This window comes from Aquila chrysaetos, chromosome 5, assembly GCF_900496995.4.
Source record: "Aquila chrysaetos chrysaetos chromosome 5, bAquChr1.4, whole genome shotgun sequence".
Lineage (NCBI taxonomy): Eukaryota > Metazoa > Chordata > Aves > Accipitriformes > Accipitridae > Aquila > Aquila chrysaetos.
The window spans coordinates 68879436-68940383 of record NC_044008.1 but is presented as its reverse complement, the minus strand read 5'-3'; the positions used below and the strand labels follow the sequence as shown (position 1 = coordinate 68940383).

Below are 60948 nucleotides of genomic sequence, written 5' to 3'. Positions count from 1 at the left end.
AGGCGGAGGAAGAGCTAGGGAAGACCCAGCACTAAGGTTTGTATGAAGTTTCCCCTTTCACAGCACCAGCTGGGGAGCTTAGAAACACCCCCACCTTGAAGAGCAACCCATCCAACCCCACCAAGGCGGAGAAGGCACTGACATCCCCACTGAAGGATCCCGACATTTGCCCAAAGTCACCGAGAAGCCCACGGCAAGGCCAGGACACCCTCCGCATCCCAACCGGCGCTGGAGCAAGCCCTGCTTCTGACTGACCTCCCCGGGGGTGGCAGGGACCCAGCCGGAGGTATCATAGCGGGGGGGGGGGACACTGCGGGGCAGCTCCCTCCGCCTTGCATCCCGGGTCACCCCACCTTACCAACCCCAAACCCCGCTCCCTGTAGAGCTCCATGCCCGCCCCGCTGTCCGCGGCAGGGCTGGGCGGAGAGGAGGAGGAGGAGGAGGAAGAAGGAGGAGGAGGAGGCCGGTCTCTCCTCGCCTCCCCCTTCCCTCTCGCCGGGTTTCCTTGCAGCATTTCCATGCTAGAGGTCTCCACCGAGCTGCGGAGAGAGGATCTGCCTGGCTGCGCCGGGCCCTCTTCCTTCCTTTGTGCATCCCCCAGCCCCGTGCAAGCCGTCCCCCCCCCCCCCCCCCCCCCGCCCCGGCCGCCACGTCCCCGCTTCATCCCCTCCCCGCCCCGGAGCCTCCCCCGGCCCTGCAGGCAGGAGGAAGCCGCCCCCCCCCCCCCCCCCCCCGACTCCGGGCAGCAGAACCGGGGCAGCGGCGAGGCACCGGGTGCCACGTCGTGCCACCACCCCCCCGCTCCCTCCTTCCCGGCCCGGTCGGGGCACCGAGGCCGCATCCCCGCCCGCATCCCCGCATTCATCCCCGCTCCCCATTTTCGGCGGCGGCGGGGTCCCCTTTGGCGGATGCTGCGCGTCTCCCCGGGCCGCTGGTGCTAAATGCTGAGCGCCGACAGGATGGAGGAGTTTCAGAGCGAGGAAGAGGAGCCCTGGTACGACCAGCAGGACCTGGAGCAGGGTAAGGATGGGGACACCCCGTAAGCTGCCAGGGATGGCGGGCCAGGGGGATGCGGGGGCAGAAGAAGGGACAAATCCCGGGTACGGGAGGGTGGGATACCTTCTCTGAAGACTCCTATTTGCTTGGCAAAGCCAGCGCCTCGTCCTGCGGCGGTACCTCCGTGGAAATCTCGGCTTCGCTGCTCCAAACCGCTGTCCTGGTCGTGGAAAGTTTAAACCTGACGGGTAGAGACAGGGAGCCCAGATCTGTCCTGGGCACCAGGGGGGTAAAAAATTTGGTCTGTTACATCCACAAGGAACCTGGTTCCCCAGAAAACTTGCTGCAGGCAGAACCAAACATGGGTAGTTATGACATTGCTTTCATCTCGGAGCAGTTGCAGGTAGAGTGAGCAGGCACACAAGTTAGAAATTCATACATCGGAAATAATGTTTTGCTAAGCTGAGGATGCTGAAAGCATCTCTCAAAAGCTTTTGCTGTCCAAGCCCAAATCCAAAGGGATCTTCAGCTTCTAAGTCACCTAATTACTTTTGGAGATTTTTCCAATCAGCCATAAAAGCAGGAGAAATTAGGAAGGAGAAAAAAAAATAAATCAAGGCCAAGTTTCAAACAGCAAAAATAGCCTCTTCAGAGGATAAACATTCACTTGTGTAGGTTGTTTTGAAGTAACTGTACCTACATTTGCATTAGTTCTATGTAGTGTTTATCCTAAGGCTGAACAGTTGGTGGCTGTGGGTATTTGGGGCTGCTTTTTTTTTTCCTATTCTTTATTTTATTTTGCTTCTCTTAATATTTTGAGTCAACACGCAGTAAGTAAATAACTGGAAGAATTCCTGTTTCAGGCCAGCGGCCCAGGAATGAACTGAACTGATTTGTCAATGCATAGGGAAAAATCATTCCCACCTAAACACGGTACCCCTCTGCCACTTTGCACTATAGGTACTGTACAGTTATATATTTGCTTTAGCCAGCTGACTGTCAGCAGGGACGTGCGGTCCAGCTGCAGTGCCTCTGCCCATCCTTGCTCCAGTATGTTATGTCATGATTTAAAGTTTACACAACTTCAGCTGCAGGGCAGAGGCCCAGCAAGGAATGATAACCAGCCCCCCAGGGAATGTTGCAGCTGTTTTTTAACTCCAATTTCTCAATTAACAGGAAGTATCAATAGTGGGATACTGGGCCCTGTTCTTTGAAACACAACACTCAAATTAAGCCAGGGCAGAGCACGGAGATGGAGCTATCAGCTGAATAAACAGTGCAGCCTTTGAATGCTCAGAAATTCACATTTCTGGGTGACGTCTTCCCATGGCTCACAAGGGGCCTGGGCACTGGTCCAGGGGCAGGATCCAGGCTGAGAAACAGCAGAACTACAGATGAATATAGGGAGTGTTGAACAATGCGGGGCCGATTGGTTTTTAGCCTAACGCTGTCCCTGGTGTCAGGTTTATGAGTCAGCACTGGCACCGTACAACTGGCTCACAACAATAAAACCACCTTCCCGCTGCAGGCCAGGTTCCTAGCTCTGTCCCGGCAATGTAAATGCAGAATAACTGCCTCCACATGATGGATCGGTGCTGGGGATATACTCCACCTTTGAGCACATACAGGACTGGAGGAAAACACAGACCCAAAACAAAGCCCAGCTGTAGGGTTTGCAGCCTCCTGTACAAATGGGGGCTGCACAGGCTTGCACAAACTCAGAAGGAGAGATGGGGAAGGCTTTAACTGAAATCAGCCAACTAGAAAGGTCCTACGGGGTAATTACAACCGTAATTAATTTGCATGGTGCACAAAGCATCAAGAAGGACAGTGCTAGACTTTGTCCACATACACTGGGCCTTTGCATTACAGCCGTAGCAGTATCTGGAAGTCTTTGGTGACAGCACAGCCACGAAGCTGTTGGTTTGGAAATGGGAATGGAAGTACAGTGCGAGACATCCAGCATAGCACAATTACAAGGCGGTCGCAGGCCGGCATTACTAAGAGGATCGGCATGCCAACAGCCCAGGGTCGCACAGAAACCCACGCCTGGCAGCAGCACCAGGAAGGCGGAGGACAAAAGTATAGGCTTAAAGACTGTTCCTTAGGAGCGAGGGCTGGGAGAAACAAGAAACAACCCAAGCTAGGAGAGCAGAGAAGGTTCTTCTGTGAACCAGTTGGTTGCTGGGCCTTTATCGTCATTTCACAGCATCATCAAATATTTATTACATTTACATCCAAAACTGTTTGCTAAGCAACAGATGGCTTAACTGGGAGCTCTGTGATGATTATGTTAATTAACCATTTTAGCACCGCAGAGGAAATCATGCCTCCAGCTCCACTCTGAGCACCTGTTACTTTCCTCCCCATCTTCCACAGAGCTTTGCCTTGCTGAAGTAACTAATTTTTTCAAGAAGATAAACCCCAGTCACTCTTTTTTTTTTTTTTTTTTCCCCTGAAGTGCCCATAGTGACTGACTGCATCCACCACATGCCTCGGAGGCAGCAAGATCTGGTCTCCAGCCTCAGGGCCCTTCCAGCCTTGTTCAAATGAAGCTGGTACCTTTCAGATTCCTTTACCTGTTTCCTAGCATTCTGTAAGCCTGCATGGTTCAAGGCATTGTACAAAGATGCCTTAGCACATAGAAGCAGAGACTCAAATCCCAGCCAGGATACTTAGCAGTGACATGGAAACAGTAGTGGTGTCCCCTGACGTGTTTCATTCTTATGATGTTTCCTCTGGGAAGGCTTTCCAATTTGAAGAAAGTGGTAAAAATGGAGCTCCGATCGCTTGGTAGGATGGCTTTGCTTATTGCCAGGCTTTCTAAGCATGAATAGATGTCAGTGCTGCTTTGGTTCAGCCACAGCGTCACCTTCCATGGTCTGGGGAATCTGTGCCTCTAAGCAGTAAAACCAGAATACAGCGATGGTGAACCTTTTTCCAGCCATTGAGAACTGATGATGTGGCTACAGTTGCATCATACCCTGTGCACACAGTGTACGTGCAGCCAGACCCCAAGAGAATGAATGAGCTAAAATTAGAGAGTCTGAGCTGGGGATAAGTGGGGACACCTTTTCTGTTCATCAGAAGCATTTGTGTTCAGAATGGCTATGTGCCAACTCCATCGCCTCTGGATCCAAACAGAGCAGCGACCAGACCCAGCAGCTATCTCTGCCAGCCACTTCCAGTCTTCATCTCCCCCACAGCAATCTCCCAAGACAAGTCCTCCTCGCAGTCACCCCGCTGCATTCTCTGATCTTCCCAGCTTCCCTGCCAGCATTCAGGTCTAAGACAAAAAGCAGGGTGCAGCCCAACAGGAGGCTCTCAAAGTCACCCTTGTGGTCTCTGGAGCCTAAATATAGCCTCAATGCTGGGGTGATTCCTCTCATGTGAATAAAACAGCCTCGCACTGCTCCAAGTTAGCCAGCAGGACCAGAAGTAGTGCAAGAACCAGCACCTCATCTCATTGCCACTGCAAGACTGGTACTCCTCTCCTCCTAGGCAACCATAGAAACTTTTGGGGCAAACCATCTGCAATGCAGGCTTAGGACTTTACAGTTGTAACCTCTAAAGGTCTCCAGATTTAAGGATCTTATTTTAATTCCTCTTCCTCCTGCCAAGCATCTGATTGCTTGCATGCTAAGAAGGAAAATGACACAAGGTGCTGAGCTTGCACCACTCCCAACTCATCCATGTAAAGACACAGGGTCACCAGTGCTCCAGTGAGCGTCCCCTGACATTGGGATGAACCCAGGGGATCAGTGTTAGCACCCACTAGTGCCCATACCTGCCTGTTTTCTGCACCACCCAGCCTACATGGGGTGGTCCATAGAGCTGCAATTCCTATCAGCTTGCCCAAAGGATTCAGTGCACTGGGGAACAAGTGGTACGCCAAATTTTGTCCTTCATGATGCAGTTATCCCAGCAGTCCAGCTCAGGGGACAAGCCACGCAGCTTGCCTGTCCTCCAGGAGCACAGCAGTTAACTCGCTGTCCTTCCTCCCCAGCGGCAAGCCAGAAGGACAGAGTTTTGCCTGCAGTAGCTGAGCCACTTACTTATTTAGTGGTGCAGTACAGCAGGTAGCTTATGGAAGTGGAAAGTTTTCAGTGACTAATTGCTGAGCTGCTTGGGAATGACAAGAGGGACTAGAAAAGTCACAGGAGACAGGGAAGTAAAATGACAGTTAGGTTAGTCTGAGGAAGGGATGAGAGCCTCCAAATCTGGGGAGAAAAAAAAAAAAAAAAAGAATATATATATAGATGTATTTTCCTAGAATAAAAAGTCCTCTGTTACGTGAAGGCAGCAAGAAAAAGGGGTGTAAGAGCCCCACACAGCAACTTCCAGGATCTCCCTCCTGGTGTCACAGAAGCTCCTGTCTACATCTGCTGAACACCAGCACATACTTCCAGCTGGGGGAAGGAACAGAATTAGAGGAACTGCTGGAAAGGGAAAAGGAGAGGCAAAGGGGAAAAAAACCCAACAAAATAAATCAGTTTGCCATATCTCCCATCCTGAAACAATCAGCTAACAGCGGCACTTCTCCTTGGCAAGGCCATGCACAAAGGATTTATAGTCCAAGTCCTGAAGGACATTCCCCCCACGGCAGCCCTGAGCCTGAGGGACTGGGAGCCAAGGCACCAGCTGCTAACACCCTGCACGTGGAAGCTGTCCCCCCACGCCAGAATTTTCCAATCCTCTTTCTTTTCTCCTGTACCAGACAGTGCTGGCTGGTGACAGGGCTGGTGACAGGGCGGGTGCACTGACTCAGGAACCACTTAGAGCTGTGACAGCAGCAGGGTCTGATCCTGCTCCTGCTAAAAGCAGTGCCAGCACTCAGGCTAATGCGCAGCTTGCTTGCTCCTGCACGCACTCGATCTCCTCTGCTAAAAGGCCTTTCCCAGAGCAGCACAGTGCTATACTCCCACCTCACCCGACTAATACATCTGTGTGCTCACACCTAACATACAGTAAGGCTTCCAAAGCTTCTACTTAACCTGCTCAAAAACACATGTGGGCCAAGAATTTAGGAAAATATCTCCAGTACAAAATAATCTGGAGGAATGAGACCAGATGTTACACAACTGCTGGTCTTTGCACAGCTCGGAATTTTAAAGTTATTTTATGTTAGAGTTTGGTTTTTTTCCGTGTGTATTTAACAAACAGTTGTAAAACTTCTCTCCAAAAGGTGACAGTTCTTTTAATGGTTTAAACAGCCTGTTCCTCTGCAGCCTTCTGGGGAGTCACTCTAGTTTATCCTGTGTGCGGTGCAGCTGCCCTGGCACTGCTCAGTTAACTGAAGATTTCAGTCCTTTGAGTGGGTAGTATCCAGGTCCATGCTGACCTTTTCCAATGCTGCAGCTGCAGCGATAGCAGTTGGAGCGAAGACATTATCATGCTGTCCTCCAAGTTTTCTTGGCCTGCAAGCAAGTGTTGAGCCCTGGGAAGGCACACTGGGCTGGGAGGTGGTAGGTGAGCACCCATCTCTGCAGGAGGAGGCAGAGTAAGGAGCAGCACACCACATCCCCCCGAGCATCAGTCTTTGCAGCAGAGCTGCTTCAGGGACACTGGTTTTGGTGTTGGGCTCCTGAAAGAGGCATTGCCCTGCATCCTGCTCAGGACTAGTGATGGACATAAATAACGCCATCTTGAGAGTACAGCAAGTACTTCATCACTCTCTTTCCTTGCAAACTCAGACTGGAAGGCTACAGTACTGTGTTCTTCCTGTGTAGCTCCACAAACGGCACGAATCACTCACCTGAGGTCAGGACCTCTTCCCACATGGGCATCTCCTCCAGCCAGGCACAAGGCAGCTGAAGGAACAGGGCTTCAGAGCATTTCCCAGCAGTGGATGGGAAGGGAGCAGTAGTGGGGCAGCAGCAGGCAAGATGATACACTTTTCTTTAAAGCCAAGCAGAGGGGCTGCTACAGAAGAGGTGGGCAGGTTTTTGATGTTGCCACAGAGTGTCAGGCTGTTTTCTGCCTTTAGCTGTAACACGTGGCTGTGTAAGGAGGATCTTCCCTGTACCTACATGCCTCTGGCACATGAGAAGCAGCAGACAGGAGTAACCAGCAGCTGCGGTGCTGGCAGTGGTCTCGGGGGCTGCTGCAGCTGCAAGTGGCAGTTGTTCTGGAGCTTGGTTGCTCGCTGAGAGACCAAACCACTCAGGACTGGTGGTCCTGCCTGCCTCCCACCAGCAAGAGGGCAGCAAGGGTGACCGAGTTGGCTGGCAATGGCTCAGAGTAGGAAAATGCATTGTGTGAGCACGAGCGGGGCTGGAAAGCGGACATGGTTAAGGCAGCCCATTGCTGTGGGCACTGTTCCCTACCACGCAAGCACGCTGACCTGTCCTTTGCAGGTCGCCTTTGCTTGGGGCTCTGCACATGCACAGTACTGTGGTGCAGCAGCAGCAACAGACAACATGTAAAGTCTCCCTGGTGCTCATCCTCCTTGTCCATCCTGGGTCAGTTACAACCTCCTGCCTCCAAAACACACCAGGGAGGTGAGATTCCCACATGGCATCAATCCACATGTCTGCATCTTTAGCTTTAAAAGACTAAAAGCTTCTATTCATGGCTCTCTGCATCCCAACATAATTAATTAATTGGAGCTTTGCTGCCTGGAGGAGGGGTGCATGCAGGAAAGCACTGGCTGCCTTTCTCCCTCCTCTTTCCTCGCTTCTCCTCCCCAACAACGCCACTTGTATGTATTTATTTAGGACGCTTTCCGATCCAGGTGCACTATCAGAGCCCCCAAGGCACCAGACACCAAGCTCTTTGAAACCATTTTAGCCTCCAAGGCAAACACAGGCACCAAGGCTGTTTAGATAAGAGAACAGCAGGGAAAGATGCAGATGGGGCCCCAACCATGGTCTAATAACATACTGCATGTTATCATGCTCTAACAACTTCGCAAAACGCACATTGATTGCTGTGGGCACAGGGATGGGACTGCTGTGTATGTGTTTGTATAGACACATACAGATTATAAGCAGAGGTAACGCTAATATACAGGGAAGGCTTTGGGGCACAGAATGATAGAGGGTAGAAAGAAAAGTTGAGTATCAATTAAATCAAAAAAGCCTGATGAGCATTGGAGAAGAATAACAAAAGAAGAGCTGATAGAAAGGAAATACTGAATAGGACTGAAAAATACAGAAGGCACGGAAGGGAGCAGCAGGGGCTGAGAAGGCTGGAGGGCTTCCCTGCAGCACAGCATGGTACAGACAGTGCATCCCTGAGCCCCTTGTCGGGGTTTTCCACTCCTTGGTGGTGCCACTTTTGCTCAGGGGACTAAAGACAGCATGGAGGGAGCTGCTCTCATTGCACCGTGCTTACCTCAGTCCCCTCCAAACCACCTCTCTCTGCCATCACCTGAGCTCCCCCCCTACCAGGGACACTTGCAAAGCCAAAGGCAGCCCAGGGGTACATAACAGATTACACGAGAGAAAGAAAAGGCAAAGAAAAGGAAGAAAAAGCAAGCAGGAAGCCCAGCAAATCTCATTAGGCTAACAGAAATGCCCGTGTGACCAACATCAGCTCAGCCCAGCTAGAACCATGGTTTGAAACGAGGAGGAGAAGAGGTCGGAGGCAGCTGTGCTGCCAGGGGCTTCACGCACACCCTTTGCCTGCTCTTACCCAGCCCTGCCAGAGGCATCTTTCCCCCTTGCTGCATTGGGCTTCTCTGCAAAGCAATCGCTGCCTTTGCAGTACCCCCGATGACACCAAAATGGCAGGTCCCCACGAAAAACACACAGAACATCAAGTGCAAAGCTGAACTGGGTAGCAATGTCTGAGTTATGCCACTGTAAAAGGGATGGAAAATCCACGCCTCAGCAGTAACGCTGGTGGCTCTCTGAAAGCTCTGCCTGGCCACGGGAAACATTATCATCTGTGGAATGGGCATGTTGAAAAGGCTTTTCCAGGTTCCTTGCGAGATGTTGTCAAATGGCACTTGCTTCTCTGCATCCCAGCACATTCCATTGCAAAGGCTTATAAGGGCTAAGTACACAGATTGCCTCCATCACCTGTCATGGAGCAGCAGTAAGTGATACACAAAAGCTGATCTTCATTGTAATATACCCAGACAGCACAATCCCTTGCAACTAAGAAGAAAAATAAATGAGTAGCAAGTACACCCTACCCTGGGGTAAACCAGCATAGCATCATTTATTTAGATTTTGAAAGGAATAATTGCACCTACCCTTGACTCTAAGTACCCATGTGTAATGGAGCAGACAGCAAATGCAATTAAATTAAACGTCAACAGCATTAAACATCAGTTCTTAACTCTCAACCTACCCCATCCATCAGCTAACAAGCACCCTGAACTTCCTCCAGAGACCTCCACACCAGAGCTCTGCTAGCTGCTCCTCCCTGCTCTTTAGCAGGTGAATTCACCATCTGCAGCAGCAGGGGAGGAGCAGCCCTTTCCACAGCCCCACATTTAGGAAGGGACCAGAAGCAATTCCTTCACAGATGCTTAGCTGAAAAGGACCTGCAAATACATGCACCATAAACCCCTGCTTTTTGGCACTCCCTGCAAGCCTGCCTGTCTCGCAGAATGGGGACAGGGTTAGTTTATTTAAAGGTAAGGAGCAAAGTGCAGCATCCCTCACCTGCGCTCGGAGCAGCAGGCACGTTTTCTCACGGCCTAAACACATGAATCCCTCGATGCGAGAGAGATGACGGGAAAGCCCAAAGCGGCTGCTCCAGATGGTGGCTTCCTCAGAAAGCCTTATTTACAAGGACCATCTGAATAGCTACTGGATCACCATCATGCCGAAAGCAGCCGAAACCTCCCCTGCCTGGCACCAGGTTTATGGTCCTCTACAGCCACAACCAGGGGATGCTGGGGGGAACCCCCCCCCCTTCAGAGAGCGGGCTGTGACAAAGACTGCTCTGCCCAGACAGATGCAGGCCAGCACTGGGAAGGCAGAAACGGCTCCAAACCCTCTTTGTGCTTCATTGCAAGCTGCTGCGAAGGCTGGGGAAGTGCCCAGCTCCGCAGCAGCCCCTTGCAGCGCACATCTGCCTGTGCCAGCATTGCCACAGGATGTTGCAGCGGGGGAATACCCTGCAGTTTGTTCCTCAGCCTCTTTCAAAGACAACCTGCTACAGCTTTTGGATGAGGATTTTTTTTTTTTTTTTCAAGTTTCCCCAGTGACACAGAGCTAGCAGAATTATCACTGGGCAGCTGCTGCTGCTGCTGATGATCTCCACAGCTCCAGGACGGCTGCCTCCTTGATGTACTGCCCAGCCATGCTCCCCTGTACCAAGTACTGCTCAGATTCAACTCCTGCTCCCTTCCCACCATATAGTCTCTCTTCTCTTCCCCTCCCTCCTTGCTCAGGCACCTTTCCCACGGAAGCTTGCAGGGAAATGCAGCCTCCGTCCCTCCCTCCACTTCGCTCCGTAGGCACAGCTCTTTGTTTGGGGACGCGGGCTGTCTCCTTGGCTGGTGTTAATTAGAAGGGTCGTCAGCACTTGCAGCACTAAGAGCCAGAGGGCACCAAGCTGGTGCTGCCCAGGATAGTTTGCATCCGTAGTCCTCTCCCAAATAGGATTTGGGCAACACCAAGGCCCCCATTTTTTAAGTTGGATGTTGGCCATTTCATGGCAGTGCCTTCAGCGCAGGCAGGCTGCAGAGGGATCAGGCATATCAAGCGGACACACAGCACAGCCGCTCCCCACCACTTTATTTCTCCTCCTGTGTTGAGAGGGGAGGGGGAAGGGAGGCATCAGCATATCAGCTAAATTAGGGCAAGTCGTATGGCACTGGCTGGCTGATCCGACAGTGGAGAAGCAAAGAGGAATAAAAAAAAATTGTGGGGAAACCACAGTGCTATGCAGAGAGAATCCCCAAATTCCTAAATAGTTCTTTCCCCCCCCCCAAACAACTTACTGAAATTTCACAGTCAGCCTCAGGTTTCCGAGGTCTCCAAGGAGAGGAGCTGTGTGCTCCCCCAGCCCGTGCAGAGCCACAATTAGTGCCAAGATCAAGAGGGATCTGGTCTAAAGACGACATTAAAGCAATTCCATGCAGCATCCCCACCCTCTGCGTGGTCCCACAGCCTGGGGCAGACCAACAGGTGGGGAAGAGGACTCAGGCGCAAGGCGGGTGGATGAGACAGGATTACCGAGGATGCTCTGGCTGGCTGGCAGGCAGAGAGTGAGTGTGTGCGTGACGACGGCTGAGGCAGTTAAAAGACACTAGAAGAATGAATTCCCCCATGTCCTTCAAGCCTGGGGTCTCCCAGGCCCTTACACTCAAAATGGAAATGAATCAATTTTCTCCTCAGAGCTCAGCCCCGTTCTTTCCTCTTTCCCACTCGTCCCCAAACACTGCCCATTTCCCCCATTAAATTATTGCTGACAGAGCCCTTTAAATTACAATGCAGGATCTTGCACTGCCTAATCCACTTAACTCAACCCCAGCTGATTAAATTGGATGCCATATGGTGGAAGAGCACTGGTGTAATCCGCAGGGACGGGGACACACTTGACTCATTACCTGGAGCGCAGCACGGAGCCCTCTCGCTACACACCTCTGTGCCGGGGCCCTGCTTGCTGCAAGGGATGCGATTTGCAAGGTGCCGGTCTCCAGCAGCGGCACTGGCTGTGGCAAGGTGGCGGTGCCATTAAATACAGCCCCAAGCAGCTTAAAGGCACAAATTGTCCTCATCTCTGCTGGCATCTGGCTGTTCCCCCATCCCCAGCTGGTGTAGCAAACACTCAGTCTCCCAAGGGCACTTTGGAAACTAGGGAAATTTGGTGCTTGGAAAAAAAAAAAAAAAAAAGAAAAAAAAATAGGTGGATGAGGTCTGTCCATGGGGAAATGTGCCAATATCTTGATTGCACTGATAGCTGCAATCGCAGCCCTCAGACCAGGTCACTGTGCAATGATGAGGATTATAATTAAAAAGGTCACAGCCTAGAATAACACCCTGCAATGCAGGCCACAGCTGGAGAGCCCATTCCCATGGTAAAGGGGAGATTTGAGGACACACTGAGCAGCTGTTGGCTGGACCACATCTGGGGAGCCAGCCCTCGGCACCACTGGAGCCGCAGGGAGAGAAACGGGGCCATCACCCAAACTAATAACATATCAGCACTTCCCACAGTGCAGCATTATCCATCAGGAAAGCCCCATCCCAAGCACTGACAGCACTAATAGCACTCCTCCCGGCGAGCACTCGTGCCCAAGAGGTCAGTGTGAGCTTTGTTTTGTGATGTGCCATTTGAAGTTTGAGAGATCGGTGATTTTCCCAGGCTCAGAATACATCCTACGCATGCTGGTTCCCCTTCTTGTCTTAGTTACCAACTATCTCTCTTTCCCAATCAGCTGCATAGCCAAATTAACTACTGGAGGAAATTACAGCTGCTCTCAGTCCTGGCAGAGCTTTTGCAAAACACATCATTAGTTGCAGACTAGAGAGGAGCATTATGACAGGCTGAAAATGCCAGGGCAGGAGACCCAGGTCCCCTCACACACCGCAGGATTGCCACTCCTTAATTATCTAAAACTACATGATAAACAGACCAGAGAGAAAAAGAGCAATAACACACATCAGGACCTGTTTCCTTACCTTTTTGAAGGTTTAAGGCCAGATTTTCAGTCTGACACCATAAGAGCTAGAAACTCACCTCTAAAAGCATCGGGAAAAATAGAAAACCACATGATCATAGGAGGTCAGGCTTTAAGAAGACAACCAATTTCTGTGAAAGCAAAGGGATGTTATCAGAGCTAGCTGTGCCATCCCAGGCCCACAAACAGCATCACCTGAGATGGTCAAGCTTTGGCCAATACAGGACTCACAGTGTCCTGAGGCTTTTTCTTTACCCAGGAGGCAGCAAACCCAGTATTTTAAGCCAACTGCACTGTCAATGTCTATTTTTCCTTGCACTTCTCCTAAAGTCCAACTATTTCAGTAGCTTCCTAAGGGTGTTTAGAGGTGGCAGAGAGTGAACACAAAGTGGTTTATCCTCACCCTGGAGCTGCCCCAAGGAAAGACCCGCAGACCCGGCCAACACAGCGCTGCCTGGGCAGCAGAAGCAGGAGGTGCTTCCAGCCCCCTCGGGCCACGCGTGGTTTTATTACTCATGTCAGTCTATTAGCAGGTGATGGATGGAGGCTGACGGGGAAGGCAAGGCACTCCCTTCGTTAGAGATAATAATATAATTTACAGAGCATCCCCAAGGCCCTGGGGGGCTTTACCAACCCTTGCTCTCATTCTGACAGATGCTGAGCCCGTTTCAGCCCTACAGGTCTCAGCAATAGGGGATGGAGGTGCTGAGCACCTGCCACAGCCAAGCCCCATGGGCCTGATCCTGGCTACGCAGCGTGGAGTGCAGTGCAGAAGGGTTATACAGCCAGCCGGGCACCAAATCCTCATTGCATGGAGGAGCTGCAGATGTCCCGAGCTCGGCCTCCCCTTAGTCCTGCAGCCCAGCAAAACGAAAGAGGCCAGATCCTGTATGTCCCATAAGCATGCCTCCATGTCAAAACTTGCCAATAAAACCAGCACCGTGCAAAATGTGACACTGTGGTGTGGTGGCATTCGGGGACACCCCCCCCATCCACCCGTGGAGCCACGAGAACTGCAGCAGCTTTGTCCCATCTGCTTTTCAGACTTGCACTTGGCCGCAGAGCTGGGGAAGACGCTGCTGGAGCGCAACAAAGAGCTGGAGGACTCCCTGCAGCAGATGTATGCCACCAACGAGGAACAAGTGCAGGAAATTGAGGTAGGAACACAGTCGGGCCAGGGATGGGGACGGGAGCTCCTCGGCCACTGCTGTCACCTAAGGGCGATGGTGGGGAAGGGGCTCTTCCACCAATGCCAACAGCTCAGATGCCAGGAGAAAGGAAGGGATGCGCCACGGGGATGGGATTTAAAGCCCATTCCAGCCCTGGAGAGGATTCCCTTTCCCCACTAACTGGGATTTTCACCCTTCTTGCATCCCTACCCCCTGCTCAGATGTCCACACCAGATTTTGGCACCAGGTTGCATCTGGGGCACGTTTGGCCTTTCCCTGCCCATCCGCCAGCCTTCACACTCACTTCTCTTTCCTCTGCTGCTGCTTTCCCTCGATTCTAGTTATTCATAATCGTGTTCCCAGCTGGCCCCTCGGCACCCCCGTAACACAGCTTCCTTTGTTAGAGGCATAAAATAGCTCTTTCTCCAAGAGCTGCAATCTAAATCAGTGTTTCAAGCATCCTTTGGGGTCAGGGCAGTATTTCTAAGAGTCCACAGAACTGAGCTTAGAGGCTTAAACCTGCTGTGCCGGGAGGGTTTTCATCTACTGGAAAACTAGGGATCTGTGAATTAAAAAAGATCGGAAACCCCCTGATTTAAAAAAGCCCAGGGCAGAGGAGGGCTGCGAGTTCACAAGAGCAGCGTGTGATGGCTGCAGGGATCTGACAGCTGATGTCCGAGGAAACTGGTGGATGGATTTAGCCATCCCCCGCCAGCAGCCCTTCAGGAGCACGTCCACCACAGGATTTGGGATCTGGTCCTAGCTGAGGGTGAGCTCTTGGGTAGATGCCCCTCTCCCAGGATAAAATCTTGCAATGACAGACTCACAGAGAGGGGTCTTTGAACACGCAGAAACCGCAAGTCTGCTCACATTTCACGGACTCAGAGTTTTAGCCGGAATTCCCAAGGAAACAGCTTCTACAATCGATCTGTCAGACGATCCGGTAACCAACTGGCCAATTTCAGTCAACTTTGGTGAAGGGTCACAGTCCCAGGGATATTAACTTTCTTTGGGTACTGGGAATAAAAAAGCAGCTGAATAGAGAGAGATTGAGGTTAGTGCCCTTCACAGAGGGCAGGGGAATTTCAATCGTATTTTAGACATAAAATGACTTACAGTGGGCAGGGGGTATGAATATTTCAAGTGTGGAAGAGGCTTCAACTAGGCAGAGGACAAATCAGCCACAAAACATATTATCAGACTGTCCTGGTTTCAGCTGGGATAGAGTTGATTGTCTTCCTAGCAGCTGGTACAGTGCTATGTTTTGAGTTCAGTATGAGAAGAATGTTGATAACACTGATGTTTTCAGTTGTTGCTAAGTAATGTTTAGTCTCAAGTCAAGGATTTTTCAGCTTCTGATGCCCAGCCAGCAAGAAAGCTGGAGGGGCACAAGAAGTTGGCACAGGACACAGCCAGGGCAGCTGACCCAAACTGGCCAAAGGGGTATTCCATACCATGGGATGTCACATCTAGTGTATAAACTGGGGGGAGTGGGAGTGGGGGGATTTCTGTTCTATGAAACCGTTCTTATCTCAACCCACAAGTTTTACTTCTTTTCCCAATTTTCTCCCCCATCCCACTGGCTGGGGGGGGAGTGAGTGAGCGGCTGCGTGGTGCTTAGTTGCTGGCTGGGGTTAAACCACAACACAGCGGAAGCAAAAGCCATAGGAATTTCTGCCTGTGAAACAACCTGGATTTTGGATGCGGAGTGTTTCTGGTTTGCTTTTTCTTGCAGTACCTGACCAAGCAACTAGAGACATTGCGGCAGATGAACGAACAGCATGCCAAAGTCTACGAGCAGCTGGACCTGACAGCACGGGACCTGGAGCTAGCTAACCAGAAACTTGTGCTGGAAAGCAAGACGTCCCAACAGAAGATACAGTGGTACGGCCTCCCCTACTCCCACCGCAGTGATGCTGTACCCAAGAGACCTTCATCTCACCTTTCCCCTGCCCCAAAGCGCAGAGTGTCCTTGCTATTTAAGCCATTCTCTTATCAGTCAGGTTTTGCAGCTATTTACAACACAAGCTCATTGCACCGATGCTGGTCGCATTGACCGATGCAGAGGTCAACCACAGCACAGGCGCCCCTGGGACGAGGGCTGGATAAAGGAGTGTCTGAAGCTGCCAGGAGAGAGGCACAGCAGCCTCTCCTCAGATGTGTTTCCTTGAAGAAGAGGCACATAATCATATCAGGGAGGTCCCCAGCACACAGCCCAGCAGAAACACTAGGCACAGATCCAGCATCTAATGAAACCCTGGCTAGTCCATGCTGAAACACCAGTTTATCAATAATATTTCTTTCCTAAAACAAGCCCATGATCAAGGTCATCCCTGGAAACAACAGACTAAGCCATGCCCTTGCAATGCAGCATCTTTTGCAAACAACTGTGCAGAGAGGGAGGGAGTTTCAGAGCAGAGAGTTTTACAAACTGCATTCACAGCCAGAACAAAAATAAATCTCTACCCGGTCTCTCTGTGTTTATCTCTACAAGATAAACAAGAGGAAAAGGGTAAGTAGCTCACCTGCTTGCCTTTAGTGCAGAGATATTCCAGGATAGTGCTTATGTCCCAGAGGTGACTGTTTTAGCCAACTGATTTGAGGACAGAGAGTCTCAAATTAGTACCATCCCTTGCCACTGCTCCAATCCCCCACTCTTTTCTACAAACGCTGCCATTCAAGAGTGACCGTGCAAAGACCAACCACAGCCACGAAAAGCAAATGCTGTCATGTTCCCAGGGCATATCTAGAAACTGGAAGCACCTTCCGTAGACTGGCTTTCTCTATAGGGAAAAAACACCTTTCAAGGACCCGTAGTGCTTGACTCCTCATCCATGCTCCCTCCTCTCTTCGCAGTTTGACAGAAACAATCGAGGGGCTGCAGAACCAAGTGGAGGAGCTGCAGAAGCAGGTGGAGGAAATGCGGAGCTTGGAGCAGCTCCGCATTCGGCGGGAGAAGAGGGAGCGGCGCCGAACCATCCACACCTTCCCTTGCCTTAAGGAACTGTGCTCCAGCCCCAGGTACGGAACCTTGCCTTTAGCAACCCCTCCAACCTTCTCCCCCACCTCCTCTGCCTGTGAACAGGGGATGAGGTGGGTTAGCCCAGCTGGGGGTGCGCAAAACCCCACATACACCCTGGTAAGAGCCCTAGGCTTTGCATCAGAGCCTGAAACTCAACGCTGGAGGTGAAGGAAGGACCTCCCTCTCACCTACCCGCCCACCTAAGCGGGTGGCATTGGCAAAGCAGAGCCTTCATGAGCCCAGCATCAGTGATGCCTCGAACGGGGAGACGTAAGCTCTTTTTCAGAGGGCAAGAGTAGCTACCCAGGAGGATCTGGACGCCTCATGCAGCCGCACTGGGCCAGGTTGGAGGGGACAGGCATTGCCTGGAGGGGCTGGGAGTCTCCTGGCACGTTGGCAGGGAGCTGTGTGGGAACACACACCAGACAGGATGCATTGTTCGAGCTCTAGATACTTCAAACCAGCATCTCCCAGTACAGCCCACCCAGTAACACATCATGTGAAGAGGACCCTTACCTCGAGCTGCCGACACAGCTTCCCTTCCCAAACCAGCACAGCCCTTTTTCCCTTTGCATCCGCCTCCCAGCACAGTACCAGCATATCTGGCTCACTGAAACCAGCTGAGATGGTGCATTTTGTCCTGTACGATGCCAGTACACCCCAGGAGCACCAGTCACACACCAAGATATGCCACATGCTGCCAAGTGTTGGATGAACACCTTCAGCACTATTGCACACTTGATCCTCCTTAAAACCTAGCCGCTGTGTTAATTCACTGACCTCGTGAGGGCATTTCTTGCTCAGCTTTGTCCATAGTAGAGGCTTCTTTAAATAGATAAGCAATCGATAAACTTTGTTACTGAAAGCATCCTCTGCCAGAGGATATAAACAAAAGACACTTTTACTGCAGCAGCAACAGGGATGTTTATGAGGCCATAACCTAACCCCCAGCAAAATCCACTTGATGTCTCTGTGGTTCTTTTCCCCCAGCCCCCCAATGCCACTCTCCCCCCAGTGCCTCGGGACCTTAGTTCAGCTTGCAGCTCTGCAGTTGGCTCTGAAGGTCAGGCTGCCCTTCAGTAACTTGGAAATCTGTTCAATACCCCCCACCACCAGTCGTGCCTCCCAGGGGAAGCCATGGTGCTTGCTCTTTTCCAATCTGTTCTAACCAGATAGGACGCCGTGAGCACTTCATTGAGGAGGAGGAAAATCTGATTTCCCGACAGCAATGCGAGGGAAGGGGGAAGTGCTTGTTATCGCTTCCCAGGCAATGAAGAAGGGGCAACTCTGTCAAAAGTCTCTGTCTGCCTCCCTTGCTGTATAAATCTTCTCCTGCTCTCTCTGGAGCACCTCCCAGACACAGGACAGCAGAGCCTGTGCTTCTGGTTTTTGGCTGGGTGGGGTTTGGGGTTGTTGGCAGATGCAGTCAGTAGTTGGTAAACTCCATGATGCAGTTGAGTAGCTGATGAACTCCAGCAGGAAAAACTCAAAGCCGCCTACTTCCAGCTCAGACTGGTAGCACTTGAACATTCATCTTTGCTTCACGGCGACGTTGTTGGCTTGTCCATTAACCAGATGAGTCTTTTACCTTTTAGGGTTTCATTTCCTCCCTGTCTTTCAGGGGCTATCAAATGAGACTGCAGGTTCTCTGGGACAGAGACTGGTCTCTGTGTCCAGAAGAGCCCCAGCCACACCTTGTGGTCTCCTGGCACACAGGAGGAGGCATATCTCACTCCATGAGCTCAGGTTACGTCCTTTCTGGGCATCAGTGGAATTACTTACATGACAATAAGATACAATGAGTCCTTCACGGACTGTCACTTAGTCAGACTCCCTCAAGGGTCTTTCTTCTCTTTCAGGTATGAGGATGCGTTCCAGGTCCACAGCTCTTCCACAGAGTTCAACCAGAAGCCACTGGAGAGGGAGAATGAACGTCTCCAAGCCATGGTGAACTCCCTGAGGTCCCAAGTCAACCAGGAGAAGCAGCGGAAGGAGAGGGTTGAGCGAGAGTACACCTCTGTTATTCAGGAGTACTCGGACCTCGAGCAGCGGGTGTGCGAGATGGAGAACTGCAAACTGCGCATCAAGGAACTGGAAGCAGAGCTCCTAGAGCTACAACAGATGAAACAAGTCAAGAAGTATTTGCTCAGCAGAGAAGACAACTTGTCCGAGGCCCTCCTTGAGCCGCTGAATAATGCCCCAGAAGCAGACTACATTGACCTCTCTGAGGAGGAGGGAGGAAAAAGTCATGGGCCATCAATGACGCCTTCCCCAAACCACCCTGTCCGGAAAAGCTGCAGTGACACAGCCCTCAATGCCATCGTGACCAAGGATGCCGTGAGTCGGCACGAGGGCAATTACACGCTGCACGCTAACAACGTGCGCAAACGGGGCATGTCCATCCTGAGGGAAGTGGACGAGCAGTATCACGCCTTGCTGGAGAAGTACGAAGAGCTTCTGAGCAAATGTCGGCAGCACAAGGACAGCGTGCGCCACACAGGGGTCCAAACGTCCCGGCCCATCTCTCGCGACAGCTCCTTCAGAGACTTCCGAGGAGAGGGACATGAGTTGGAAGAGCGGAAAACCATGGAGAAGACCATCAGCAAACACGTGGAGGCCGTGGACAAGCGGCTGGAGCAGAGCCAGCCCGAGTACAAGGCTCTTTTTAAGGAGATCTTCTCCCGCATCCAGAAAACAAAAGCAGACATCAATGCCACAAAGGTGAAAAACAAGAGCAGCAAATGAGTCCTGCCTCTCTGCAACTCCCACGTGCAATTGCAACAGCCAAGTCTTCTCTTCAGCCCCAGGAAATGCCACGTGGCCCCTCTGCCTTGAAGGCTCGAGAGGTCTATAAGCAAGAAAATGTCACGGAGACTCAACTCACTTTTTTAAGCTTGGGCTCTGGACAACTCGTTGGGACAATTGTACATTGTAGTTAGAGGATTTCAGAAACTGTATGACCGATCTCTGCATGAGTTACTGCCGCTGCCAGACATCACAACAGCAATGTAAACCACACCACGAAAAAAGAAAACCGATCACCTCCTCCACCCTTTTCAGCTTGTCTTACAGCCCGAATATCTGCAAGCAAAAGCCTGGATGTCCTCCAGCATTCTGCCACAGCGGGGGCGCAGTGTTTCAGAGTAAAACGAAAAGCCATCAGAACTTCAGGGGCTGCTCCAGCACACCAGCCCAACCCTCCACTTTGGTTTTATGGCTAAGAACCTACGCTTGTACCCAGGAGACTTCAGTCTACGCCTTCCCCAAAGGACAGTATGTTCTTGCTATTTAAGCCATTCTCTTATCAGTCAGGTTTTTCAGCTACTTACAATGCAAGATCATTGCAACTGGAAAAACTTGAAGAGAAACATAAAACTGTTCTGTCTTCATCAGCGTCGCTTAGTATTTCAGTCCATACTCTCCAGACTTTGTAGGCATATGGGATTTCCTCGCTTTCAGTCTGCCCCAGTATTTCAGCCCAGGTGAAGCACTGTGCCTGGTAGGAACTTGCTGACCAGGGCTTTCCCATAAGCTAGACAAGAAGTGCTATTACAGTATCAGAGACATGCTTTCATCTCATGGTCTGGGTACCACCAGCCCTCTGTGCTGTGCTCTTGAAGAGGTTGTCATTGCCCCATTGTAGCAAACTCCTCAAATACAGCTTGCATGGGCTTGCAAAACTATCAGTGACTTGCATGCAAGCGGAAGGATAAAGCATCTTATGGCGTCAGGAGCTCTGGCCCTGGCAGTAGTGCTGATCACACATTGCCCCACACTTTCGCTCTAAGCATCTCCCCAGTCGAGAGGACAGATTTCAGTTTTCTGCTGAAAATAATCTTTCTTGGCTGAGATACTGTCTCCAAAGGTTGTCACCTCTCATGTTCCAGTTCACTTTCCAGCACTGAAATCTCCTCACTTTTGCTTCTACAGACACGCAAACACACAGCCAAAAGGCCACTGCAGTCTCAGGAATCACCAGTTCCCATTTTTCATGAATTAGGTGTTGACCTTGTATGGTCAGACACGTGTTTTAGGCAGAGAAGCAGCATTTCACTACAGCTTAGGCAACACCCTGAGCATTGAGCCACAAAAATCGAGCAGTTCAGTGTAAGCTACCTATTCTGTACCTGCCTGGAGAAACCAGATCTGGATTCTATTTTCACCAGTTTACATCCCAAAATCTTGGGTAAATGGTTGGGATTTTTGCACGAATAAGTGGGAATGTGGCTTTGGAGGGGAAAGACTCTTAAAATGTAATTATCCTCCGAGTCTAGGGCCTTGGTGTTAGGAGGAGCTACCTTTCTTTTACTCGCCATGGAATTAATGCAAAAATACCCCCCAAAACACCCTCTTTTGTTAAGCTGAGTACCACGGAGGTAAGTTGGCAGGAGCGCGATGGCCAAACCATACCCGCTCCAGAGGTCTCCTCCTCAAACCGCCCACCATCAAACGCTCTGCTCTTCCATGCTCTGCATTTTCAGATGCCCTATGGCCCCAAGCTCGAGAAATATTAGGAGCCATACGCACGACTGTGGCTACCAGCTCTGTAACAGTATGGAGAACCTTCATGCCTTATTTATTTATAATGGAAAGCAGTTGTCTAATAAAATAAAATTAATAAAAATGAACAACAGCAGCAACAAAAACAGTGTTTTTGATTTTCTCAGAGCATTCACCACCCCATTACTTCAACATTTGTAGCAGGGGATATCTGAAGCAATGTTGTTTTAAGTCAGCCAATGTTTACTCTTGTAATCATCTGGTTGCTGCAGAGGTGTGGGAGGAGGATCACCTTCACTTTCCGTTTTAAACAATCCTGTGTGAATCAGCGTCACAGTTAAGCATACAGCAGATTAACTACATTTTCAAATGCTTTATTCTCTTCTTGAATAAAAAGAAATGCCGGTATTCTCAAAGCCGAGATTTTCTTTACAGCTACTTTTAAGAACAGCAGAAGAGTTATTTCTTTGATTTTCATGTACAATTTGGGTCAAGAAAATGCTTCAGGCTCCTTTGCAGAAAGCAGAGAGAATATGCCGAACTATACTGCTGCATTATTTATATAATATACATTTTATGCACTTGGACTGCTAACATTTGCCACATGATAAAAACCCCTTTTTTGTCAGCTCTGAAGTCTCTGTAAAACCTCACAATTTCTAAGCTTGCAATTCAAATGCTATTTTTGTTTTGGTCTTTCTTGAAAAACCACACATCCAAAAATGACTGATGTAAGTAACATGATATTAGTATTTGGCTTAACAAAGGAACAGCTGCTGTATATCAGCAGTTTGTTCAGCAAAGTGCTGAGGGCATTTTTTTCTGCATCCAAAAATATTAGTGGCCATATATATATGTCCTGATGACTATGTGAGTCAGAGTCACTTGATTTTTTTCTTAAGTGAGGCTTTCAGCGATCAAAGGAGGAAAAAATAAGCATCTTCTGGCCTTTTATCCCACCTTCAATCTAAACTTTTCAAATTGCTTTGAAAACACCAAGGAAAACTACACAACTCAACTAAGAGGTAAGAAGAGAGTATTAAGCAACCACGCTGCTCACCACAGAAACTGGTCTAATAGTGAGCAGCAGCTATTTAATAGCACACCCCCATGACGCAAGACAGAAAGAAAAATACTGCATGCAATTAAAATGGATAAGAAAAAGTACGATATAATAGGAAATAATGATTAATTTCAGAATTTGGCAAAACCAATGACCCTATTCAGCTCACACCGTTAAGATCAATAAGGGCACAGCTTGTCAAGAATTCAGTTTTACGCTGAATTTGAAAGATGACATTTAGATAATTGCATTTCCATCAGATCTAGTCTGGCTTCTTACTTTACCACCAGTTTGAATAACCCTTCAGAAAAGCACCCATCATTACAAATAGGGGTGGACCACTTGAAGCACAAATTCAAGGGTTTTACAGATCTCAAACTCTCATGGGGTAAGAAATTTCCTGATTCAGCAGTCTTCCCTCTCTTACGGGAGCTGAGACCTTCTGGAAGGTCCCTCAAAGTCCCGACTTGCTCCTATATCAATGGCTTGTGCCCTCACTCACACAAAGAGCAATGGGCTCCTTGGACACATCAGCTTTTGCATCACGTTTCAGGGATGGCTCCTTACAGCCCTTGCTCACCAGTGACCACCAAATGGGATGAGCTTGCTTTCTAAGCCAGCATCAGTACTGACGCAGTTCATTTCTCCAGCTTAAATGTCAAAAGCTTGGCTCCCCTTGGGTCATGCCAAAGTAAGACCTTGTCATCCCATGCCCTGCCTGCCGGGGAGAGCTGTTTCCAACCATCCAAGTGGAGATCATTCTGCTTTTTACCAAGGCTCTTTGGACACCTGCATCCACCAACACAGTGTGGGAATGAAGCAAAACCAGGGAAACGTCCTTTTAGATGGGTCTGGCTTCAACTGTGTGACCTTCAAGCTCCTTTCCCAGCCCCTCCATGCACCACACAACGACATCGTCCTTGGTGTGTGTTACCAGCACAGTAACAACGCCGACATGTTTGACAACAGTTGGTAAAATGAGTCATCCTGCTTTGGATATTTTACCCATCCCTCTGGCTACAAATCACAAACGTTTACCTGTTCACTGTTAGAAATTAAGGTCACCAGATGGCATGGTTTGTCTCTGACAGTTCTGGTTTTTTTCCTTAAAGCATGCCATTTTCAGCCAAGTTTGGACAGGGAAAGCAGAGCAGAAGAACCCCAGGACATGGAGATTCAATTAAAACAAAGTGTGGAGCGCTCCTTGGCCCCCAAACTCCACTCAGCCACGGTCAGGACAGACCAACCATCAATGTTCAGGACTTGCTCCTTTCCTGAGGATTGAGTTTCCTGATTTTGTACTGATTATCTAAATGGGACCCAGCTCAGATCCTCAATCACATGGTCTTTATATCAGCTTTGAAACACCCATTTTACTTCACCCACAGTTTTAAACAAAAGATCATCAGCTCCTGTCAAAACACCAGAGCAAATGACAGCCCCATCCCTGCCTGTGCATTTTCCTGCTGCCAGAAATAGCAATCCCTGCCCCTCTCGAATGCACGCCCTTATTGTCAAGCCAACCTGACAGCTCCAACAGGAGTAATAGCTGAAGGATTTCCACAAGTGCTTCACTCCCCTGCATCCCCCATCCACCTCGGCATCTCTCTGACAGACCTGGAAACACGTATGTGCTGTTGTATCAGCATTTAAAAAAAAAAAATAATATATATATATACACACACACATGTTTATATCACTTTTTAGTACTCTTGAGAAGACAAAAATCTGAAACATTCCAGGTGCAAAAACTAGACAGTACATAAAAAATGCTGGATGTATCTTCACTTTTACGCCCACCCGTCACCACTCAGCTCACGAAGCTGTGGGGTGCAGGCAGGAGCATGCTGTACCCCACCGCTGCCCGCACCACGAGGAGCTGGAAATGACCTGCCCAAACCAGCCCCTGGTACCCACCCCGGGGCCTCCCACACCCCACACCGTGCCCCCCCACGGGTCACACAGGGGCACCACACGGCCACCTCGCCCCAGCATCCTCGTCCCCAGCCATCCCACCACCCTCCACAGCAGGGCCTGCCTCAGCGCCCACAGACCCCATATACCCCCCCAGATGCCCCACATCCCCCACTCAGCACCCCACAGACCCCGTATACCCCCCCAGATGCCCCACATCCCCCACTCAGCACCCCACAGACCCCGTATACCCCCCAGATGCCCCACATCCCCCCCCTCAGCATCCCACAGACCCCATACGCCCCCCAGACCTCCTCCACCCCCCACACGGAGCCCCCCACACCCCATTTACCCCCCCCAGACCCCCCGCCAGCCCCAGACCTCACGGACATCATACACCCCACAGATCCCACGCATCGCCACACGTACACCCCACACGCCTCACAGACCCCCCCCAGCCCATATACCCCGTATACCACAACCCCCCCGGCCCCCACAGCCCCCCCGCCCCGCAGGCCCCGCCCCGGAACGCGGCGCGCGGCCGCCGTTTCCGCGGGGACGCCGTAGAGGTGGCGCACGGGGGGAGCCAAGATGGCGGCGCACGCTCTGCTGGGCCTGTGCCGGCCGCCTCTGGGGCTTGCCGCCGCCCGGTTCTCGCAGCGGGCCGCCTCCGAGACCGAGTACCGGAGCGTCTACAGCCTGGACAAGCTGTACCCGCCGCGGCAGGACGGTGACGCCGCCGCCAGCGCGCCGGTGAGTGGGGCGGGCGGGGAGGGGGGGGGGGGGGGCAAGCGGGGGGCGGGGCTTGGCGCCTGAGTGACATAGATCGGGTGGGCGGGGTTTATGTCAAGGGGCAGGGCCATCGCGCGTGGGCGGGACTTAGCACAAGGGGTTGTTATTGCGGGTGGGCGGGGCTGAGCAGAAGGGGCGGTGCCGTCACGGGTGGGCGGGGCCAGCCAGCCCCAGGCCCCCGGGGGCCAGCGGGGCCGGGTCCCAAGTGCCGGCGGGGGCGACCCTGCCTGCCCCCGGCCTCGCCCCAGCGCCTGACGCGGGCACCCCGCCGTGTTTTCCAGGAGGAGACGCAGCCGGCCGCCCTCGACATCCCCCTGGGTGAGTCTCCCACCCCCTCCCGTCCCCAAAACCGACCCGGGCCAGGGTGCTCGGCTGGGCCTGTCCCGGTTGAGCACCCGGAGGTGGGTGAGGCCGCGGCCTACGGGGCCCGTGCTCAGTGCACAGAGCTGAACTCCTGAGCGAAAGCACAACCGAGTCACGGGCGTCCTTCAGCCTGGATCATCCCCGTTCCCCGCTGCAAAACCAGCTGGGGACGAGTCTCCGGGTCAGCACGCTGCTGTTCTTCTTTTCCAGCTCGCCTGACCGTGTCCTACTGCCGGAGCAGCGGCCCTGGGGGGCAGCACGTTAACAAAGGTGAGGAGAAGGTTCTCCCACTTTGAAGGAAAAAATCACAGTCTTCAGTTGTTCCTCTATACTTTGTGGTAAAATATGGAGAATTGGACGTTAAAGAGCATCCTTGTGCTGCCCGATGCTAATTTTTCATTATCCTTACCCTACATTTTAACACAACATTTAAGTCTATGTAGTGCTCAAGACCAGTGGTAACATATTTGGTTCTCCCAGAAACACTCTTACTGGTATCATTGCTGCTACACACGCCACGTGAAACACCACCTCTATCTAATCTGTTTTCATTGATCAAACATATAACAAGCCACTTGGATTCTGAAGCTTCACAGTGCAATAAATTCTCAGCTTAACTCAAACTAAAAATACTTCCTGTTCTGCCATTGCCATTAAAAATAAGGTAGGTAGTGACCGGCAACAGCAATAAATCTTGTAGCTTCTACAAAGGCAAATACCATGACACAGTCTCCATAAAAATTTTGAGTTTGTCTTTAGAGTGGTATTCAAAAATACAGCAAGAAAAAAATTACAGTCTTTCAGGAAATGAATACTGGAATCATCCTATGTTCAAAGCCAGCAGTGAACAGGCTGAATTATTTCATAAAACTTAGGAAGGCAAGCCATTACATTGAAAAAAAGATCCTGTTTTTCCTCCCAGTGAATACCAAGGCAGAAGTTCGGTTCCACCTGGCATCAGCAGACTGGATTCCAGAACCTGTGAGACAAAAAATGGCATTGATGGTAACTACCCTCCCCCCAATTCCAGCCACAGTTTAAATGTCACACTTTCAGATGGCATGTGACAAGTCTAACAAGGTTTCAATGATCACATCACGTTTTCTCCTCTTTAGCACAGGAATAAGATAAACCGAGCTGGTGAGTTGATTGTGAACTCCGAAGAGAGTCGCTACCAAATGAGGAATCTGGCGATTTGCTTAGAAAAAATCAGAACCATGGTCACAGAGGCTACTGAGAAGCCCAAGGTGGTATCTAAGGAGACAACACAGAAGCTCATAGAGAGGTATCTTTATCAAAATGGCCTTTGTTTGAGATGGATTCACATTATCATGTTACATGATTTAGTTTGCAGCATTTTTAAACAATCTTCATACTTATTTGGATTTCCTTTATTAAAAAAAAAAAAAAAAAATCACCGGTCTGTTAGATTTTAACTGCTTTCCTGGGTAGTATCCCACGAACAGGGACTGTTTTCTATCTGTGGACATTTGTTGGCTCATCAAATCTACATTATATCTGTGCTCAAAGTTGAATATTTAAATGGTTTCTTTATACACTAAAGGATCTTTTAATTTTGTTTTAGGGTGGAAAAAATGAACCGTGAACGACTACGACAGAAAAAGATACACTCAAATATAAAACAGAGCAGGAAGGCAGACTTTGACTGAGAACAGCAGAGATCGAAGTCCTTGGCATACTGTCTTTTTAAAGACATGGCGTCGGCAGCTGTAGATGATGCAAAACTCATGAGCTATATTGAATAAAAACGGTCTGAAAGTGTAAATAAAAACATTTAACAACTCCTTTTGAAACTAATGTTACACTGTGACAACCTGTCAATCATTTTGCAGAAAAATTATTGTTCATGTTAGAGAGAAACTAAAAATTCAGATTTTTGTCAGCTACTTTTTTTTTTTTTTAATACTTTGTGTCCATCCATCCCTCTGCTCTATGAGAGCACCCTCTGCTGCTGAGCACAAAAACAGCAGTAGATTTGGGGGGAAAGAAGGGGTAGAGTACATATCTACATCCTACATATCTAAGTAGCAAATAGAGTATTCACCACTTCAAGCACTTCCCTTCCATTTTAGTTGATTTTTTTTCCTAACCAAAAAAAAGTGCTTGTCATTTTGCTAAATTAACCTAAAGCCGTGGCAGGAATTTGGGAGGAGGCAGTTGCTCTCTGGTAGCGCTAAAAGCGTGTCTCAAAGACAATGAAATTACCCTTTTTTCGTGTTCTCACAGGGCCCCAGTGGCCTAATGGATAAGGCACTGGCCTTCTAAGTCAGGGATTGTGGGTTCGAGTCCCACCTGGGGTGAGGAGAGGTGGTTCTGTTTTAGGCAAAAACCCAAATAAAAGAGGAAAGCACTCTCTGCTGGTCCCTGGGGTTTAATTGGGGCACAGCAAGGTGTGCAGGGCTCTGCTCCAGCCAGTGCCCGCTCCCCTTTGGAAGGGGGGGACATGTGAGCTCTCCCCTTACACAGCCCAGGTCAGCATTTACGTTTGCAAAAAGCAGAGCTCAAATCCCACATTCTACCCAAAACGGGCTGCCTGGAGGGGTGCAGGAGCACACTGATGCATCTTGACATCCGCCCCAGGCCAGCTACCTCCACCTCTGAGCACACCCTGCCCAGCTCAGGGGGGTAAAGACATTTGTTTTAACCTGCCTAAAGCTTTCTGCACGGGAGGAGGGGGGGAGCTGCCAGCTCCCCCTCTCCCAGGCAAAGGGGTCTGCAGCTCCATGCTGTGCCCTGGCCCTTAGAAGCAAGCAGGGCTGTCGCTGCTTCAGACTTATTTCTGACGCTGAAAGTCATCACACAAACATCAATGGGGACAGCAACAACCTCAGCTGAGACCTCCTGTGACCAGGAGACCTGACTGCCACCTATCACCTATTGCTCACGCGTCCCCCCCCCAGATTTTACAATAAGATTTGCAAAATTTTTCCTGAAAGCCTCGGGGCCAACACACGACACCAGGGTTCAGAGGAGCTGGACATTTCAGGGATGAAAAGCGTATTCCAAGATTCCACGTGTTTTTACACCAAAACCCCCCAGATTCCTGACCCCGGGGCCGGGGGGGTGCTCCAGAAAGGACTGAGTCGCCCCTAACCGCAGCAACAAACCCCCCAAACCGGGGCACAGCAGGAGGCGGCATAGATCCCCCGAAGGGAAAAGAGTCACCCCAGATGGGACTCGAACCCACAATCCCTGGCTTAGGAGGCCAGTGCCTTATCCATTAGGCCACTGGGGCTGCATACAGATGTATTTTTGGTACCGTAACTTAACTCTCTGATGGCCAGAGGGGAGCGTGGCCACGGTGAGTGAGAAAGGGGGGGGGAAAGTCCCACACAGCCCCGGGAGGACCCCCCGGGACTGCACGTCCCCCAGAGCAAGGCAGCACTGTCCCAGCCAACCAACGCAGCTCTCCTCCCTCCATCGCCCAGTAAAACCGCCCAGCGCAGCATCAGCTCCGTGCACAGCCCAGAAATGCCGGCGGCGGGCGGGGGGGGGGGGGGGGGGGGAGGCTGGAGACCCCTGCGAAGGGCCCAGCTCCACCCGCACGGCCTCATCCCGCTCTCCCGCGGCGGCGGGGCGGGACGTGCCGGTGCCCACCGCTGGTTTTCGGTGCAATAAGCCACCCCCCCCCCGCCCGCCCCAAGCGCCGGGGCCGTTTGCTCCGGACACCCGCGGAAAAAGCGCGGAGAGTGGGGGGGTGCGGGGCAGAGGAGGGGGGGCAGCTTTTGCGCGGCCCCAGTGGCCTAATGGATAAGGCACTGGCCTCCTAAGCCAGGGACTGTGGGTTCGAGTCCCACCTGGGGTGGAAGCCACTTTTTTCCCACCCCGGCTATTTGCAACATTGCCCCACAGGGGGGGCGACGTGGGGACACCCCCCTTACATACACAGACCCCCCCCCATGCCTCGGCCCAGCCCCGCGGTAGCTCACCGGGTGCTCCCTGCAGCGGTGAAAAGCTGCAACCCTGGCCGCGCCCGACCTTTTATTCCCCCCCCCCCCCCCCCGCCTCGGGAACGGGCCCCAGCTGGGGCTCAGCCTCCGCCCCGCTCCGGTTCGCCTTCACCCCCGGGACAGGGTGCCCTGGGTCGCTGCCCCGCCGTGGGGCAGAGCCCCGGGGACACGAATCCCCCCGGAGACTTGTAGGGCAGATGCCACCCTAAAGCTGCCCCCAGCACGGGCACGTTCCCTCGAGCTTTGCCCCACTGCTGCCCCCGGGGATTCTCTCACTCCACGGGGTATCGATCGTTGTCCCCCCAAGCCAGTAACAAGGGGAAATTAAATGACTCGAGCATCTCTCGTGGCTTTAAAACAACCACGAAGGGACTCGAACCCTCAATCTTCTGATCCGAAGTCAGACGCCTTATCCATTAGGCCACGTGGTCCCCCATAACTCTGCCTTGGGGACAGTGACACACACGGGGGGGGGGTCCCGTGGGTGTCCCTGCCACCCCCTGCTCATCACCCATGCTCCCGTCCCTCCTGGGATTGCAGCTGTCACTCCTGGCCTAGCGCTGGTGATGGGGGTGAGCGGGGGGGGGGGGGGGGGGGGGGTGTCCCTCCTCCCATGGGACCCCCCATGGTGCCAGTAGGTCACCATAGACATCCCCCCCCAGCCTCAGTTTACCCTGATGGAGACTGTCCCGTGCAGGAATCCTGCGGGCTGGAGTGGTGACATTCCCCTCCTGCCGCCAGCTTTGCTGCCCACCGCTCAAGCCATGCTGCTGAGGATGCCAGCAACTCAGAACACAAATATAATCCAAAATACAAAGTGCAGACACCATCCAGGAGACACCCCCAACACAGAACAGCTGGGGTCACCCTCACGTTCCAGCTGCCGGGGGTATGCGAGTCCAGGCCTTCCCTGCCACATCCCCACGGAAAGACAAAGTCAAGACCATCACATCTAGCCGAGGCTGTCTATGAGCCGTAAGCAGGAGGGAAGGAGTGTTTGACTCCCAGGGTCAGGCATGACTGGGGAGGAAGAAGGACGGGGACAGCCGGGACCCTGGAGACAACTCGTCCTTTCCCGTGACAGCATTCAGTGTGATGGTCACGGTGTCAATGAGCCACTGGTGAGGGGCACCCACTGTAATGTAGCCCTGCTACAGCATAATGGTGTGATGCACAGAGAAACACCACAAGCCTCGTTAAGCTCCTGTTCATTATCAATAACACCCTCTGCATTCCCCTCCCAGTGCAGCTTGGCTTCTCCCCTAAACCTGTGTTTCTCATCTAATCCTAAAAAAGTTTCCCAAAGCCCGCCGCAGGGCAGGAAGGTATTTTAACCTCTTCCACAGCCATGGGAGGTTTTTGGGGACATGTTAGTTCCTGGGGTACGTTCAGCTCAGCTCAACCAGTGTCTCTTTTCTGATGTGTCCATCAAACGAAAGCTGAACAGAAATGTGCTGGAGAGAAAGGGCTGCACGAGAAGAGCGCTTGTGCTCTGCGGGTGTGCAAAGCTTCCCAGCACGGTGGGTGGCAGCAGCCAGCAGACAGACCAGAGCACATAGCAGCTGCCCCAGCTCCATCCATCCCGGGCACCCCCTGAGATCTCGCCAAGGCGCGGGGGGCACAGGGGGTGTCGGGTACAAATCCCAGTGGTGTCAGGTGGGGAGAGGCCGGTGTGATGGGGGGGGCACAGCGGGCAGCGCCAAGCCAGATGTGTGGTGGGGATGGCATGGCCAAGTGGATCCAGTGCCTGACGGTGGACTGGGGGGCCAAGGGTCCGAGCCCCCCATGGCCGAATGTCCTTTGGCCCTGGGGTCTTACCCCAGGGTGCAGGCAGGGCTGCAGGAAGCTCCTTGTTGCTGGCAGCGGTTGCCTGCTCTTGCCCAGGGAATTTGCAGCCCTGAGAAAGTCATGTGTCACTGCGACATCTCCCCTGGGGCTGTTTTCTTCCCTCTCTGCACCCTAGTCCTCACCCACCAGCCAGCAAAGATGCTCCCACTCATACGGAGCAGCACAGGTTCAGCCTTCTGCTGCCTGAGGCTTAGCGCTCCGGAGGGAGGAGAGGAGAGAAACAGCAGGAACAAAACTTGGTGCCACCCGAGCGAGGCCATCGCTGATGGAAGTCCCTCTGACCACACAGTGAACCAGCCCAGGCCCCTCACGATGTTGCCACCAGGACAGCCCAGCAGGAGTGCAGGTACGGCATCTCCAGGAGATGCAAAGAAAGTGCTGCCCAAAGGACGCCAAGTGATCAAATACCCCCAAAAGCCACCTGATGCTATCCAAACTCGTAAGAAGGATACAAAAAACGTTCTCTGGCCACGCTTTCAATCGCAGCCCTGAAGCTTGTCGCCCAAAGAGGTGGAAGTCAACTGGTCCCAGGTAATACCAGCCTGGAGACACCCCGTTAGCCCCTTTCCCCGGTCCCCAGAGCAGGCAAGGTTTGCTGAGCGGCACAGGGACCTGCAGCTCGGCTTCCTAGGGCTGCCGGCAGTCCAGCGCCCAGGGCTTCAGCAGGTTTGCTGCTTTCCAGGCAGCAGAGTCATTTCCTCCACCCCTAAGAGAGAAAAATTACTTAGAAAGAAACTTCACTTTCAGTTTTACTAGTGTGATATCACCCTGACCGCAGCCGCCTTTTAAAATCCATTAACTCTGTAGGAAAAGACCCTCCAAGCAGCTTTTTAATGCAACAAACCTGAGAGGGCATTATCCCAAAGGCACTTATGTGGAGGACTCTGGTCTCAGGGCAGCACAACCAAACTGCACGACCCCAGTGACCAGCCCCTCGCAGAGATGCGGTTTCTGGCAGAGTAAAGCTTCTTTCCCATCAGAGCTTGTCCTGCTCCGGGAAGAGGTGTGCATGACACTTGCAAAGTAGTCATCCCCAGCATCAATTGGCTTTTTGTTGGGGGTCAGATGCAGCTGATGCTACAGGGAGCACCCGGAGAGGGTAAAAATGCAGCTGAAATTCCCTGCTCAGTCCTGACCCAACACAGACCCAGCTCTGCCCAGACAAGGCTAAATAAACAGCTTTAACTGCTCTGCTTTTGCACTTTCTGGGACACCTTGAAAGATGCCCGTGCCGCAGCCAGAACCATCCTTTCATTAACACCTCTCCAAAAACCATCCTTTCAACAGGTCCCAAGGCAAAAGCTGGTTGTTTTTCCCCTCAGTAACAGCCTCGCTTGAGCACTCGGCACATGGGACCGCACGACGGGCCGGATAAAGCACCTGCCTTTGCACCGGCACCTGGGGCACTTTGTAGCTGCTCCTCGTTGCCTCTGTTTTTTATGAGATCTACATTGGAACCGTTGGCCGGGAGCAGATAACCGCATCATCCCAACAGCATCGTGTACAGCTTGGGTACAGCAGCCTGGGTACAGCAGTTGTTGGCACAGCGAGCAAGCCTGGGGCTGCCATGGGCATATCTCTGCTCCAAAACACCCATCATGGCCCACTCTGATCTCCGTCTTCAGTCTCCCCCTCTGCAAGCTCTGTCTTCAGCAGCTGCGCTCACAGACCCGTATTCAGCGGGGTTGTTTAATTTTGTGCTTCTGGGTTATCCCGGTGCGTTAACCTCTTTAATTGACATCTGCCACGGGGGATGGGGAGCGTCTTCCCGCCGAGCAGCCAAAGCCAGCTCCCGCCGGGCAACAACAGCAGCAGGAGAAATCCCGGCAGCGCTGCGCGGGGCTGGCGGCCCTAAAACGGGGAGAAGACGCGCGGAAACCGGGTTGGCACCGGCAAAAGGGGGCTCACCCCAGATGGGACTCGAACCCACAATCCCTGGCTTAGGAGGCCAGTGCCTTATCCATTAGGCCACTGGGGCTGCGCAGGGCGCGCGCCCCGGCCCGCGGGAACGGCCCCGAGCCCGGCGCCCGCTCGCGCCGCGGGACTTTGTGCGGGGCGGGGGGGAGGGGAACGGAACAATGTGGTCGCGCGTGTAACCCACGGACGGGGGGGAGTCACCGCCGGGCTCCAGAGGAGGGGGAAGAGGAGCCGGGCCGGGCCGGGCGAGGGAGGGGGGCACGGGATCTAAACCGGGGTTTGCTTTTTCCCTCCACACACACACACACACACCCCCCCCCCCCCGTGAGGGGAAGAGGCGCGAAGGGAGAAGTGGGAAAAGCTGGAGCCGGTTTAAAAGCGGGGGAGAGGAAAAAGAGCCGACCACGAAGGGACTCGAACCCTCAATCTTCTGATCCGAAGTCAGACGCCTTATCCATTAGGCCACGCGGTCACCGGTGCTGCAGCCCCCCCCAGCGCTGCTGCCAACCCCCAGCACCGCTCCCGCCGCCCCCCGGGTCCCACCCGAGCACCCCGGGCGCTGGGGGCACGGTGGGACACCAGAAGACGTGGCCGGGGAAGGACTCCGTTGCTGCAAGCAGGCCGTGGGGAAATCAAGCGTGGGACTTGCCGCCTGCGATTGCCGCGCTGGAGCCGGGGGACGGTCCCGCAGCCGGGGCTCGGGTGCTTTGCTGGGGAGAGGCAGGAGCAGGGTGCTGCGCAGTCTGGGTTCTCGCTGAGCATCCAAGTTTATCCCATCGCCTCAGTCAGCCTCGCAAGTGCCACGCGGGTCCGGCTTCCCTCCCTCCTCTGCCCCCCCACGGCGATTGCCGCAGGAGGGACGCTGTGGAGCCGAGGACCTTGCTGCAACAGGCCACGGTGGGTACCAAAAGTCTACAGAGCAACAGGACAGATTCGCAGCTCCCGTGAACTCACATCCCACCAGCTGCTGGCAGACGTAAGGGATTGCTGGAGGCCAAGTCACCTCTCGCACTGTTCTGGGGGCTCAACACGGTCCCACCTCTAGTGACACTGTCACCCACCAGCGTAAGCTCCTACAGCCAACTCAGCCCTCAAGCCCCAGCACAGAGGTCACCCCTGTTTCTCCTCCTGCCCCTTACGTCTGATTCAAACCCTGTCTTATGGCCCATATGCTTCCCACCTCCTACCTCAGATACAACCAGTGGCCACAGTAATAAGGCGCCATCTACAATGTCCCAGCGGGATGGGACTTTCCAAGCACACAAGAATTGGAGCCACTTCCCCGCAACGGAAACATCACTTTGAGCACCTGGAAGTATCACTGGAAACACAGCAGGAAAAGTAGGCAGTGATGGAGAGGAGGGCAGCTGAGGGAGAGACAAACAGAGATTTAAAAAAAAATCTCTGAGCCTTTCATCTTAACCATGAGGACTTGGGGAAGAACCTCAAGAGCAAAGGAGATCAGCAAGGAGGCAGAAACAGAAACTTAGTGAGTGCATGAAAGGCTCAGTGCTTTGGGAAATGAGGACATACTCTAACTTCCACAGCCTGGGCTGCTATGGAGCAGAACCAGGCTCGAAGGAGAACAGCCTCTCCCCCGCCTCCCCGGCACTCCTCACTATTCCTATTCCATTTCAGTGGGGTTCCAGCAGACTCTCAGCCCTGTAAATGAGACAAGATTTGCTTCTGAGTGGCTCTGGCTCCTTGCCTTTTCTTTGTGGAGATGGGCCCTTTCTTTTCCTCTCCCTCAAATTGTTGGATTTTTTTTTTAATGACCTTATTTTTCCTTTACCACAACTGACCGTTGCTCCCAAGAGCCAGCTGAGTGCATCAAACCATTAGCAAATCCTTCCTTCCAATGCAAATAAATACATAAAAAGTCTAGCTTCTGTTTACAAAATATCCGTCCCTCATTAATAAATATCAAATCAACTTCCACATAACAAATGACGTGTCCTGGAACTGTTCATAAGACACACAGCACCATTTGCCTCCTTATTTGGAGGCAGGAGACAATGCAGCGAGCTTTTATAGCTATCCTTACCTTTTCTCTTGGGACAGGTAAGTTCAAGGGGGATAGAAAAGCCTTGAGGAATTCTGTTCTCATCCATGTGAGAAGGGATCCGCCTGTGTTAGTAATGTTTTTCATATCCACAGGTCCATACCCTTTCTCTTTTGATACATCTCTCTCTCACAGGTTGAGATCTTGCCTGATCCTTTTCTGATTCAAGTGGAATTTTTTTTTCTAGCAGGGGCTGCTCCGAGGTACCTCTGCACCTACTACGATGTTGTTGAGTACCTGAACATTTCCTCTCACAGCAAGCTGCACGCACACATACTGCCCAAGACAGACTTGAAGGAGCCTGTGGAAGTGAAGATGGATTTTATGCTTGTGGCTATTCTCTCCGTGGTAAGGACCCAAAACTCCTGTTGAGTCTTTATAACAGAAAACTGGGCGATTGCTAGGTTGGGGTCTGAGTCTTCTGCCAGGCAGGGTTGGGCCAGCAAGGCCATGGGGATGAGAATCAGCCCCTTCCACTTCTTCAGCTTTCTGCTGTTTGAAAGCATTTTTGGAAGATCTGGAGTATTTTCTCCCACCTACTTCCAGAAAAAAGTTCAGAGGCAGGTTCAGACAAACAGCCTGCTTTATAGCAGGCTCTAAAAACAAACCTGCGGAGTGCCTGAACTGAGCAATGCATTTGCAGGACACTGGCATGTAAATGTTAACAATAATCTTTTTTTTTTTTTTTTTCCAAACCATTGGACCGTACACTCCCACTCTTCAGCTGTAGGACCAAGATCTTTGCGCTCTCCTCCTGGGCTGAGTTTCTGCAATCTGTGCTGTCCACTGCAAGAGTGACAGGGGAGAGCTTCTGGGCTCTGCATTGGATGTACCTAAGAAAATCAACTAAATATCTTCCCTTTTGTTTCTCCAGGTTGAAAAGCTCCAGACAGTCACTTTTTACATCGTGTTGAACCTGGTAGGTCCCTTGAGACCATTTCTCTCCTGTGGTGCTGAGCCTGGCACTCATTTCTCTCCTGCAACTTCTTCCCCCAGGAGTGGGAAAACACTTTTGCAACCTGGGACCCACAGGATTTCTGTAACATTTCCAAAGTCATTCTGCCCACGGATACGTATTGGTCTCCCACGGTCTTCATTTTAGAGCGGTAGGTTCCCCTTTGATTTTTATTCACTGGCTTAAGAGAAATACAAGGATGCAAACTGTTGGTATTATTGTAGGAAATGGGATAAACTCGTATGGTTAAAAGTTGTTCCCATGAGCTGTCCGTAACCAAGAACCTCAATTAATGGCAACCACAGTTTATACAAAGCACTTTGTGGCTCTGTAATACTGTAACACCTCCAGGAATGTCCCATCTGGGCTGTAGTTAAAGCTGAGGACGCAGCAGAGACCAGCAATGTCATGGAATGAAACGCGCCTTAGCAGTTTGTTGTAAGATACTGGACGGAGCGCTGTGGGTCTGACAGAGGGATGGGCACCGCCGCTAGCTCTTCGGCTGCGGGGGGAAGGAGGGAGAGGCAGCTCTGCAGCACAGCAGAGCCTGCAATGAGCCAGCAATGAGCCCTGGCCCCGGGTGAGAGTGGGAAGCAGAGAGGAGAGAGGAAGGAGTTTCCTTAGGAGGCGCAGAGCTACTACAGACCTTAGCGCAGAGGCACCCGACAGCCCTTCTTCAAGCCCCGGGTTTCCTCTCCTCACCGCTACATCCCGTGGCTGGGTGACGGACGGCGCAGAGCCTGCCCTGCCGGGACGCTTACAGCCCAGCCTTGCGTGGGACTGAGGAGCGACGCGGCCCCTTGGAGCTCGGTCACTCTCCGCTTTTGTTTCCTCCAGAGTGAACGGACAAAACTCAAACTTGGATTATATGGCCATCATGCACAATGGCAGCTTCAAATCCAGCCAGCCCTTCCAGGTCACCTTAACGTGCAGCTTGATGATCTTCAAGTTTCCCTTCGATACCCAGACGTGTAACTTGAGCATAGCTTCATTCCTCTACCCAGGTACAGCAGCAAGCTGAGTTTTTACCACAGGTGGGCTAAATTTGCAGGAGGAGGAATAGATGAGATGGACCCTGGCTAGGTCCTCTGTTCCCTTGGCAGCACCACACTCTCACGCTGGGTTAGCCGTGTAACACCAGGGACAATGAGCTAAAACACTGTCATTCTGTTTTGGCACATTTCCCAGCAACATCTCTGGAAGCATCTGGATGTTCTCTGGCAAGTTCCTCCCTGGACTGGTCTCTACAAACCAAGAGACTAGGAGCCTTCCTGCAACAAGGCTACTTGTTCACATACAATTTTGCAGGACTGATCTTTAAACATACCTGAAAGCCATGGAAACGAGAGGAAATTAAGGACAGCTTCAGGGATCCAAACTGCAGTCAGAGATCATCCCAACAGGAAGGGTTGAAAAATAAGCAGAGGTGACACGAAAGCCTCCAGCTCCCACCCACAAAGGACAACTGTCCTAATTCACCAGAAATTTCCCCTCTGATCCACATTTCCAGAGGTCCAGCCAAGTCTCTTCACCAGAGTCCTTTTTAGTTTCTCCCTGATGGGCTAAGAAACCCCAGCAGTGCAAGAACCGTTGCGTTTCCCCATCTGCACACACTCTTGGTTGGGAGGGAGAGGGAGGGGAAATAACTGACCTCTAATAAATACCTAAATTCTGCAACTTCTCTCCTCCTCTGCCTCCTGCCCAAGCAGTAACAGACCTTGTCATGAAGACGAAACGGACACCAGCTGAGATGATGAAAGACAGCCAGAGTTACTTCCTAACTGATGGAGAATGGAAGTTCACCAACCTGAGCATCATTGAATACAGAGAAGGGCTGGATGACGAAGAATTTTCTGTGGTCACCTACGTGGTATGGCAGTACTTTCATAATATATTGCACTGATTTGCCACCAAAAAAAAAAAAAAAAAAGTATGAAACAAGATAATTTTCTACATTAGGGAACATTGCCCAACACAGTAAGTTACCTCCTGCTCACCTAAATTTTGTCCCTTTTCTTCAACAGATTTCCATGGAGAGACGACCCACTCTGTATATTTTGAACCTGATCCTCCCAACGTGCGCCCTGTATCTGCTGGATATGGCTGTGTTGTTTGGACCCAGCTCTCTCGAGGAGAAAATCAGTTTCCAGATTGCCATCATCCTTGGCAGCTCCATGTTAGCTGTGATTCTCAACAACATCCTCCCAACTTCCTCCAACAAACCACCCATAATAGGTACCCATCTTTATTGAATAAAACCTGATTTTTTTCACAGGTACCAACCCTAAGGAAGGTCTTTGGATGTTTATGGATGCATTCATGAACACTGAAGTCATGAACAGCTAAGCTTTATCAGCTTGCTGGAGTTAAAAATTTCCCCCCTTCCCCACCAGGCAACTGAACGCAGACAGGATTACATCCAAGAAAACAATGCCAATTATCAAGGGCTTTCTTTGTTTTTGTATTGTTCTGCAGTGGTATTCTTCTTAGGCACCTTCCTGCTCATGATCATGGCTGTGTTAGACACCTTCTTCCTGTTGCACCAGCAGCACAAATCCCTGCGCTTAGACAAGGTTCTCGGAAGCTTCCAGCAAGGTAAAGCAACCCATAACCTCTTAAACCCGTAGGTTCGGTGCATTTTACTGCAGGTTCGTTTGAGCGAGGGTGGGTTTCCTCAGGGCAACCAGTGCCCCAGGCAGGATCAGTCGTGGCAGTCACCCACCAAACCCCCTACACTGACACATGCTATGTGCTCTTTGCAGATGCACACGCCGAGCCAGCGATGAGAGCCATGACCAAGCAGACCACGAAACACCTCGCCAAGGCAGGCACCCAACTGCTGAACCTTCCCAAGAAGGCCCAGGAAAACAGGCAGCCAGCCAAGCCCCACTGGCAACCGCAGGAGCAGGACCCATTTCTGCTAGTTCTGGAGAAGGTGCTTCTCTACAGTCACTTCTTCCTGTCCCTGTTTTTTTTTGCTATTATTTCTGTAAAATGGAGCAGCTAGAGATCAGCTCTGCGCAGTGCTAGTTCAGTTGTTCTCCATTGTATTGCTTCTAACCCCTCCACTGCAATTTTTTTCCTGCTTGATTCATAGAGCTGCAGTTTTCAGTTGCCTAAAACAAAAATGAAAACAACAACCCCACAGGGCATGAGATCTGCATGCTTAATACTTTGTACTCTAGTTCAGTAGAACTACCTATGTTCTTAAAGTATTCTGTGGGCTAGCAAGGTATTTGAATAAAACAATTGTGAAATCTGGGGATAATACCTTCATTCTACCCATCCATAATTCTTACCACAAACATGACCAACAGAAGAGAGAGTTAATGCCCTTCTTCTCTTATGGAGATGTTTCCATTTTGGGGGAAGGTTTTTAAGAATTCCACCTCAGATAATTAAATAAAACGATGCAAGTCTGAAGCGTTTGTACTATTGTTTTTGTGAGATCCACATCATTCACAAAAGCAGGACAGAAAGAATAATAGGATTGCCAGGATTAAAGGGGTGATACTTGGGATGTTTTAAAAAAATTAAAAAGTAACTATTAATTAATTTTTTTTTTTAAACATATCTCAACACATCTACACTTCTTCAACTCCTTTTGCAATCGGCTGCAGCTAAACCATCACAGCCAACCTAGGAAACAGCCCTAGACCTCTGCCTGTAGAACTACTGAGGTATATCTCCCACTGCATCGCGGATCACTACTAAATGCACTCCAGCACCTCAAAAGGCTTTATATGTTCAACTTCCAAGCAACTATTTGCCTGCAATGGCAGAACTGCATTCCCTGCACTGTGTGGTTACACAGATGAATAGACAGTTTATCTGCATTACAGAAGGTGCAATAGGACTGAGTTTGATCAACAGGTCTAGCTGGGATCTTGGTCCTTCCTACAAAAACAAGCTCACAGGTAGAAAAGAAAATCCAGGAAAAGCAGGCTGTTTGCAAGTTACTGTATTGTTCCACATTTCTGAAAACCTTGCAACCTCATGTCTAAGATCTAAGCCACAGACAGGAGGTAAAGTACTTTATTTAAAAGATGATAGAGTCTGACAGTTGTTAAGACAAACTGCTTCCAGACAAGTTTACAGATCAGCAATCGGTTTGTGGGGCCAGTATGGATATTTCTCCTTGTCCAGTCTGGTTTCAGGGAAGGCTTCATGCAAGTCTTCATATGTCATCTGTTCAAAGGGAATCATGCTTCTGAACTTCTGAAGCTTGAAGTGGGAGCAGAGACAAACACGTTACACGTCACTTGTCAGCAAGAAAGAGCAAAGCACACACAAGTAAGAACAAGGTGTGTGCCAGGCTGGGTTAAAGAGAATATTCACTAGGCGAAGTCCAGACTTACTTGTTGCTCATACTGGGCAATACGAGCTTTGGAAGCCTGCACATATTCAGCACTGCTCTTTGCCTGCAGGAAAGCAGAGGATGTGGTGAATATGGTTATGATAAAGACTGCAACCTAGAGTGAGCCTGCAACCCCATGCTTTAAGGTGGCATTAAAATTCATCATCGTTACACTAGGTAAGCAGACAGAATGTTGATCAAAACCGAGCGGGCCAAACCCTTCCACATGCAGAGATCCTCTTGCTTAGCCAAAAGCCAGAGACATGTGCGAAGACCAGGGCCATGCTCTAGCTCAGGCTGCCCTGCCTGTGCAGATGCACATACAGAACATCCCTTCCCTCTCACCCCTTCCCATCCTCACAGAAGCCAGAGACAACCCTGGCATTAAGGAACAGTTTAAACACTTACAGCTTCCTGTTCTTGGGCATCAATTTTGGCAGTTTGTGTATCCACTGGCTCAGGAACCTTTAGTGCACTGAACTGTAAATCAAAAGAGAAAATTTTTTATGCGGTTTGTTTGATTGAAAAAATCCTTCACACCAGGGTCATTTTCCCTAGCAGCAGGGGAACATTCCCTCCTTTCTTCCTAGGACGTGCTCACAACCATGGAAGTTAACGAGCTTTCTAAAACTGACTGCTGCAGCTTGACTGTGTCCTTCACAAGAAGCACTGCTGACCTGTGAGTTTAAAGCAATCTATTCTGTACTTGCATACCACCACCAGGACATAATACTACACACCTTCATCACAGCACTGTAAAGAGCACAGCATTGTAAGGAAGCAAGAAAATCTAATACCAAAGACTTATCATATCACAGACTTATTTCTTCCAAGACAAAGTTCCCAGATCCATCTGAGGTCAGTGGGTCCCCCCAGTCTTGGGAAGCTGACTGTATTGGGTCTGGCTGAGACAGAGTTAATTCTCCCCATAGCAGCCCTCATAGCGCTGTGCTCTGCATCAGTAGCTAGAAAGGTGTCGATAACACACCAGTGTGTTGGCCACTGCTGAGCAGTGCTGGCACAGCATCAAGGCTGTCTCTCCAACATTTTTGCCCCCCCTCAACGGCAGGCCGGGGCTGGGCAAGATCTTAGGAGGGGACATAACCAGGACAGCTGACCTAAACTAACCAAACAGATATTCCATACCATATGACATCAGCTCAGATATAAAAGCTAAGTAAAGGGAGATGGAAGGGGGGCATTTTTGTCTTCTGGAGCAACCACTATGCGTACTGAAGCCCTGCTTCCCAAGAAGTGGCTAGACATCGCCTGCTGATGGGAAGTAGGGAATAACATAATTTGTTTTTTCTTTGCTTTTGCGTGCGACCTTTGCTTTCACTTTATTAAACTGTCCTTATCTTGACCCACGAGCCTTTTGTTATATTTTCTCCCCCTGTCCAGCTGACGAGGGGGAGTGATAGAGCGGCTTTGGTGGGCACCTGGCGCCCAGCCAGGGTCAACCCACCACACTGACTTTCATAGTGACACCACGTGCCCTTCAGCAAAAGTCTCACTCGTGCTTTTCAATTCCTGCTTATAAAGAGGATGGCAACCCCTGCAGGCATCCACTAGCTTTACACATTTCACAGTGTGCAGAGCCACACCCGACACCTTCTTCCATTCAGTGAGTTAGAGAAATACTTTGAACATTCGCTTCAGGAGAGGCACTACCTGAATACACTCCTGCAGCCAAAATAATTTATCAAGTTTTCTTTCACCCACTTTCTCACTGTACAGTGCCACAGGTTTCCTCCTGAAAGATGGCACTGAAGTGACCTCCTCGAGATCAGTGACACCAATCTGCAGGACGTAAAGCTGGGGCACCTGCTAGCCAAAACCACCTCTGCCAATTCTGGTGTTTTCCTCTCAACACCAAAGACACTCCCCATTTAAGCCTCCAAAGAGCAATACCCAACCGACATAGAGACTGACCTTCTTCTGAAACTCATCCACCATGCCAGCTTTAGCAACTGTAGCCTTGTAGTAAGCCCAGTCGATGGTTGGGGGTTTCTCTGGCAGGGCAGCCAACCTAAAGAGACGGAGGACAGCAGTCACGACCGGCGCTAGAAGTAACCTTATGCTATCATTTGCTCTCTGCCACAGTTACTTTCCAGACTGTCATCAACAGAGCCTGCTAAGTTTGGTTTAAGTATTTTCAGGTCCATCATTAACAAGGAGCGATGAACCATTTCTGCAAATCCCTCTGCCCTTGAAACAGACTTCTCTATACAGACAAGAAGAGTTCAGCCTGCAGCCCTGCTCCACTTCAGAGTGTTATATAGTGCCTCTGTGTGCAGCCCTGTAAGAAAGGATTAGGCAGTTTTCACAATACTGAGCTAGAGGCAATCAGCGATATTAACTGCACTAGCCAACCACATTCGTATCAAGAAGCGGATGCTGAAAGATTTGAGAAGACTTATGAATTTGTACAGCATTTAACAGAATAACACAGCTTGCAAAATGTTTTGAGCATGCCAAAGCAAACTGCTTTCACAGAACTGCTTTTTTACATTGCAGCTATTGTTTTACTCTGGGGAGGATTAAGTAAACACGACTTGCCAAAAAAGGCCACCAGCTGTCTTGAAGGTGACCTGTTTTGACGCCTGCCGGGACACTCCTGCGAGACCACAGTTACCGACACCGGCTCAAGCCAGCACCGCAAAGGCTGAACGATTTGGCTGAGGGATCGAACTGCCCCACGCGCAGGAGCGGGGCAGACACTCACCGGGCCGACAGCGCGTCGCTGCGGGTCTTCAGGGCATTGAACATGGCCCTCTGGTTTGGAGGCACCCTCTCGGCGAAGGCCGCCCAGTCAATGGCCTTGATGGCAGCTCTGCGGCCCGCCATGCTTCCAGGCTGCGCCCAGGGGAGGGGATGACACCAGCCGGGTTACGCTGGGGGGGGGGGGAGGGGTTGGGGGGAGCGGGCAGGGCCCAGCCACCGCGGGGCTGGGGAAGACGGCTCCCCCCCGGGCAGGCCGGCACGGAGGGGGGCGGGCTGGGGCGGGGGGGGGCACACGGAGCCCCGCTCCTCGGCCCAGCCCCGCCGCGGCCTCACGCCCCCTCCACCGGCCCCCCCCGACACCCAGGCCCGCCCCGGCCTCTTCCCTCCCCCAGCCCCGGGAATCCCACACCCCCCTCCCCGGCTCAGCCGGCCGGTCCCCGCCCCCAGGACCCCCTTCCAGCCACCACCAACACCCCCCGGCCCCGGTCCCTGTCCCGGTCCCCGCTCTCACCTTCACTGACCGCCACCCCCGTCCCCAGGCGCGGAGGCCAGCAGCGCCGGAAGTCCCTCCCCCGCCGCCCAATCAGGGCGCAGCTCCACCGGAAGGCGTCCTTCCCCTCCTTCTCGGTGACCGCCGCTGCTTGCCCCGGAAGCGCTTTGCGCACCGGAAGCGGCGGCGGAGCGGACGGTGATGGCGACGCGGGGCCGCTGAGCGCTACCGCCATGGCCGAGCTGGCGGCGGCGGCGGCGGCGGAGGGGCCGCCGCGGGGCCGTACCCCCAGTCCGGGCCCCGGGGGGGCGCCGGGGCCGCCCAGCCCCCGCGCGGCCGGAGCGGCGGCGGCGGGCTCCGGCGGAGCGCTGTCCCCGCCCGGCGCGGCCCGCCCGCCCGCCGCCTCCAAGTGGGTGCGCCTGAACGTGGGCGGCACGTACTTCGTGAGCACCCGGCAGACGCTGTGCCGGGAGCCCAAGTCCTTCCTGTGCCGCCTCTGCTGCCAGGACGGGCCCGAGCTCGGCTCCGACAAGGTGAGGCCGCGGCGGGGGCCGGCCCCCACCCCACCCCGGGACGGCGAGGCCCCGGACGACAGCCCCTCCTTCAGCCGCCTTAGCCCCCGCGGCAGCCGGCGTCACCGGGGAGCAGCGCCCCGACTCGCTCCACGGGCAGGGCGACGGTCCCGGCTGCCGGTGTCCCCGGGGCCAGCACCCCCTCACCCCGCTCTACGGCCCCGGCAGCCCCTGAGCCGACGGCGTGGATAGGCCGATCTCCACAGCAGCCCTGCGCCCACGGTTCCCGGGGCACACGTCAGTCCGACACACACCATCTCTTTGTCCCTCGTGTCCCCTTACACGGCCACAGTGGTGGCCGCGTCCCCAAGAACGGGGCTCAGAGTCTGCCCTCCACCTCCCGCGGTGACATGACTCCCCTCAAGGAGCAAACCAGCACCTTCCCACAGCGGTTATGGCAGAGAGGGAACTAGGAGGAAACTTTTGCAGAAACAGGAATTTTAATGATTTCTTACCCTGAGCACGTATGATTTTTTGTTTGATATATCTCACTTTGCTCTCATAAAAGATAACAGTGCACGTTCCTTACATGGGTCGATAGTTTTGAAGTCGTTGCACTTTATCATAAGGATTTGGCAGTTATTCTTGTAATTGCAGGTTTTCTGTAGGAGCTGCTGCGCAAGGTTTTGTAAATATTTTGTGGGTAGGTCAGACTCAGAATTAGTTGGGTCTCTTGCCATTCTGTTCAGAGTTTAATCAAAAGATAAATACTGGTTGTGATCAAAATAGCAGTCACCAGCATCAGTGAGTAGAAGAGATGACATTTCAGAATGTTTTTTCACAGTTTTTTATTGCTTTAGAGCAGATTGATGGGCAGGACAAACATTGCTTTAAAGTGATTTAAGGGAGAGATATGAAAGACTTCAGAGCTGGCTCAAGAAATGCTTTTGCTTATCAATTGTTGGTTACTTGATGGCAATAGCTACTGTATTGCTAGAGACATGGCTGGTGCATTGCAATGTGCATTTTCAGTAGTAGAAAGGAGGAAAAAAGCTACTTAAACCATCATATGCTGTTAGCAAGAACTGGAGATCCAGTTTTCTGCCAGAGTCTCCTAGTTAAATTTGTCTGGAAAACAAATTTTGACAGAACACAACTGCCAGCTTTTGGTTCTTATTATTGCAGTGAAGAAAAACTGCTAAGCCCTGCTTTTCTCTCCAGGTATATAAACTCTGTTCCTAGAAGTGCTTAATTTGAAGCATCTGCCAGCATTACTGAGCTGCAATATTTGTAGCTGAGTTCAGATATTGGGGGGGGGGGGGAAAGTTGGTTTAAATGTTGAGTCATTAGTACACCTTTCACAGTCAAATCAGTTCAGGTTCTCAGAGAAAAACTGTTCAGTTTATTGTTTTCAACTGAAATTATTTTTTTCCTGGTACCACTTAACTATCCCCGCTTCACTCCTGTACACACTCAACAGGATGAGACAGGGGCGTATCTCATCGATAGAGACCCCACGTATTTTGGTCCAATACTGAACTACCTCCGACATGGGAAGCTCATCATAAACAAGGAGCTTGCAGAAGAAGGTAAGAAAGAAATATAAGGGAAGAACTGCAAACACTGTTTGATAGCAGTATCCCAGAGCCCTCATCAGAAACTTGCCTGAGCGCATAAGGTTCCTGACACGGTGCTGCGTAAGGGTGTGAGCAAGCCGCATCTCCCAGTAGTGCTGTTAGTACTGCTAGTTTCTCAGAAGGACGCTCATTAACAGGGATTAAATCATTAGATCCTGTGTCTTCCTGAAAGCAGAGGCCTGCAGCTTATAGCACAACCCATCGCTGCTCTGCTTAGCTCAAAAGCTTCTGTTGGCAGAGGAGAAGAACTGATAGCACATCTCCTCTCCCTCCACAGACAGCAGTTCTCTACAAGCAGGCAGCTTCGGTGACTTTCTCCTAATGGGGCTGCGCGAACAAAATAGAGATTATACTTTGAGGTTTCTGATAATCCCAGGGAAAGGGGAATAATCTTTCTTAAAGATCCTTTAAGTCACAAAAGGAGGTGACAGCTAATTGGTCATTTTCTTCCAGCCTGGGAGCATGAGATCAGTAGTACAGTCTATTCAGCATTTGGGGATTTTCTCACATCTGGGCTAGATTTGGAGTCAGGAGCAGGTGTTGCACCTTTGTAGCAGAATCATCTTCATTCTGCCCTGTACAAAGTAACAGAATTTGTCTCTACTTTTGGTTCCTTTCTCAGGGGTACTGGAAGAAGCCGAATTTTACAATATTGCATCTCTTGTGCGGCTGGTGAAGGAGCGGATACGGGATAACGAGAACAGAACCTCTCAAGTAATGCACAAGAACATTTGCGTTATGAAGTCAGTCATTTTCTGTAGTGCAGTAGAAGGACAAGTGTGGCTGTAGACACTTCTAGTAGCAGTTCTTTGGTTTAGTAGTCATCTTTAACAGGGGGGATAAGAGCTTTTAGGTAGACCCAGGGCACAGCTAGGAAAGAGTATCCATTATGGTTTTATAAGCACAGACCACTGAGTCATCTTGTTAGCATTGTAGGGAAAGGCAACGAACAGTTAAAAAGAGGGGTCAGGAGCAAAGATGGGTAGTTATAAAGCAAAACATACTGCTTTGGTAGGTAAAGAATAGTTCAAACTCTTCCTTCTCTAAACCACTTTCTTCCCTTTATATCTGTCTCTCTGTGGCAGTTTCTCCCATTGCTGCTCAGCTGATATTAACACACCCAGTAGTTTCAATTTCAGAAGAGAACGTTTTCAAAAAGCAGTAAACAGCTTTGAAAGCCAAAGCAGCTTTGCTTTCACTGGCCCTTGGACGCCTAGAAGACTTTAAGAGAAGTGTGCCAACCGTATGTACCTTGTTTAGAATCGGTTGGATGGTCAGAAGGATGAAACCTCAGAAAGCCTGTGGGGCTCAGAGTTCCTCAAATAACAAGATGATGGAGCAGGAGAGGCTTATTAATTTTCTAGCTTGATACTAGTATAACAATTACTAAACTCACGCTTATATGTATTCTCCATGCTTTAGGGACCTGTGAAGCATGTGTACAGAGTCCTGCAGTGCCAAGAGGAAGAGCTCACACAGATGGTGTCCACTATGTCCGACGGGTGGAAATTCGAACAGGTACCGTTACCAAAGAATGGCAGAATCCCTTTGAAAGCTGCATATGGAATAAGCAGAGTTTGCTATTGAATTGCACTTCATACTGCTCTTTTCTCCTGAATAAGCAGTCTGAACTGAGCAGCAGTCCACTTACGTAAAATAACTGACAGAGAAAGGCAGAATTCACTCAAACTGCCAAGAAAGATTTCATTTTCTCTGAGGACTTCTTGTATCCTTGTCAAATCCCAGAGCAATTCTTCCCTTCTCCTGCATTTCATCACATATACCAGGCCCCAGTACAACAGTTTTATCCAGGAAAATTAATAGAGATGTGAAAAAACACAGCACAGCTTTTCTGGAAGCTCAAAGCCATGACTCCTGCGTTTGCTAAAGAGGTGCTGAGTGACATGAGAAATACCCTTCCTGCAGATGCCTTTGTAATGCAGCTGGTTTCGGGGTTAGGTGTCACTGAAGTTGTGTATGGCATTAGTTCCAGATTTGGTTTCTGGAATCAAATACAGTCCTCTTATTTAGGAGGACAGAGAACTGGAAACCAGCTGGCCTGCATGTTAATGCTATATTAAGAAACTGCAGAATAGGCTCTGTGGATTACAGCTCTGCTGTCTTCCCAATTAGTCCAGCTTCAGTACAAGTGGATGTTGTGGGAAGTGTGCTGACACGAAGTGAGGCACAGGATTAGCAACAGCGCTTGCATCACTTGTTCATATATATCTGTTCCATAGTGCCTGAAAACTCCTATTGAGTAGTGGAGAGGCAGCCAAAAACTCTTGTGAGCCACTAGCTGCTTTATGGAAATGCAGTTCTCCAACACCCAGGTTTTGCTGTCTGGAAATTTACTTAACAGAATTTGTCTTTCACACACACGTATGCATTCCCAAAACCAGAAGGCTACAGGCAGTGCCCTACACGGGAATCTGCACCCTTACATCTTTCCTAGTCTTGCTTTTCAAATCTGTAACGAGAGGGTCCAGATACTAGTTACAAGCAAATGCTAGTGTGTTCCCTTCCAGTTCCCTCCCTCCCTTTGCCATCCGCAACCTCTGCACAAACCACCAAGATCTCTGCCAGCTTCCTTCCTGTACACCGCAGGCAACGGGAAAATTTCCTGCACATCCCACTCCAGCACGCTCCCAGCATCAGGAGCTGTTCTTGCCCTCTCCAGGACTTTGATTCAGTTCAAACAGCCCCAAAGGCAGCAAGCCTAAACAGGACAGACAGATGCAATGCTTTGGTCAGGGCTAGACCTCACGCCTCTCTCCAGCTGGGAGATGGTCCACACTGGGTCGCAGAGCAGGAACATGGCAATGGTGCAGCACGGGATATGTCCCATGCTGAAACGGGCCCTGCTGGGAGGCACATTGTAGCTGCAGCCTATTGCCAAGGTCTTTCCCCAGATGCACAACCCAGCATGGCTTCTACCCTCCCCCAAATCACACCTCTTGGCATGCTGAGACATGTTAGGAAAGATGGTAACAGAGGTACATATTGGGGACAAAGAGAGCCTGTTGCTAAATCTTAGCCTGGATGCCAACGACTGAACAGAGCTTTCGTGGGCTCTTTGGATCCAGTCACTTCATAACATCCAAAAGTCTGGTTCAGAAACCTGCAGGAAAGCCAGGAGTGGTAAAAGCTGTTGCAGCCTTGTTGTCTGTCAGGCTTGGGTTCTCAGGGGAGCATGTGGCCTTTCAGGTTCTTTGCGTTATACCATTCAGTCCTGCTTAAATTAAGGATGGAATAGAGATTTGCTATTTCAAATGGAAATCCATTCTCCTGTCCACCTACAGTTCAGTAGTCTGGAAAATGGCTATCTTTATCAAATGATACTTTGTGTTTGTTGAGTAAATAGTGGTGTGTGGTATTGAAATATCCGAGACCTTAAACAGTCAAGACAGGGAGCAGGGAAGCAAAATTAAAAAAAATCCTTTTTTTATCCTGTGTCTATCTTTTGCCCTCAGCATAAACATCAAAACCTATTTAAAACAGTACTGGAGGTCAGTCAGTACAGCAGCCCCCCAGGTCTTCCTGCAGCTGCACTGTAACCATATAGATAGTCGTCTGTCTAGGAAGGCTGTTGACTGCATCTGTCTCATATATAAATACGGAACTGTCTCTTCTAAAATCCATTAGGACATGGAAGTTAGGGTGCATGCTGCATATTAAAGTTTCCTAGATATACACAGTTGATAAGATTCACATTGCTTTCTTCAGATTACTTAGATTTATTATCTGGAAAGCAGAACTGAGTTGTAAATGACAAATTAGCTCTGCACTCCAGGATATCCTTTTAATGTAATAATGATAAATGAAACAGATGGGATTTCTTGGATTGAGTCCAGACCCCTCCTCACAACAGTAATAGAATATAATCCCATTTATACAGATATCAAACTCCATCTTGACAACATCTACGTAAAGAATGGTGCCAGTTTGCCACATGTCCCCTAGTTATCTAACATCTGTCTGTGGTAAAGAATTGCCTTTCCAGTTTTTACACATCAAGTCACAAGGCAAGTTGAGAGCTGAGTTCAACATAGTCTGGACCAGGAAGTCTGCATTGCCTGCCCCATATCTGAATTAGCTGGATATTATATATTGCAAAATCTGATGTGTTTTTCCTTTTTCTGCCCTCAGTAATTGGAAAATGTTCTGTTATGTTCAGCATTACAGTTTTAGGCTGGAATTTCTTCCTGGGGCTCCAGGTGCCACCAGAGGGCTCTGGAGCTCGGCTGTATCCCTGCCTGACACACACAGGAAAGCCTGTGACACGGGAGGCTACAGGTCCAGAACGGGTCTCACTGGACAGTTGTACCTCACAAAGCAATTGTAGGAATAAAGCAAAAGTCAAGACTTATTGATAGTTACCTTGGCTGTCTCCTGTTGCACAGCTGATCAGCATTGGATCTTCCTATAACTACGGGAATGAAGACCAGGCAGAATTCCTCTGCGTTGTGTCCAGGGAGCTCAACAATTCTACCAATGGCATTGTCAAGGAGCCGAGCGAGAAGGCAAAGGTAAGGCATCTGCTCAGCTGTATTGACTTGAATTCCACTATGCAAAGAAAAAGCCCTTCTTCCACTAGCAGATCCATAATTTGCAGTAGCAATTCTGTGTACCAGCTCTCCTATTTCCTCCTGTATGTGTGATCTTCCCTTCTTAGAAGATTTCACATTTTACTGTAGGACAAGAGCTAAGGCTCTTTGTATGCTTCAAATTAAGACAAAAAAATTGGAGGAAAGAGAGAGACTTGAAAAAGGACAGCATAGCAAGAACCTTTGAGATTGGTCACATTTTGTGGTTGAAGGATGCTACAGGATGTTGCAGGGAGGGACAAGCTTTTTTTTTTTTTTTTTTTTTTTTTTCCCCCAGGATAGCAACAAAAGGTGACATTCTTAACTCCTGGCAGGCAGCTAAGCAGGATTTCTAGAGAAGGGGCTCAGTCAGCTTTAACCAGCTTGTCATTTGTTACAGTAGCATAAAAACCAGCAAGCTACTCTCACTTTAGTCCATCTTTCCTTTCTCTGCAAAAAACAAGGACTCTGAACGTGAACTTTTGCATCTAAACTTGTCCAAGGTATTTACAGAAGCTCTTTTCTTTTTCAGATTCTTCAAGAGCGGGGATCCCGGATGTAATTCAAGTGTCCACTCCGTTAAAACTCCCAGATGTCAAAAGGGCAGTCTAGCTGGGCAGAGCATCTCTCCGCAATGCAACCTTGCCCTTGTACAGTAACCAAGCTAATGCAAAGCAAAGCCGAGCCTGTCCTGCCAATGGCGAATAATTCTGGTCATAACCAAAGGCTTCCCTCTTACCCTGGAAACCAAGGAAGGAAAAGACTCTTCCAGTTGGATAGTCCTTTCCACAAGTATTTGTTTTATTTTCTTGGCCAGCGCTGTATTGAATTTTTCCAGCAATGGCTGGGCCGGATTCCCAGTCGGAGCCTTTGCGAAGGTTGCTCAGGTCCACAGGCCCTTGTAATCGGTGCCACCTTCCACAGGCTGGCGTTGGTGGGAAGATCTGTATTTGAGCTGTGCCATTTCTTGCACCCAGGTCTGCCACCAGAAAGCGCAGGGACCTTGCAGTGCTCCCCCTCCTGTCAGCCAGCCCCCCCAAATCAGAAGAACAGGGCTTTAAAAGGAGGAACAAAACAACCACTTGTAAAAAACCCACACAAACTTTTCCATTCTTGCTTTGTATTTGTTCCTTGTTCAATTCCTAAGAGCTGAGTTTAGATACTAAGGGGAGGGGAGTTGTGTGTACATCTAACACAGGTCTCGTTGTTAACACTATTGCATATGGGCTCCTGGCATTTTCCAAAGCCCATTACTTCGCATGCATAAACAGAGAGACCTGTGTTCACCCAGAACAGCGATAGAGTGATAGTTTTGTCATTTACACTTCTCCGCTGAAGAAGAGTGGTGACATCTTTCCCTCCAATACCCTGCCACGGCCATATCTTAGCCTGGTGCAAAGTCACAAGGTTAGGGACTTGTTGCTGCCAAGTTCAGCTTTGCCTTGTTTGTCTCCAGCAGCATGGGCTCTCTGTCTCCTTCCTTCTCACCAAGGGAGGACTTCAGGCAGAATTTCTTTTGTACTGTAGCAAGCAGGTAGGTTTGTTTTAACCCATGAGATCCTTTGCGGAGGAGATCCCCTATTTACATGCAGTGATTTATCTGCAGCCCCCTCATGTCCCCACCTTTAAGAGATCACCTCAAATTACAGAGGGGCATCACAGAGTTGGGGTGGGGGGGTTTGGTGAAAAGTTGCCAAACTGTTGTAATGTTTCTTGTCCAAAGTGATGTGTCGACTTCTGTGACTTTTCTTTCTTTTTTTTTTTTTCTTTTCCTTTTTTTTCTTTTGGAATGCCTTGGATGGATGTGCAAAATGTTCGTTTGTGCCTCTCTTGAATTCTAATCTTAGCCAAACTGCAGTCACTGGTTCCCCTCTGTTCATCCGTGCCATCCCTAACCAAGGGCATGTCCCTTTTAGTCTGGTAAATGGAATTTCTTAGGAATTTGCTGCATGTTCTTCCCTTTTCATCCTGGCTTTGTTCTTTGTAGCCTAAGTGTTCAGACACTTGGGTCTTTTTGAATCAAGTCCCAAACTGACATTAAACACAAAGCTTCAGAGATGCTGGAATTCAGAGACATTGACAAGCTCAAAGCAGGTGTTTCTCAATAAGGTATCAGAAGATTCCTCACTTGGACTGAGGAGTTGGGCTCCTTTCTGGAGGACTTCAGCTACCTGTGGTCTCCGTAAAGTTTTGACATAGAATTAGGTAGGTTCCCCATCTTATCACTTGTTGCTGACAGGGCCTTGCAGCAGCATTACCAACGGTCGGTCCAACAACCAGTTGAGAAAACAAGACGTGCAGCAAAGACACTGAGTGATACTGCTGCACTCTCTGCCTCTTTTCAGTCCTGTACGTACTCTTGCCTGTCCTCTCCCATCCTGCTTTGCCAATGTACCTCCTCCGGTGGAGGCTTTGCCTCATTCTCAAGACAGACTGGTTAATTTATCTGTGCTAGCTTAATCCTGGTAACAACGGACCGTGCCAAATGTCTTTGAATTCACGTTGTGTCAGTTACAGGCTGTTGAAATGCAGCTGGCTTGCCATCACGCTGAAGAACCCAGCTCTTCTTCCCTCCATCTTCCCTGTTTATAATGTGGTGAGATGGTATTGGTGTGATTAGACCGTACGCCTTGGCTGGGCCTAAATAACACTGTGATGTGTATAGATATCTTTCCTCTGTCAGTATCTTGTAGCCTCAGTCATTGTCCGTCTGTGCTCACAGCTAAGAAATCAAGAAGCACATGTATGCGAGTTAGCAGCCTAAAAAGCCCTTTAACACTCTCATCTGTCTTCTTTCCCTTCCTCAGAGGAAGGAGTTTCTGGGAACTGGTCAAGAAATATCAAACTAAGGGCAGCAGGAACTGGTTGAGCTGCGTGTCACATCGATGCCAGCTGAGCACCTTGCTTTTCAAACTATGGAGCTGAAAGCAACAGTAGTTGCAAAGGGAGACTTTCTGTCCAGTACAACTCAAGTAGATAAAAATGATACCTCCTTGCTTTTTTTGCATCACCAAAAATGCCGTATGTAGTGAAGCCCACGAGAGGATTGCCTGATGCAAGAGTGATGCCATCACTCTCCCCTCTGAGCCACAGAGCCCCAAAATTACCGTTACCAGTTGAATGGAACAGCTATTCAACTCACGTGCACAAGAAAGACTATCAAAGTTGCATCTCGGTTTTCCCCTCCACACTGCTTTCTGCAGTGAGGATGTGCCAGGGGATTGAAGACTCTTTGGGTTCAATTGCAGAGTCTTTTAAGTTCAACAGAACAAGTTCATGGCAGAAAACCAATCATTGGTACTGGACACTCAAGTTTTGGGTGACATTTAGGACTAGGCATGAAGTCCATCCAGAGCAGGTACATTCCAAGTGAAGGATTTCTCCTTTCCCAGCTGTGCTAGGTCACCTTTACCCTGAGACCAAGGCTGGTCTCGGCATTATGCACCAGTTGCATCCCTTCTGTGCTCGAGACAGGGCTTTTCCTTCCATTGCCTTTCACTCAGTCACAACTATATCAAAACTAGCGCTGAATTAGGATGAAATTGTCCGATTCACTCTAAAAAAGGTAGCATGTTGTGGTGAGTAGGGTAGGTCAGCAGGGGTAGATCTACTGGCTATCCAAGAGTGCGTGTGCCTCTTGGGAAGCTTCGCTGTAAAGCATTAATCCTGGGAATGGACAGTATGACACTTTGGGTTTTTTTAAACTGTCCCAGTGGCCTAAATTGTTCCATTATGGCAAGACTGGAAATATCCTCTTAAAGTGTCTTTGTTTCTGCACATTTTTAAAAATCGATTTTTCTCAGGGGTGACTGAGTGGGCTGAGGCAAAGGGGGCATGGTTCGCTGCGGGGCGGTGGGATGGAGCAGCTCCCCAGTCCTGCAGCTGGGCCGTGGGCTCCTCCCCTCGCATTTGCCTGCAAACCCGGAGGTTTTGTACAGTTTGTCACGTGTCAGTGCCCTTTGCTACTGTTTCTCTTTGTTTATTAAATGTGTTTGAATAACAGTTGAGATGCTGTGATTAATTTTTTTTTCAATAAAGATTCTGAAATGGGTTTGAAAAGTTTGAACAAACGGTGTGCAGCCTGCTGCTTTCTCTGCATCCATTTGCCACCTTACCACACAAATACTACAGTATGGGGAAAGAAATGTGCAAATTGTGTACCTGCTTCTGACTCTATTTATAACAATGATTTGCTAAGAGGAGAATATAATTAGATTTTCGAGTCTTTCTAGGTTACTTTCAGAGAAAAAGGCAAACTGAAGCATGTTTCTGATTTTCTGTTACACAAAAGAATCTGAACTTCTACATTGATCTTTACCATTTCCACTGACGACCACAAGCAAGTAGAACGTTAACACAAGCATTAAATGTGAGTAGCTAAGAAAGGAAGAGGGTTTTTTTGTCAGCTTCCGTTTGCTAAACCCCTACTCAACTCTGGACCAGCACACGTGGCAAAAAGGTCTGACCATTTCAGACAGCTTTGCCCCTTCCTCTACCACAAAAGAGCCACGCTGAACATCTGCAGAAGCTTGCAAACAGCTCTCCACTTTCCACACAAGACCAAAGATACAAGGTTCTTGCCATCACCAAGACAAATGGAATGAACATGAGAAAAATAGAGTGGAGTTTCTTAAAGCTAGCTTCCCCTTGTGTTCTGAGCCCGCAGCTGACTGCTGGGCGAGACTGCCCTGGGCATGTGGCATTAGCCCAGAAACACTGGAGGATGTTTTAAATAGTTGGTCTATTACCTCCACCCCGAAAGCTGCCAGCCTTCCCCACGTTTGTGACCTTAGCGAGACCAGTGGATTAGCTGAGATTTAGGTTCTTTCCTGTTTATAGAGTATTGCAACTCAGAAACGCTTGGAACGCAGAGATACCAAAAGATGAACAAGCAGCAGGGAGGCAGAGAGGCAAACCAGTCAAGCTTTGGTGATGCCGAAAGTTGGGCAAAATTGACAATTCGGGCCCAACACGGGGAAAAGGAGGAGGAGGAGCAAAGACATAAGTGAAGAATGGGAAAACTTGGATTAATTTAGTCTTACTTTTGACTACAAGTGGCTGTTGCCTGCTGTAGCTACTCTGAAGGCTGCCCTGCAGGCAGGCTGCCTGCCTCCATCCCAACCACAACAGGAGCCTCAAAGCAACGGAGCAGGGAGGGGGTTGGCAGGTCCCCAAACCAGGGTTTAACACCAACATGGTGGAAGAAGACAAGACTGTCCCCCCACAGGGAACTCAGCAGCATGGGGGGCACAAACCATGGCTGAGCCAAGTCACCACATAGCACGGGTTGATTGAAGACGGTACTTTTCCAACCTCCTTGACCCCATCCCCACACCTCCGTTCCCGACCTGACTGCAGGTCTGGACTGCCAGTGAACTTGCCCAAAGTAAAGCCATGCTCAAGTGCCGGCAGCATCTTGGGCAGAGATGGAAACTGCAGGGCTGGCACTGCTGACGCCACATGCATATTTGATCACATTCACAAGGTAGGACTTGTCAGCAGAAATTCAAATTACAGCCAGCATTTCAGGCCTGCAGCCATAACCTCCCTGCTCTCCCACTTTAGGACTGTCCTATAAGGCCACGTAGGCAGGAAAAGCCTTTGTGCAGGACCTTTAACCAGCTCCACGTCCGCCAGGCAAGTGGTTCCTCTAACACAATGCTATATCACCATGCAGAAGACACAAGCGTCACTCAGCGTTTTCTGCAGAAACCGCAAGCTGGAGCCACCAAGCCTTTGCACCATCCCTTGTTTTCCCATCCAAGGCTGTGCAACCCACTTAACTCCTTTGAAAAACAATTTCTTTACTTCTTGCTGCAGAAAACACAGGTGATGCCCCAGCATTACCAAGTGGCAAGAGGTTGTGCTGGATAGGCAGCAGCGCTGCATGTCTTACCTTACCCAGAATAAGAATGAACCCAACGCACCACCTCTGAATAAGCAGGTCCTGTTGTTGCCAGGGGCCAGGCCAAAACTCAGCCATCCCTGTTGCCAAAACCCAGGCAGCTCTAGAACTGTTGCAGCAGCAGGAGAAGGGAAAGAGGGGGACGGTTTGCAGCAGAACTGGCCTCAGCAGAGGGTTAAGGCCCTGGCTCTTGGCTGGGTTTGTCAGAGCACCCCAGGCTGCCTCCAAACCCTGCTGCCCCAAGAAGATGCAGGATGCTCGGAGGAGGCACCTTCCCAGGGACAAGCAGCTCCTGTGGGCGAGGGGCTCCATCCCTGGGGCTGTGCCACCACCAAGGCAGGAGGCAACACAAAAACACCCAAGTATCTTAGTAGCTACAGGTGGCAGGATTTGGTCCCTCCTACCCTGCAGAGGCAACTGGGGGAAATAAATTCCCCAGGTGGCTTTGCCAGGTGCTTGGGAGGAAGATGAGTAACAAAACATAGCTGAGATTTTGCGATAGCCACAGAGTAAAGGCAATAAGTAGCGCACGCAACCGAGCTGCGGCAGATGGACTTTAAAACCCCTTTATCAGCCTTTTCTGCATTGGAAAGGGCATAAAAGGAGCAGTCCCACACCCCTCCTCTGGAAGGAAAGGCTCAGGCTCCTGCCAGGGCTGAGCCCACCCCGGCCACCACGCTGTGGCCGGGGGCCACCTGGCTCCCTGGTGCTGGGGCTCACCTCACCACAATACCACAGAGCTCCCATTAGTCACCCCAGCCGGCAGCTCGGCTTGCCCCTGCCAGTTTTGCCTGGAGCACAATTCATTTGTTTTTCTGGCCTGCCCGCTCATGTCTGTGGACAGAGAGGAAACCCGAATTGACATTACAGATAGGAAAGGGTTTTAGCAGCATCAAGGCACCTATCAGCATCTGACTGCTTGGCCGGGGGCTCCAGCAAAAAGCAGTGGAAACTGCTGCTGCATTTCCCCTTTCCGCACACGTCTGGGAGGGTGAAACCCAGTGCTGCAGAGGTCTGGCCACAGCCATAAGTGCATCTTGCACAACACATATGCTCTTCTGCTCTGCCTCAGGCTCTCACGTAACGACGAAGGTCAGTTCGTCACTTACCCACCCACCTTCACCCGGAACAAAGTAATCAAGCCAGATCTATTTGCAGACAGAAAGCCTGCAGATATTTTCAAGCCAGCTTACTGACATGTTTGGGAAACAAGAACCTTAGCCATGTCCTTCCACCTAGATCTGGTTCAGAGACAGTCACTGAAGGTTTAGCCCAACTTTCATATGGGCAAATAACCCCCACGTACCCTCTCCTTTCCAGGGCTGGAGAAACACATTGGTTTCTCCAAACCACAGTAAAGGAGCTGCAATCCCCTAGCAATTGCCTTCATATCATGGTATAACAGATGAGCAAAGGCATCGATATTTGACCTTCTGGCAATATTTCCTATTAGAGGCCCCCATCCCTCCTACGGGTTCCCCAGACTTCAGCAGATGGGAGTCTGATACAAGTCCATCATCAGTCTGAAGTGTGAGGAGTTCTCAAGTTTCATGGGTCTCGCACAGATCCTCAGTGAGCTGAGAGCTCAGCTGGTCTCTGCGTCACCAAGAAAATCCTTGGGAAAGGTGAGCACCTTCCACCCGTGATTTAGCTCAGGGCAGTCTGGGCAGCAGGTCCTTCAGCACAGCCAGGAAAACATGCACCAGTGATCTTGATGAATTCAAATGACAGTGGCTAAAAATGAGGAAAAATGTTTGGGCAACCAACCAAAGAGCCAGGCCCTTAACCCGGGCACTGAGGTCAAGATGTCTCAGAAAAGCAGGCAGATTAGTCACTAAAGGGCTAGGAAATACTCAATGAACAGTCATCCTCATCCTAATATTTCAGTGGATTTTCATCTAAAATTTGAATGCAGAGAAACATATAAAAAGTAAGAAGGGGATGGTTGTATTTGCCAAACCAAAGGGGTTTTGCCCATGAAATAAATGCTCAGGGCCACATTTTGCTCTTTCCATGCACACCCCTGACAAGATGACCCTAAGGCACACAGCGACCTGCACTTCCCAGCGGGATGAAGAGCTCCTGTCTTTCCTTTTCCAGGAATCACAAGGCTGAACATCGTGATCCCTCTGGGTGCGGGCAGGAAGAGCCTAGGTGTCGGCACTAAGTTATTCTATCTCCTTTCCTGCCCTGTTGTGACTTCTAGGCATCACCTGCACCTTCCTCAGAGCAATCGTCCTTGGACAAGAGACCTGAGCAGGACCTGGCTGGGATGACAGAGGACCTGCTGAGAGCAGCACAGCCAAAGCTGCTTCTTTTGGCTCACTGGAGCCCAAAAGCCTGCTGGCTTCCTAAAAACCATGCTCCACAAGTTCTGGCTGTGCACCTTCAATCCCCCACAACCTCCTACACCTGCTCCAAGAATCCAGTAGCCAGCCACAGGGAAACACTTCTCTTGATCCTTCCCCCACTAAATCCCATATTCCCCATTAATAAAAGCCAAGGTAAATGACAAGAGCTTGACAGGTAAGATCTGCTAGAGGGAAACCCCCTTGCCACTGCTCAGGGTCCCCACATGTCAGTCCATGGGAGAGATGGGCTGCAGCATGGTTAGATTCCCACCCACAGCTGCAACACAGCCCATTGCACCCACCCCGTGCCACAAACTCATCTACTGGCTAGAGCTCTTATGCAGCTAATGATAAGGTAACTCCATTTCTTCAAAAGCCCCACTTTTCAGGGAACACACCAGCCTCCCTCACCTTCACAAATGCAGGAAATTGCTGAAAGAAAAGCACCAGCAGCTTCCAGATATCCTCAATAACCTCAGCCAGGTTCCTATCAAAGACCTCCGTCCGTTTGGGTAGTCCTGTGTCAGCGTTGGTCCCTGTCTCTGTCCCGCTCCCAAGGCAGCACAAACCCATAGCACAGGGCAACGTGGCAGGTCAGGGCATCACGCAGCACGAGCCAGAGCCACTTCCAAAGCCACTTCCAGCGTGAATTTACACAAGCACATCTTTTGCAAACTCATCTCCGGAGCCATCCCCATTGCCTTGGGAAGAGCTGCCCTTCCTGGCACCGACCTCCCTGCCTACTGCACAAAGCACAGGCTCTGGGAAAGCCACAGGCAGCGACCGCGGGGGGGGGGATGGCAGCAGACAGGAGGGCAAGGGCCAGCTTGCACACCAACCATTTGCAATCACCCACCAGCTGGAGATTTGCCATCAGGTTAAAGAGCAGGGACAAGCCACATCTTGCTGGATTCCTGCAAGCTGATGGGAGCTGTCAGTGCGTGCTCTGCTGCCAGCTGCCTCCTCATCCCCCATTTCCCATCTCCACACCAAGCAGTGTTATCCCCAGTACTGGCTAACGGTCATTAAACCTGGTCCCAAAAGCGGGATTTCTCACCTGGTGTTACACCCACGTTCTTGGTGACTAATATGCACAAAACAGCCAGGCAGATCCAAAGTCAACCCAGGAGAGCAGAAAACAGTGGTGAGACAGATCAAAGATCAATCTAGGCAAGGAGCCGGGCTTAAGTGTAGCTGGGGAAAAAAATGGGGTGGAGGGCGTGTGAGAGGAGGCCCCAGATGAGGCTGGTCAGGCTAATTAAGACCTATTAGTGCAGGCAGGACCCTGCTGCCCTTTGCAGGGGAAGGACATGGGAGCAATGCAATGGGAACTGCTTGGGAAACTCATGATAAACCAGCACTTCCCCCATCCTTGGCACAGTCCCATTTTCTCAGCACCAGCAGAGCTGGTCTGTAGGGGTTTTGCCAGGATTGTTCAGATCCTGTCCCTGCCTCAGTCTCAGGCCAGGAATCTGTTTTCAGGTGCTCTGAGAGCTCAGTTTTTGCTGGGTCTGTTTGGGTTCAAGAGAAGGATCAGAGCAGGAGTTTAATTTGGGACTGAACCTGGGGCAGGAATAGCTCCCTGCCCTGAACTGCTCTGCAATCCCACAGCTGAAATGTCACTTAGTTTTCCTTTTTTTTAAAACAAACAAACAAACCCCCCACACTTCCTCTGTGAGATTCCATCTGTCGGATGATTTGCTAATCTGGATCTCTGGAACAAATTCAACTAGTCTTTCTCAAAAACAATTTGCAAGCTCTGAAGCATTTGCACTTTGGTTTCCAGGCAAATGGTCTGCCCCAAAACTGCTGCTGAGGCTCCTGAGCTCGGGACTGGCTTACGGAGCTGTAACATGCCGGTAAGGACATGCACAGAGCCAGGGACTTGCAGCCACCTCCGTCGTGCCCTAGGCACAGCCTGTCCCTTAAGGGCTGCAAGCGACTGCTGACAAGTGACATCCTGCAGACACAAGCCTGTAGTGTTGGGCCAGGCTGCGCCACTTGGGCCAATGCTTTAATCAGAGCTAGATCTGGATTCTCTGCCGTCAGCTTACTGGGTGACCTTGGAAAAGTCAGCTGGGATGTAATACAACCTACCTGGGAGAGGATGGCAAAGCAAGCCAAGATCTCAGGATGAAAAGGTACTTGAAAAGGTACTTAAAAAGTCACTTATAAAGGTATTTACCAAGAGAAGTGTTTGACTTTCCTACCCCCAACAGACACTGAGTAC

General features: G+C 50.6%; 5 protein-coding genes and 6 non-coding genes across 12 annotated transcripts; 6 read left to right on the top strand and 5 right to left on the bottom strand.

Annotated features, from left to right (window-relative positions):
- Positions 1-296: 296 nt before the first annotated feature.
- On the top strand, positions 297-21399 carry CDR2L (cerebellar degeneration related protein 2 like). Its single transcript, XM_030013073.2, has 5 exons — positions 297-1020; positions 13625-13737; positions 15485-15633; positions 16606-16770; positions 18631-21399. Exons 1-5 carry the CDS (start codon positions 942-944, stop codon positions 19514-19516), a joined length of 1392 nt encoding a protein of 463 aa, XP_029868933.1. The 5' UTR covers positions 297-941; the 3' UTR covers positions 19517-21399.
- A 3404-nt stretch (positions 21400-24803) lies between these two features.
- MRPL58 (mitochondrial ribosomal protein L58) lies at positions 24804-27221 on the top strand. Its single transcript, XM_030013144.2, has 6 exons — positions 24804-25001; positions 25322-25358; positions 25614-25673; positions 26326-26408; positions 26519-26688; positions 26989-27221. Exons 1-6 carry the CDS (start codon positions 24840-24842, stop codon positions 27071-27073), a joined length of 597 nt encoding a protein of 198 aa, XP_029869004.1. The 5' UTR covers positions 24804-24839; the 3' UTR covers positions 27074-27221.
- Positions 27222-27651: 430 nt separating this feature from the next.
- TRNAR-UCU lies at positions 27652-27724 on the top strand. The gene has a single exon. It is a non-coding gene; the product is annotated as a tRNA-Arg (tRNA).
- An 862-nt stretch (positions 27725-28586) lies between these two features.
- Positions 28587-28659, bottom strand: TRNAR-CCU. The gene has a single exon. It is a non-coding gene; the product is annotated as a tRNA-Arg (tRNA).
- A 497-nt stretch (positions 28660-29156) lies between these two features.
- On the top strand, positions 29157-29229 carry TRNAR-CCU. Its single transcript has one exon. It is a non-coding gene; the product is annotated as a tRNA-Arg (tRNA).
- A 503-nt stretch (positions 29230-29732) lies between these two features.
- Positions 29733-29805, bottom strand: TRNAR-UCG. The gene has a single exon. It is a non-coding gene; the product is annotated as a tRNA-Arg (tRNA).
- A 3322-nt stretch (positions 29806-33127) lies between these two features.
- Positions 33128-33200, bottom strand: TRNAR-CCU. The gene has a single exon. It is a non-coding gene; the product is annotated as a tRNA-Arg (tRNA).
- A 338-nt stretch (positions 33201-33538) lies between these two features.
- TRNAR-UCG lies at positions 33539-33611 on the bottom strand. Its single transcript has one exon. It is a non-coding gene; the product is annotated as a tRNA-Arg (tRNA).
- A 1538-nt stretch (positions 33612-35149) lies between these two features.
- Positions 35150-39461, top strand: LOC115340987 (5-hydroxytryptamine receptor 3A-like). The gene is made up of 9 exons (XM_030013077.1): positions 35150-35200; positions 35389-35549; positions 36076-36120; positions 36198-36307; positions 36994-37160; positions 37866-38026; positions 38181-38391; positions 38632-38751; positions 38919-39461. The coding sequence occupies exons 1-9, from the start codon at positions 35155-35157 to the stop codon at positions 39161-39163; spliced, it is 1266 nt and encodes a 421-aa protein (XP_029868937.1). The 5' UTR covers positions 35150-35154; the 3' UTR covers positions 39164-39461.
- Positions 39462-40102: 641 nt separating this feature from the next.
- ATP5PD (ATP synthase peripheral stalk subunit d) lies at positions 40103-43898 on the bottom strand. 2 transcript variants are annotated; one of them, XM_030013146.1, is made up of 6 exons: positions 43749-43898; positions 43239-43369; positions 42446-42542; positions 40922-40993; positions 40515-40577; positions 40103-40380 (listed from the first exon to the last, which is right to left on the bottom strand). In XM_030013146.1, exons 2-6 carry the CDS (start codon positions 43358-43360, stop codon positions 40249-40251), a joined length of 486 nt encoding a protein of 161 aa, XP_029869006.1. In that variant the 5' UTR covers positions 43361-43369; positions 43749-43898; the 3' UTR covers positions 40103-40248. The 2 variants fall into 2 exon arrangements, with proteins under 2 accessions (XP_029869006.1, XP_029869007.1); XM_030013147.2 differs by having other exon boundaries at positions 43239-43407; positions 43749-43865.
- A 4-nt stretch (positions 43899-43902) lies between these two features.
- Positions 43903-54513, top strand: KCTD2 (potassium channel tetramerization domain containing 2). The gene is made up of 6 exons (XM_030013098.2): positions 43903-44260; positions 45720-45828; positions 46499-46590; positions 47299-47394; positions 50280-50405; positions 50995-54513. The coding sequence occupies exons 1-6, from the start codon at positions 43961-43963 to the stop codon at positions 51022-51024; spliced, it is 753 nt and encodes a 250-aa protein (XP_029868958.1). The 5' UTR covers positions 43903-43960; the 3' UTR covers positions 51025-54513.
- The last annotated feature ends 6435 nt before the right edge of the window (positions 54514-60948 follow it).

Bases quoted from the DNA above. Each gene is read 5' to 3' on its own strand.
- CDR2L (XM_030013073.2), top strand. From the start codon at position 942: ATGCTGAGCGCCGACAGGATGGAGGAGTTTCAGAGCGAGGAAGAGGAG. The intron at 1,021-13,624 runs GTAAGGATGGGG...TCTGCTTTTCAG, and splicing joins CCAGCAGGACCTGGAGCAGG to ACTTGCACTTGGCCGCAGAG. The intron at 15,634-16,605 runs GTACGGCCTCCC...CTCTCTTCGCAG, and splicing joins TCCCAACAGAAGATACAGTG to TTTGACAGAAACAATCGAGG.
- KCTD2 (XM_030013098.2), top strand. From the start codon at position 43,961: ATGGCCGAGCTGGCGGCGGCGGCGGCGGCGGAGGGGCCGCCGCGGGGC. The intron at 46,591-47,298 runs GTAATGCACAAG...TCCATGCTTTAG, and splicing joins ACGAGAACAGAACCTCTCAA to GGACCTGTGAAGCATGTGTA. The intron at 47,395-50,279 runs GTACCGTTACCA...CCTGTTGCACAG, and splicing joins ACGGGTGGAAATTCGAACAG to CTGATCAGCATTGGATCTTC.
- LOC115340987 (XM_030013077.1), top strand. From the start codon at position 35,155: ATGCAGCGAGCTTTTATAGCTATCCTTACCTTTTCTCTTGGGACAG. The intron at 35,201-35,388 runs GTAAGTTCAAGG...TTTTTTTTCTAG, and splicing joins TACCTTTTCTCTTGGGACAG to CAGGGGCTGCTCCGAGGTAC. The intron at 36,121-36,197 runs GTAGGTCCCTTG...TTCTTCCCCCAG, and splicing joins TTTACATCGTGTTGAACCTG to GAGTGGGAAAACACTTTTGC.
- MRPL58 (XM_030013144.2), top strand. From the start codon at position 24,840: ATGGCGGCGCACGCTCTGCTGGGCCTGTGCCGGCCGCCTCTGGGGCTT. The intron at 25,674-26,325 runs GTGAGGAGAAGG...TTTTCCTCCCAG, and splicing joins GGGGCAGCACGTTAACAAAG to TGAATACCAAGGCAGAAGTT. The intron at 26,689-26,988 runs GTATCTTTATCA...ATTTTGTTTTAG, and splicing joins ACACAGAAGCTCATAGAGAG to GGTGGAAAAAATGAACCGTG.
- ATP5PD (XM_030013146.1), bottom strand. From the start codon at position 43,360: ATGGCGGGCCGCAGAGCTGCCATCAAGGCCATTGACTGGGCGGCCTTC. The intron at 42,543-43,238 runs GTGAGTGTCTGC...CCGTCTCTTTAG, and splicing joins AGCGACGCGCTGTCGGCCCG to GTTGGCTGCCCTGCCAGAGA. The intron at 40,381-40,514 runs GTAAGTCTGGAC...TCCCACTTCAAG, and splicing joins TTGCCCAGTATGAGCAACAA to CTTCAGAAGTTCAGAAGCAT.